The 71,972-nt window shown below is 30.4% G+C and overlaps 4 protein-coding genes across 4 annotated transcripts; all 4 read left to right on the top strand.

Annotated features, from left to right (window-relative positions):
• Window positions 1-20,682: 20,682 nt before the first annotated feature.
• On the top strand, window positions 20,683-22,011 carry LOC114185697 (zinc finger protein 10-like). The gene has a single exon (XM_028073568.1). It carries the CDS (start codon window positions 20,934-20,936, stop codon window positions 21,852-21,854), a length of 921 nt encoding a protein of 306 aa, XP_027929369.1. The 5' UTR covers window positions 20,683-20,933; the 3' UTR covers window positions 21,855-22,011.
• An 8,090-nt stretch (window positions 22,012-30,101) lies between these two features.
• LOC114183625 lies at window positions 30,102-30,656 on the top strand. Its single transcript, XM_028070707.1, has one exon. It carries the CDS (start codon window positions 30,102-30,104, stop codon window positions 30,654-30,656), a length of 555 nt encoding a protein of 184 aa, XP_027926508.1.
• Window positions 30,657-41,896: 11,240 nt separating this feature from the next.
• On the top strand, window positions 41,897-44,426 carry LOC114185803. Its single transcript, XM_028073723.1, has 3 exons — window positions 41,897-42,875; window positions 43,398-43,943; window positions 44,084-44,426. Exons 1-3 carry the CDS (start codon window positions 42,024-42,026, stop codon window positions 44,198-44,200), a joined length of 1,515 nt encoding a protein of 504 aa, XP_027929524.1. The 5' UTR covers window positions 41,897-42,023; the 3' UTR covers window positions 44,201-44,426.
• A 6,334-nt stretch (window positions 44,427-50,760) lies between these two features.
• LOC114186291 lies at window positions 50,761-52,277 on the top strand. The gene has a single exon (XM_028074348.1). The coding sequence runs from the start codon at window positions 50,807-50,809 to the stop codon at window positions 52,229-52,231; it is 1,425 nt and encodes a 474-aa protein (XP_027930149.1). The 5' UTR covers window positions 50,761-50,806; the 3' UTR covers window positions 52,232-52,277.
• The last annotated feature ends 19,695 nt before the right edge of the window (window positions 52,278-71,972 follow it).

Here is a 71,972-nt window from a genome sequence, read left to right on the forward strand (position 1 = left end):
CAATAAGCCATTGGGTTTGTTGTCATTGGCGTGTTTGTTATAAATTGGTGAGTTGTAGAAGGGACCACTTCCTCTAAATTATTCACCAATCTCAATCACCACATAGATCCAAAAGGGGAAGGTCCTTTCTCTGTTATTATTTTAGATATACTAAATCTTGTCTCAACATACCATATATTATTCTAATGATGACGTCTTTTCTTACCAGCCCTTTTCATAATACAATTGGGTATTTAAGTATATTAGTCGTGAATAAATTGATGTCACACTAAGTAGGGTTAAGTAAAGGAATTTGTGTGCAAAATAAGCAAATATATAATACTTGTTTAGTTTCAGTAACTATCACATGCGTGTGGGTGGTTCCTTGTAGAAACAAGTTTCTATACATTCTTGACAAATATTCAAGATTCACACGTGTATATAGAAATGAGTATTATATAATTCTTAACATGACTGTGTGTACATCAATCAAATTTATTAAATGATTATCTACCAGAAAGCACGACAAAGTTAGGAAGTTAAATATGTTTTCTTCTTTTAATTTCGATGTAAATTAAAAATAGTTGATTTTTTAAATTTTAGATTAATTTAATTCTTTAAGTTTAGAAATATGTGTATTTAATTTTTTTAATTAATTTTTTTAAAATTTATTTAATATTTTAAATACATTTCATAATAATATTTGAGTTGTTTATTAGAAATGTATTTAAAATGTCAACTAAATTTAAAATATTTTTTCTCTTTGCACAAGGACTCAAGCTGCAGTCATATGAAGTCATATTTAAATACTTAGGTATGATTGTTGGGGAAAATTCTGAAGAGAAGAATTTTGGCGAAGTGTAGTAAATGAAGTTAATAGTAAATAGGCAAAGCGAAAAGGGGAGACTCTTCTCTTTGCTCCAGAATTTGTCTTGTTAAATTTATTATAACAACACTTTCTATTTATTACTTTTCCTTCTCTAAAGTCTCAATCGGTGTATGTAAGCAAAATAAGGAAAGTACAAACAAAATTTCTATGGGGTTGGGTTCAAAAGTAGAAATATCGCATGGATTAAGTGGAAGAAATTGTACAAACCAAAAAAAGGTGGGAATCGAAATCAAAAACATTGAGCACTTTCATATAGACTTAATAGCTAAATGAAAATGAAGACTACAAATGGTGGAACAATGGTTATGGTAGAATTTTTTAGAGTCTAAATATGACTCACGGAGAAGCTTAAATGTCAACAAAATTACGATGTAAGAATCCTGGTAATGGAAAGATTTGTGAAAGGTGCGTGGGGAAGAGGAGAAAGAGAATTGGTTTGATAGTAATATTGTGTGGAAAGTTGGATTCAATATTAAGATAAAATTCTGGGAGGATAAATGGCTGACTGAAATACCACTAAGCAATTAGTTCTCTTATATGAGATTTCAAAAGACAGGAAAAACAATTGAGAAATTAGAAAGTGACATGTGGGAATGGTATTTAACATGGAGAAGTCTTGGTTATCAAGTGGGTATTCACAAAAGTCCCACATCGAGTAATATGAAGAAGAGAGTAGCATAAAAATATTATAAAAGTAAAGAGTTGGTTTTAGAGTTGTCACCACAACTTAATAGGTCTCTTGGGTGTATGAGGAGTTTGGGTAGTTGTGTGTCATTAGAAGATTTGCAATTTTTGCCAGAAAAATTGCACTTTGAATGGTTTGCAATTTTGGTCCACAAAAATTGTACTATGAAGGGTTTGCAGTTTTGGTCCATAAAAAATTGTATGAAGGTTTGCAATTTTTGCCATAAAAATTGCACTTGGGTGATAATATACTTCTTGTTGAGTGGTTGTGAATTTAGGCCTTGAGGTGCCGAACCACATTAACTTTTGTGTGTGCTTTTATTTATTTTTCTGCTCTTATTTGTGGGTGTGCATCCACTTGAAGAGATTATTATTTTTAGTGCGTGATTTCTCAACAGTGGTATCAGAGTTGAGGTAGTATCAACGTCCTTTGAAGAGAGTGGAGTTCATGTGTGGTGAGATGCTCCCAGATCTACGAAGGAGGTTGCAAATGGTGCTCATATGGTCTAATGAGTGATGTACCATGGAGATTTGATTCGTGTGAGTCATGGTTTGCGACATGTGCGTGGAGAAAGTGTTGTATGGCTTACAAATCTGCGTTGTTGTGTCTAGTAGACTACGATGTTTGATAATGTTGGATCTGCATGGTGAGTGTGGAGCTCGAAATGTCCAATGGTGGTGTTTTGCATGACTCACGCGATGCTTCGTCAACAAGGTTGCGTCGTTATGTTGTGGCAGTGTCGTGGCTTGACCAAGGTGGTGTTATGATGGATTCCCCTTGAATATTAGTGAATTGTTAGTGACAATGATGTGAAAGTTGCCGACAACGAGTCTGATGTGCAAGGCGGTGATGGTCGATGATGGGGAAAGATTGTCATTGTCAGTGAGTCCGTGCAGATCACTAGTGACAAGAGTGGTTCAAGCATATCTGTTGGATCACTAATAGCAAGAGTGGTTCAAGCATATCTGTTGGTGGTGTGTCAAATGTTTGTTCCATAGCATGTGAGACTTTTGGTGAAGGGAGGATATGTTGGTTCTCAAGTGGGTATTCACCAAAGTCCCACATCGGGTGATATGAAGAAGAGAGTAGCAGAAAAATACTATAAAAGTAAAGAGTTGGTTTTAGAGTTGTCACCACAACTCAATAGGTCTCTTGGGTGTATGATGGGCTTGGGTAGTTGTGTGCCATTGGAAGGTTTGCAATTTTTGCCAGAAATTGCACTATGAAGGGTTTGCAATTTTGGTCTACAAAAATTGTACTATGAAGGGTTTGCAGTTTTGGTCCATAAAAAATTGTATGAAGGTTTGCAATTTTTGCCAGAAAAATTGCACTTGGGTGATAATATACTTCTTGTTGGGTGGTTGTGAATGTAGGCCTTGAGGTGCTGAACCACATTAACTTTCCTGTGTGCTTTTATTTATTTTTCTGCTCTTATTTGTGGGTGTGCTTCCGCTTGAAGAGATTATTATTTTTAGTGCGTGATTTTCCAACAAGAAGAGAAATATTTAAGTGGGAAAGAATCCAAGAACAAATATTATTATAGGAGATAGCACGTGTGGATGTACAATTGTACACAGTTAAGCATATATGAAAATGTAGAAAATTTATAGTGAGGAAGACACTTATATGTTTACTACCTTTTGAAGAATAAAGACTTTACCAAGTACACAACATTTCATATGAAGGGTATTGTTAGATAAGGTACTAATAAGGACAAAGCTAGGTAGTAGAACGGTAGCATTAATTAACACTACTCCATCATGCAATGAGAATAAAAAAACATGTAACCATCTATTTATTTGTCGTAAAATAGCTCACAAACTTTAGATCATCTGTGATAGATGGGTTGGTGTGATCACATCACAATCAACCCTATCACCACTTTTAACACTTCCTATTGAAATTGAATGGGAAATCAAATATGGCTTGAAGGGTAGTATGGATATCAATTATTTGGAGTATATGGAAACAAAAAAATAAGATGATCTTTAAACAAAAAGAGATAGAAGTCGAAGAAGTATTTTGTATGGTCCAATTCTAAGTTTGGGACACAAATTTTCTTGTGTTACATTCTTCTTTAGATTGGTACCAATGTCAATTATATTGTATAAAAAGACTGAAATAGTCATGTTTATGGAACTTAATCAATTAGAAACATGAATCAACTATGCATGATATAGAAGAATACCAATTAGTAGGTTAAGGGCAAAGTATAATGAATGAAGTGCATATATTGCTTTTCCTTTTTCTTTTCTATTTTTTTCCACTGTAGTAGGACAAGAGTGAATAAACAGAACATGGGCAATAATTATCAGAAGCCAAAATCAAACACTTAGACCGACTGGGTAAAAGAAAACATTATGTCCAATGAAATATAGAAGTGCAAAAAGACAGGACAAATTGAATTACCAATGAAGTTATTGGCTTAAGTGTTGTCATGGCAACTCAGCTAATAAGGACCCGTGTTGATGTTGCGAACCAGAGGTTCATGGCTCAGGAACAGGACGTGCTACCAGATCAGAAAAATTAGAATGCATTTAAACATTGAACCAAGGTTATAATTGGACAAGGTGTTGGAATATTAATAACGCATAAATTTGAAAATTTTTGGCAATCTTCCATATACTACTTTGTCTTGTAAAAAATTAAGTAGAAGAGTGTAATATAATGATATTTAGAGTTCGATTATATAGACACAATGTTGTACTGTGGAGGTTGATCGTTAATATATATATATATATATATATATATATATATATATATATATATATATTTTTTTTTTTTTTTTTTTTTGAAGTGTTTGGATATTATATTAGTGACTATAACTAACTTTCTAACATGAAGGAGTTGTCTTCGAAACATTAAGGTTATGGATTGTAAAGTTTAAATTAGAGAAAAACTTCGTGAGTTCTCAACGAAAAGTTACGAAAAAGTAAAATAAAATACACACTAAGCAAGCTAGACCACAGCCTCGTTACATCTGTTATAAATATCTTCCAAAATTTTCATTTCTCATTAAAAATAAAATAAAAATCAAACGTAACGGCAATTTTCTCTTTCATCTTTACAGCTTGGGCTTGCAAATTGTCTTATGTATCTAAACTATTAATTTGGATACTTTTAGCTCGTCGTAAAGTACATTATCTTTAATTTTAATAAATCAATTTGGCTTATAATAACACATAATAACACATTTATAACGTTTAAAAGTTATAATTTATCATCTGAAAGTTATCGTCATCTTTATCGCCAAATACACTATTATTTTTATTGTATTGGTACCAATTAATATTTATCTGTTTTCCTAATAATTATAGGAACTTAGTTATTATTTTATTTTGTTTTTTTTTGGCTTAAAATGTTGATGAACGTCCCATACAAAATAATTAGCATGTAGAAAGGAGGCCTGTAGTTTGAAGAAAAAGTGTCGGTAGCCTCATTTTGATAATTAATTAATTAGAGCAAACTTATTAGCTGCTTAGATAAATAATTGCAACAAAATCTCTAACGTGCTCTTTTAAATACACTTTTGGAAAGTACAAAATCTTACAAGTTTTACTTTATATTCAATATATTGGTGTCAAAAGGTTTTAGAATCTTGATGAGTTAGTAAAAAGAACTTTGAAATATGAGATGGTGAATCAAAGAAATGAAATGAGAAGGCTGAAAAAGAACCAAATGGATGAACAATGGAATACAAACTCTAGATACTTTCATTCACTAGCTAATTGGAGAACAGAAAACGAGATTGAAGGAGTGGAAGGAGGGAATGGTACGAGGATCCCATGGCGAATTCAAAGAGATTTTCCAAAAAAAGGATGAGTGAGACAAATCATCTAGATGTTAAAAGCGGAAAATATTGAATTAATCTATTTCATCTATAGACTACTATAATCATTCACAATGTTTATTTTAGTTAATGAAAATCCAATTCAAGAACTTAAACTCACAAAAAAAGTCTTAGATAAGGGAATTCAGTGACCTCATTAGGTCTATCCAAAACTATTAAAGGGATAAACGAAATCATATTAAAAGGGTGAAAGTTAAAAAAAAAAAGGAACTGAGGTAAATATATTAAAATTGGCTAATGATACTGTGTTCATATGTAAAGCATCACTCTAAGAAAATTTCTCACTCACAATTAATTTTAGTAACAAAAATTATTAGTCACTGTAATAATCAATTTAAATATCAATTTATAAAATAAAAAATTATTGATTCCTAAAAAAATCACTATTCACTACGAAAAAATGTCTCATTAACAATTAATTTTAATAATCAAAAGTTCTTAGTCACTAGTAATCAATTTAGATATCAATTTACAAAATAAAAAATTTATTGGTTACTAAAATAGTCTCTATTATGAATAAAAAATTATAATTGATTACTAATTAATTAGAGACTAATTTAGAAACTAACTCCTTTTGGTAACAAAAACCTTGATAGTTAATGTTTAGTGACTAATTTTTTTATTAGCTAAATTTTAGAAACCAATCTAAAGACCAATTATAATTTTTTTATTTACAATAGTAACTATTTTAGTAACCAATAACTTTTTATTTTGTAAATTGGTATCTAAATTGGCCACTATAGTGATTAACAACTTTTGGTCATTAAAATTGGTAATTAATGAAGTTTTTTCTTGTAGTGATTATGAATAAAAAATTATAATTTGTTTCTAAAATTTAGCTATCAAGGTTTTGGTTACCAAAGAAATGAGTTTATAAATTGGTTACTAAATATTAACTACCCAAGATTTGGTTATAAAAATTAGTTTCTAAATTAGTCTCTAATTAATTTGTGACCGATTTAGCGATTAATTATATTTTTTTTATTCATAGCAGTGACTATTTTAATAATTAATAATTTTTTATTTTATAAATTGATATCCAAATTGATAATAATGGTGACTATAACAAGTGGTGGAGCTTGCAAGGGATGGGTGGGGGTCATGGCCCCCCTAAAAATTTTGAATTTATTTTATTTTATAGGTAATATATTATAAATTTATTATAATTAAATTAAATATTTTTTACTTATTTTATAAAACATAATATTTAATGATAATAAATAATAAAATACAAAATCAAATATAATAAAGAGTAAAAAGATTTATTAAAATATTTTTTATTTTTTGTCTCATTTCTTTTTAATTTCTTATAAATTGTTCTTATCTCTCACTCTCATCCCTTTTCTTTTGTTTTTGAAGAAAATGATTCCTTATATCTGCTCTCGTTTTCTCATATGTTTTCTCTCTATTTTGAAGGAAAGAATGTAATTTTTTCTTGTCTCACTTGATAGTGAAATATTAGTTTAATAATTTATTTTGTGAGTCTCTTATATATTCATTTTTTATTTTATGAATATAGAAGAAAAAATATTGTACTGTGTATTTTTCTATAACCAGATTTTAATTGTGGTTGATTATCATCAATTTTTTTTAGTTAAGGACATTCTACTTAATTATTCGTTTGATTCTTCTTATTTTAACTCTTTATGTTTCTACAGCTACGACAGAAAAGCCATTTTACATAATGAAAATTATCAAAACAAGATTGCGAAATAAAATGGAAGATGATTTTTTTGTTGACATATTATTATTTACATTGAAAAAGAAATAATTGAAAATTTTAGTCTGATTCAATTATTGATGAGTTCAAAGAACAAAGAACAATCTTTTAATCATGTGTGATTTCTTTTATAGTTATCGTTATATTAAATTATTTATTCATTTTTATTATATTAGTGACAATAATTAAATATATAAATTTTGAATGTATTATTTTGGCTCTTCCAAAAATATTGGTCAAGATCTGCCACTGTTTATAGTGCATGTGTAGTAATCTTTAAAAGTATGTATGCTTAGGTGTTTTGAACTTACAATCAAATTAAAAATAAACTTTCATTAAAACAAGATAAGAGGGTTCTGTGTAGAGATATGAAGAAGTTTTTATCATTCAAGTAAATCTTATATGAGATAATGCTTTTTTAAATAATTATGTTTTTGGTTATATCAGGTTAAATATGTTTTTGGTTCTTCAACTTTTAGTGAAAATTGAAATTAATACCTTTTGAAAACTTTTGAACCAATTAAGTCTCTCATCTTTATAAATGCCTGAATTTAGTCCTTTAAACCAAATTTTTTGAAAGTTTATTTAATGTTTCAAATGCGTTTCTACATTAACATTGAAGCAAAAATTTATCAAACTGTGTAAACAAACTAAAATACTATAATGAAATGTGTTTGAAACGTCAAATAAACTTAATAAAAATGGGTTTAAAGAACTAAATACTTGCATTTATAAAGTTAAGGGACTAAATTAGACCAAAATTGTTTTCAAGAGAGACTAATGTCAATTTTCAGTGAAAGTTAAAGACCAAAAATATATTTAACCCTTTAAATAACCTTGATTTTAAAATTCTCATTTTGTGTCTTAACAAATATTATTTTTGCAAGTTAAATATTTTTGTAATACCTAAATTTGGACATGAAATTATAATTTATTTTTGTATTAAACTTTAATATATTTTTTGTTCCCAAACTTTAAAAATAAATAAATATAATACTTTTAACTCAATGACATCATATTATTTTTGCGAGTTTAAGTGTTATATGTTAATATTTGAGTTGAAATGTGTCAAAATGTATAAATATTTTAAATGTTGATTTGAACGTTTGACATGTTAAAAAAAAAAATCAACATAAAGAAAAAGTTATATCTATAATTTTTTTTTTATCAAACTGCATTAAACTTTGAACAAAGAGAAACTTTAATTTCACCTATAAAGTTTAGAAACTAATTAAAAAATATTTAACCAATTAAAAATGTATTGTCTTACATGCTTTCTCATTCTTTTTACCTTTTACATATAAATATGCTTGGGTGTAAATTTTTTCACCTTCCTGTGTTTTCTTCTTTAACTATAGAATTATATATCTTTCTGTCTAATCTAAGAAACAACTTCTTGTTTTTAGTTCTTGTTTGTGTGTGATTATCAGATAGCCATTGAAAAACTTGATAAGTTTTTGGAGCCCACTGGCCGGTTACAATCAAATATATTTATGTTAGCCTTAAAACAAACATAATGATATTCTGAACGATGTGAGACGAATGATGAGGTTCGCAATGCAAAAGAAATAAAACAAAAGAGAAGTGAGTTCATGCTAGATTAGTCCTGAGATTCACTACTCCTATCTACTGTTATTACATGCACACGTAACTTTTTTCTAATAACATATTCTTTTGTTATTATTTAATTTTACATTTTTGTTTTTTTTTTACTCTAAATAAGTCTATTACTTATATATTATAAATTTAAATTATTTTTCCTTAAAATTGAGAGTTGGTATCTTTCACATATTTTTATTTTGTGTCAAGTAAAATGCGTTGTTTTAAATAGGTATGAAAATAGAGATTTCAACATACTCATATATCCACTTTTATACATTTTATTTTATTATCTAACTTACAATATTTGTTTTCAGTAATATCTTTGGTTCTTTAGTATAATTTCATTTGAAGAATAGTTTTTTTCGCATAATTTTTCATTGTTTCTAAATTTTTTTTACTCATTCGGTATTTATTAAATTGGTTTAAATATAATTGTGGTTCCTATTTTTGTCTCTTTTGTATAATGAGGACCTCTTATTTTGTAGTTTTTAATAAAGTCTTGCAGTTTTTAATAAAGTCTTAATTAGGACAAGACAAAACGAACTGAACTGCACTGCACTATATAAAATTGCACTGAACTAAGAAATAGTTTACATGAACCGAACTGAACTGAACTAAAAAATAGTTTAAACGAACTGAATTGAATTTTTTTTCTTCTAAAAAACTAAACTGAACTAAATTGCACTAAATTACACTGTATTATAATATGAATTGAACTATACTACTATAAAATGAATTGAACTAAAATACTATAAAATAAACTGTTTTCGAACTACACTATTTTTTGAACTAAATTGCATTATTTTTGAACTGAATTGTACTACTTTTCGACTTAACCACATTACTTTTGAACTAAAGTATACTATTTTTGAACCATTTTTAACTAAACTACACTAATTTTGAACCGAAATGCACTATTTTTGAATTGAAGTATACTATTTTGAAACCGATTCGTAAAAATCTTGAACAAAATTGTACTATTTTTGAACCGAACTACACTATTTTTGAACTGATTGTACTATTTTTGAATTGAACGACACTAATTTTATTGTATATGGTTGTATTGTGCAATAGTAATCTAACATTTATAATTTAAAAGTGCCTTGAAAATAGTAATTTAAAAACTGAATTGAATTGAACTACACTAAACTAAATTGAACTATAATATGAATTGAACTGAACTGAATTTTCCTTCGAACTGCACTAATTTGTTTTTTGAATTGCACTAATTCTGAATTGAATTGCACTATTTTTTAGCTGAACTACATTATTTTTTAACTGAACTATATTATTTTTGAACTGAATCTTACATGAAAATAAGTAATTCCACTATTTTAGATGTTAGACAACTACAAAAAAGACTAACCACCCTTCCTCATGTACTAAATGCACATTTTAATGCTATAAAAGAGATGAGATAATTAACACCTCATGAGTAAAAGAATTTATTCTTTCTTCAAGAAGAAGGCTTGTGATGAAGATGAAAAAAAAAACATTTACATCATCTAAAATTGAGAAACTTCATGAGAATCCAAATATTAAAGAGAACGAAAAACAACTTTTTAAGATTCCTAAATTTACATATAATGAATTTGAAAATGTTTTGAAAATGCAATACCCACCAAATCAACTGAAAGATTTTTTTCTGCAATGGAAATAATCAAGAACAAGATGAGAAATAAGATGGAGGCTAAAAGCACTATGATAATCTATATTGAAAGGGATATTGCAACTAGCTTCTATTCTGATTCAATTATTGAAAATCATAAGACATTGAAAAAGCGTAGAGGAGCATTTTGACTAAAGGTAACTTTTGCTTTTTATTTTAATATATTATTGTTGATGATAAACTTCATGTTACTCTTTCATATATATTATTGTCATATTGTTTAAATTCTATTGTCATGAGTGCTTGCTTTGAATAGAAAAAATTATGTAAAGAAATGAATTTTTTTTAATTAAAAAAAAATTATATATAACAAATATAATTTGGCCACCCTAAATTTTTTGTTCAATTTCCACCACTGATTTAGTGATGGTAGAGATGTTGTAGTTTAGTTAAGCTTGTTGGCTTTTGCTATGATGGAGCCCCTTTTGAAGTATTGTTATTTTGTAATTTCCGTTGTTCTGAGCAACCTTTTGGATAATTGTTCCATTTCAAATTGTATGTATAGTATTGTGTAGTGCCTTTGGCTTTCCTTCAGTATATTATGGACAACTGTAAAAATTCTTTATATTATATGTCTTGTGCTCTATTTATATCATAACTATGCAATGTTTATTTATTAAAATTTTATCTATTAAATGGGATGTCACATATACCCACTATATTCACTAAGATTGTCAAAATATTTTTCCTCTTCGTATTTACAAAAAATAATAAATACTATAATTGCTATAAAATGTTAATTATATAATCATTATTTAATATAATACACACACACACACACACACACACATATATATATATCTATATATATATATATATATATATGTGTGTGTGTGTGTGTGTGTGTGTGTGTGTGTGTGTGTGTGTGTGTGTGTGTGTGTGTGTGTGTGTGTGTGTGTACTTGATCGATATTATTTTAGTGTGGAACCAGACGATTTCAAGAACCCTCTGTGCCGAACCTCCTTCTATTCCCCTCTGGAATCCTCTTGGATCTCCCTGCCGTCTGCACTCCGAGGGCGGGGTACCTGCAGGCACTACGACGCTCAAGTCAAATACTAATTCGATATGAGGGGTAATTGGTAAAGTGGGAAAAGCATACCTTTACTTGTTCACTAGGTCTTAATTTATATTAGTCTCTTGATGAACCTGCTATTGTTATTTGTGGGTCGTTTGTATTCGAGGATCCACTCTTTCCTTTTTGACTAAGTTTATATGCGTCGGTTCTTTCCCTTTTGACTAAGATTGCTTGTTGTTGCTTTGTCAAAGGTCAGCTTTTTCCTTTTTGGGATTTGCCCGTCTGTACTTCTCCAAATATTAACTCTTTACTTTTTGGGGTTTGCCCGTCTGTACTTCTCCAAATATCAACTCCTTCCTTTTTGGGGTTTGTCTGTATGTACTTCTCCAAATATCAACTCCTTCCTTTTTGGGGTTTGCACATCTGTACTTCTCCAAATATCAACTCCTTCCTTTTTGGGGTTTGCCCATCTATACATCTCTAAATATCAACTCTTTCCTTTTTTGGCTGAGATTGCGCGCTGCTCTTCTGCACCCCTGCGTCATAATCCCATTTTCCGTGTGTCACTCCATTAGGCCGGGATGTATATGGCCAAAAGAGCCAAAATGTACCCAGACATGACACTTATTGGGCCCTCTGTGATGTGCTGGAGAAGTACCCCAACAATTGGGCCAAAGCGCGAGGGCGCCCCATACTCAAGCCGAGGTGAACCCGACCATTTGCTTCTTATCAGGCCGAGATGTACCCGACCATACATCAACACCAATTGTACCTGAGTGCGGAATCAGACGATCTCAAGAACCTTCTGTGTCGAACCTCCTTCTGTTCCTCTCTGGATTCCTCTTGGATCTCCCTGTCGTCTGCACTTCGAGGGCGGGGGTACCTGTAGGCACTCTAACGCTCAAGTCAAACAGTGATTTGATATGAGGTGTAATTTGTCAAGTGAGAAAAGCATACCTTTACTTGTTCACTAGGTTTTAATTTATACTAGTCTCTTGACGAACCTGCTATTGTTATTTGCGGGCCATTTGTATTCGAGGATCCACTCTTTCCTTTCTGACTAAGTTTATACGCATCGGTTCTTTCCCTTTTGACTGAGATTGCTTGTTGTTGCTTTGTCAAAGATCAGGTTTTTCCTTTTTGGGATTTGCCCGTATGTACTTCTCCAAATATCAACTCTTTCCTTTTTGGGGTTTGCCCGTCTGTACTTCTCCAAATATCAATTCCTTTCTTTTTGGGGTTTGTCTGTATGTACTTCTTCAAATATCAACTCCTTCCTTTTTGGGATTTGTCTGATGTACTTCTCCAAATATCAACTCCTTCCTTTCTGGGTTTGCCCGTCTGTACTTCTCCAAATATCAACTCCTTCCTTTTTGGGGTTTGCCCGTCTGTACTTCTCCAAATATCAACTCCTTCCTTTTTTGGTTGAGATTGTGTGCTGCTCTTCTATACCCTTATGCCATAATCCCATTTTCCGTCTATCACTCCATTAGACCGGGATGTATACGACCAAAAGGACTGAGATATACCCGACCATCACACTTATTGGGCCCTCTGTGTTGTGCTGGAGAAGTACCCTAACAACTGGGCGAGAGGGCGAGGGCACCCCATACTCGGGCCGGGGTCAACCCGGCCATTTGCTTCTTATCAAGCCGGGATGTACCCGGCCATACACCAACAATTAGGGATGGCAACGGGGCGGGGCGGGGACGGGTTTCGCTATCCCATACCCATCCCCGCAGAAAAAATTCATCGTCATCCCCATACCCAAACCCAACGGGTATCAAATTTTTGTCTCATCCCCATCCCCACCGGGTAACGGGTATAATCTCGTACCCATACCCATACCCGTGTTCTAACTACTTCAATATTAATTTTTATAAAAGAAAAAAAATTACGGTAAAGAAAACATAATATTATCAAATATCCATATCAAATATTTTGAAATAAATTATAATTGCCTACATTTTAGATTAGAATACCAAATAAAATTTCATGAGAACCAAAACATTTATTAAATTTGCAAACTACAACATTGATGAAACTTAGTTGATAAAATTAAAAAATATTTCAAAAAAATATAAAAGGAAAAAAAATATTCAAATTAAAATATATTTTAAATGTTTGTTTAATTCAATTTTTTAAATTCTAATGAATCTATTTTTTATACACTAATAAAAATTATAATACATCACTTGATCAAAATGACACAAAGAACAAATAATAAACATAATAATAAAATTTTGACATAGATTTTGTATCTTTTGAACTTCAATATATGTTGGATAGTGACAAATAAATATTCATAGCAATTATATTAAATTTTTATATTGTAGTAAATAAAAGTTATTTATACAATTAAAGTGAAAAAATTACAGTATGATTAATAATGAGTTATAAAATAACAAATAATTAGATAGAATATATCAAAATATTATTCCACATTATGAAAATAAACAATAAATAAAAATATTAAAAAACTAACAAATGTGTGTTTTAGAAATAATTTGAGAGACTATTGAAAAAAATTGTACAAAGAAAATCAAATGTATAATTAAGGTATGATAAGATGAAAAATACCTTAGAGAACTAATTATTAAATTATGTTTGAAGTGGTTAAAATTAAATAGAAATATCATTAGTGACCAAAAAATTTGTCATTAAATTAAAAATAAATTAGTAATTAAATTGGTCACTAAATCAAGTACCGATTCGATCATTGAATTGATCACTAATTTAATCACTGATTCAGACAATAAATCAACTACTACCACCAATGACGAAAAATAGTGACTGATATGTGTTAATGACTAAATCAGTTACTATTTCATGTTTTTCTTGTAGTGAATTATCATATATTATTCCTAAATATCATTATATATATATATATATATATATATATATATATATATATAATTTTAACCACTTCAAACATAATTTAAAGTGAAAAAATTATAGTATGATTAATAATGATGTATAAAGTAAAAAATAATTAGATAGAATATATCGAAATATTTTTTTACATGATAAAAATAAACAACAAATAAAAATATTAAAAAACTAACAAATGTGTGTTTTAGAAACAATTTGAGAGACTATCGAAAGAAATCGCACAAAAGAAATTAAATGTACAATTAAGGGATGATAATATGAAAAATATCTTAGAGAACTAAGAAAACTTTTCAAATATCAACATATATACTCAATGGTTGAAAAATAACAAAAATTATTTTAATGAAACAAAAGAGTTCTTCAAATTAAACAAAAATTAATAATAATAATAATAATAATAAGTAAATAATTTTTGTTATATTACCTTAAATTGAGAGTATAAACATTCTCATGTGAAAGAAAAATATATAATAAATAAAAATATTAAAAAATAATATAAATATTCAAATATGAGGCATAATTTTTTTTTTAATTAACATATATCATTTTAACATAATTACATAAAGGTTATGATAAGATAAAAAATATATTGGAGGTGTGAATGAGTTTCATTACAAACCAAATAATTAAAATAAATAAATAAATAAATAAATAAATATATATATATATATATATATATATATATATATATATATATAGGGTTACTTAATTAATTGTGAATATTTTAATAATTTAAATGGGGACGGGTATTATGGCGGGGATATGTACATCCCCATACCCATCCTCATACCCAACTGAAAAAGTTGGGGATTCCCCATATCCATACCCATACTCATACCCAGTCAATGCGGGAATTCCTCGTCAAAATGGAGACGGGTTCGGACAATACCCACTGGAACGGATTTATTTGCCATCTCTACCAACAATATATATATATATATATATATATATATATATATATATATATATATATATATATATATATATATATATATATATATATACTCTAACTTTTATTTCTTTAAAAAGAATTAGTTAATATTTGAAATATGTACAAGTGCATACATAAATCGAGAATAAGAATGACAAGCAAATTTGGACCATCAGGTGTTTGGCGATTCAAATCAAATCTTACTATTCCTAAATCATCCAGGTTGAAATCCTACAACCGTTGTCATTATGTGGCACCTAATCAAATGAATTCAAGCCATAAATATTCTTAATTACAGTTAATAATACACTTTCTTCCCTCAATTCTAATGGGATGGGGATTAAGAAAAAGGTAACGAAGATATTATAATTTATAAACTACAAACTACAGAAATATTTAGAGCGAATATTTTAATCATGCAGATAAGATCTGTGGTAAAAAATAGAATAATGAGAGAAAACATACAAAAGAAAAATATAATTTATGCAGTGCAGTAGCAGGTTTGCGTCTTTTGTAATTGGTTACACATGGAGAATATAATGTAACGCAAATATTCGTCTTAACTGAGCAGGAAGAATACAGATCGAAAATTATACTATTCGTCCTCTTCTTAAACACAAAGTTAATTATATTATAAATTGTCGTGATTGGGTAATTATTCAATTATTTTTTAATGAAAAAACTTGGTGTGTTTTCGCACTAACCTTGTATCCAATTTGAAATTTTCAATTCACATAAAGTGATCTTTATAACATCAAGATGTTCTCTTCTTATAATCCAAATATCATTTCCTAGAAAGTAGAGATGTCTCATCCTTCTCAATCTTTGGACCACGCGATGACATATATATATATATATATATATATATATATATATATATATATTTATAATAAATTCTTGTTTGTTGGTATATGTCGTCATTAATACTTATTAGGATTTAAACATGTTTTTCTTAATAAACCAATATGTACCAGGAAGTTAAGGGTGTGTGCAACTAGTGTGTATACAAAATATTTTCTTTGCATTTCTCATTTAGCTTTCAAAATACTTTTTAGTTTATACATTAACTAATCTTAATTTGTTAAAAAACTTATTTAGCGTATATATTTTTATTTTGCTTTTCTTGTAGAAGTTCCTACGAAAGAAAATTGACATACTGCATCTTGTTCCACTTGGTCCACTTGGAAGCCAATGATTTCTTTACTTTTTCACACAACCAAGATAGGAATGACAAGACATAACAAAATGAGTTATCCCATTATTATTATCAAAGAATAAATGCATCATCATCCTCGTACTTAAAAGATAACAGGTATCAAGTTTTTTTTTTATACATCCTCATTCTCACTGGAAAATTGTTATATTATTGTATTCATGTATGTATTTTTTTTATTATTCCAATATTAATTAAATATTTTTTATAAATAATAAAATAATAAAATATAATATTATTAAATATTCAATACCAAAAGAATATATAATATTTAAGAAAAAAATTATAAATTGTATACATTTCAAATTAAAATATCAATTAAAAATTTACGAGAATCAAAACATTATTAAATTTACAAACGGTAATGAAACTTAGTTAATAAATTTTAAAAATATTTTTCAAAAATTATAAAAGAAAAATAGATATTCAAATTAAAAATAATTTAAATGTTTCTTTACTTTTATTCTTTAAATTCTAATCAAATCTTTTTTTTATACATAATAAAAATTAAAATACATCACTTGAATAAAATTACACAAATAACAAAGATTAAAATAATAATAATTTAAATTTAACATATATCTACCATTTTTGAACTTTAGTATGTGTTGGATAATGATAAAAAAAATTAATGAAAATCACATTAATATTATATTATAGTAAAAGAAATATTTATACAATTGCAATGATAAAATTATACTTGTGATAATGAATTAGAAAATAAAAATAATTATATAAAAAAGGGTTAAATATGTTTTTGGTCCCTCAAGTTTCAGCGAAATTTAGAATTAGTCCCTCATCAAAACTTTTGACCAATTTAGTCCTTCATCTTTCAAAATGCGTGAATTTAGTCCTTTAAACCAAATTTTGTTAAATTTATTTGAGGTTTCAAACGCATTTCATGATAGTATTTAAATTATTTACACTGTTTGACACATTTTTGCTTCAATGTTAACTCAAATACTATTATGAAATGTGCTTGAAACATCAGATAAACTTAACAAAATTTGGTTAAAAGGACTAAATTCACGCATTTTGAAAGATGAAGGACTAAATTGGTATAAAGTTTTGATGAGGGACTAATTCCAAAAATTGCTGAAACTTGAGGGACCAAAAACATATTTAACCCTATAAAAAATACAAAAGTCATGATAAAAATAAAGTTTATTAAAAATATAAATAAAAACAATCAAATGTGTGTCTTAGAAATAATTCGATAGAGCATTAAATGAAATAGAAAAATACAAAAAATACCTTCGAGATTTAAGAAAATTTTTAAAATATCAAACTGGTCGAACTGTTTAAAGATAATAAAATTGTTTTAACAAAAACAAAAGAGTCATTCAAATAAAACAAAAATTAATAATAAGAATAAAGAATATAAGTTTTTTTATATTACTCAGTAAATGAAATGTTTATTCCATTGAACATTTAAATTGAGAGTTAAATATTCTCGTATGAAAAAATACAATAAATAAAAATATTAAGAAGTAGTAGAAATATTTAAATGTGCAATATAAAAAATATTTAATTGAAATACATCATTTGAACATTACTGCACACATAGGAAAAGCATCTTGAAGATGTGAGTGTGCTCATGATAAGCCAAACAATTAGAAAATAGAAAAAAAAGAGTGTGTATATATCTATATCTATCTAATTATCCCTCTCTCTCTCTATATATATATATATATATATATAGATATATATATATATATATATATATATATCTATATATATATATATAGATATATATATATATATATATATATATATATATATATCTATATATAGATATATATATATATATATATAGATATATATATATATATAAGTATTTTGGGTGTTTCAACTTCTATGCAAATTGTATATAGTTTTTTTCCAACATTAGGTCTCCATAGTATACTATAATACTTTTACAATTCAATTCAAAATATCCCTAGCATATGTCCTTCAAACATGACCTTCTACATGATAGAATATTTAAAGTAAATCAATCATTGATGAGAAAGGTCCTTCAACCTGTGGTAAGTTATGGTCTGCTTTACCTAAAAAAGCATTATATTGAACTAGATTCAAACCGAGTTGCCATAAAACCATGATATCTTTCAAGCTTACTTTTAAGTTTGGTTTGATTGCCTTGTAGATTGGTCTTTCACCCTGTGATGATGCCGGTTATAGAACACAAAGTGTATATGGTGTGAACATTGATATGCACTCTAGGAGGTTATTGTGTCTATTGTGATATGTCATTAGAGCTATCAAAATGGGTCATCCGACCCGACCCAGTCGAGTCCACCATGGGTTGATCACTTAATGAGTCAACTCAACCTAGCCCACTTTATTAGTGAGCTTAAAAAATTTGAAGCTCGACCTGGCTCATGTGAATCTAAATAGTTTTGGCTTGTTATGTTTTATCCTCCCTTTCGATCAATTCAGTACCCTATTATGCCAAGTTTTCTTCTTTGTTCATTGTCTTTGTTCTAAATGTGCATTCACATCTTCTTACAACCTAATTTGGACAAGTTATCTATTTTTATATTTTTTTCTAAGCATCTTACAACAATGTTCTAATACTAATTAAAATATGAAAAAAATTACCTTTTGATTTTTGCTCCATACCCATGCCCGAATTCTCATTTGGATCGTACATAAGATTTTTTCTACATCAGTCTTGACACAAAATATTATTTCTTTGGTTCCATATACTCTCTATAATTGCTATCGATATCCTCCTCCAAATCATATTTTCATTTTGATTTAACTTCGTGAGGTAAAAGTGTTGAAATGTGTTTTTACCTAATTATGGTATACATTACTCACTTCTACCCATATATCACACATATTGCATACTCTAGGCACTATGTTATACCAAAAAAATAGTTTCCTTGCTCTCTCCACACACATAACACATAAATCATTGTACAAATTGCATCCTCTCTATCTTAGGTATTTCTTATTAGCAATTCTATTTAGTGTAACTTTTCAAACAAAATATTGGAGAGATGGTAGTACCTTCACAATTAGTAATGTCATAAATAGTGTTGTATCTTCCCAATTATAATTGTTATGCAACTTCAAATTAGCATCTTTAACAATGTAAGACATATCATCTTTACCATCCCATATCCAAGTGTCTCCATTTCCTTACTTAGAAAGATTGTAGAAAGTTCTCACATTAGTGTATGTACTTATGGTTTTTCCCATATTCAAACCATTTCCAACTCATGTTCCATTTTCACTTGATTTCATTCAATTGTCCTAACTCGTCTAAAGTTGTTTGTTTCATATTTGAATTGTCATATACTTTAGGATATGGCACGAGTGATTTCATCATGCCATCTATCTTTTCAAAAGTTTATCGTAATTCTTAATCCGATATTCCATTTTAGATTCTTATCGAACTAGTTTCTTTTATAAATCCAAAATTATTCCTTAGATCTGTCCACCATTAAAATTTACCTTTTGGTATTAACCTTTTGGGATTCATGCATCATTGAGACCTTCCATAACCTTTTTTTTTCCTGGTCCCCACTTCCTTGTTACTATTAGTGATCATATACACAATAACTAGTTTCTCTTATACTTGATAAAATTGGCTACAAATCTTTTAATTAATCACCCTTTACTTTATGCTTAAGGCTTTGGATCTCGTGTTTCACACTAGAAATTTAAGTGATACACTGATTTTATATTTGAATCTTATTCTGATATAGTTTTGACTTAATTTAACTTTCATATTCGCACTATATTTTCAAATATAAAACGAGCAGAAGTACTAATTTATTTGGAAAACAATCCTTTATCTAAAATATTCTTTCTTAGAATTTGATATTAAAAAAATTTGAAAATAAAACATAAACGAGGGAAATTTTAGAAACACTCTTATTAAGTATATGATAAAATTAATTAGAATTTATTTACATTTATAATCAACACCCAGATATATTTTTTTAGTTGGATAAAAAGAGTACATTGCTCAATTATAAAGTTTGTTTTCCGCTCAAATAATAATAACAATAATTTGACTAGAAGTATCACAAAAGACCAAACGGCAGAAGAATAATTTTCTAGTCATTGCTGCATCAAAAGAGGATATTTCAGTCAGATTTCTTGATTTGAGTCTGTAATAATCTGTGGCCATCTCACACAACTAATTTAAGGACCCACAAGAATAATTTTCTAGTCATCGCTGCATCGCATTCTCTCACACAGAAAATGCAGGAAAACGGGAACTTGGAGTATTCATACAAATGTGTGATTAACTGTGTTGGAAGCCAACCATAAAATATACCATAAAACAAAAAAAATATTAGCTAAACTCCGAGACCTTCAAGGTAGAGTACCAACTACTTCACCTTCCAAAATACTCTCTCTCCTCATCTATCTCAAGCTCCTCCCACAGTGTAGACTCATGTAGCTTTCAATTCCCATATCTACAATCTCAAAATTCCCTTCGCTTTTCCTTTTCCTGAATCGAGGTGAACAATGGAGGAGGGTCAATGTTTGATCAGGAGTAAGAGAAAGTACTCTATGAGCTCTAATCTTCATGGTTCTTCTACTAATTACCCTTCCTATGATGACCACTCATGGGAAGAACAAGCCTTTGCTAAAGATGCAGCTTGGTCTGGTTGCGTGTGGCCACCACGATCATATTCTTGTACCTTTTGCACAAGGGAATTTAGGTCAGCACAGGCTTTAGGAGGCCACATGAATGTTCATAGAAGAGATAGAGCAAGACTAAAGCAACCATATAGCCCTCAGAATGAAATCCTCAATGATGATATTGAGAAAACACAAGCCCAGAATTCGGTTCAAATTTCTTTCACTTCATTGGGTTACTTATACCCACCTTCTATCAGTGGATTGGCTCATAACACTAACCCTAATTCTGATCCTTATTCTCATGTTGTTGCTCCACCTTCCAAAGTTTTAGGCACATCAGTTAACAAGAGATGCAGAGAGAAACCCCAGATTCCGCTGTACAATAACTCTTCAATTTTCAAAGGATGTCATGAGTCTTCCCCTTCTCTTTCTTCCAAATCCTGGCCAAATTTAACCGATGACTTCAGATTTTGTTCGAGTAGGCTCGATCTTGAAGCTAGTGTTGAGAAAAAGTTGCAGGGATTGGATTCTGGGTGTAGGAGTGAGGGTGATAAGGGTAAAACTGAGGTGGCTATGAGCATGAACTTGTTTATGAGTCAAGCTCACCCAGTTGTGGAGTTTGAGAATAAAGAGACAGATACAAGTTTCAAGAAGAGAAAATCAGACACTTCATCCATTCCATTCTTTCCCAAACCATGTTCAGTTGATAAGGATCATGTGCAGTCAGAGATGTTTGATTTTAGCCCTAGCTCTATAGAAGAGCTAGATCTGGAGCTAAGGCTTGGTTATAGGTCCGAGGTATAGTAAAACATTTGAAGTTGTTAATAAATATAATTTTACTCTTTTCTGATTTCCCTCTTGTTTCTTGTTTATTTCTTTTGATACCATGTAAGGAATATTTTCATGTTTGATTGGATGTGTGATAATAACAATATGGCAATCTAAACCAAGCTAGCTCATCAAAGAGTGCAATTATATATATAACTGATGTTTGCATCGATTTTTACTAGGATCAATTAAAAGCATCTGAGAAACATTGCGGTTCTATATCATTTTTTAGTAGGAACATAACATATATACAAGATTCATGTGATTGTAGAACCTATTTTAGCAGTGTATATTAAGTAATATGAAACATTTTTTGTAACTAGATAATCAACTTAGGTTAGGTTGCACCCTGTAGTTTAATTTCATTTCTTTGCTTTTATGCCACATAGAAAATCTGTCTTGAGCCACAAATCAGGTCACAAAGATTAGTTCTATTTACATTTTTAATTGGCAGAACTCACGCAAGCAGGTTTTTCCCAGTGAGATAACTCATTATTATTTGCTTGTGGAAACACTACTTAAAATTATAGTGTCAACTTCCAGGTTTTATACCACAAATTTTCTTGTATGTTGCTGGAAGAAGCTTTCCATATGCATGCAATGAACATATATATTTACCATTGATGCATGCTTCTTGTACTGATTATGTGGGGCCTAAGTTGGTAGATAGGTTTGAACAGAGCATAAAAGAATTATTGATTGTGTGTGTAAATTTGATGGTTGGAGCATTGAGATGAGTGCATGCATGTGGGGTTTGAGGGTGAAGGATCCTACTAAGAACTGCATGGAATATTGTGAGCTCGTTTTCCTATTCAGTACCTGACTGACATATGAGTAAAGTTAGGAATATATAAAACATGTTTGAGCGTTTCAAAGGCATATAAAGTCAGATACATCCCAACATTGATTCCCTTTTACTTTGTATTATTCTCATCTTCATCAGATTTGTTGCAATGGTTGGTATCCTTATTCCCTCGCGCATAAATCCATTTGCTTACATTCTGTCTCACCTTTTTTCTTTTCCTCACTCTTTCCTAAATCCCTCCAAAATCTGCCACCTACTCCAGAATCAATCTCTTTAAAGAATAGGCTGTGATATTATGCTTTGCTTTTTTATATTCACAAGGAGAATATTATCCCAACAAAACTCATTGGACCTTGCAACGCAATTTTTGTTTCTTCTTCTGTATGCATGAATTAGGTACACACAATGACAAGCTTCTCAATTATAATGTGTCAACTCCAACTTCCCTACAAATTAACCATGGCCACTCAAGTCTGCTGCATAATCGATGCACCTTGGTTGGGAGGTGATATAGTACCATTTTTTCTCTGATGGATACCTTCAATGGGAATTTGATGGAACTAGAATCGCGTCTTTTATTTTTACCTAAAATGGTCAATTAAAAGAGTTATTTTTAAAAATTTATAGGTTTCGTATTAGTTGGTTTTCTAAGAGAAGACATAAAGTATACATAGCGTGACAATTTACTTTTATTTAAATATCAAAATTTTATATTTGATAACAAACTTTTTTTTGACAAAATTTGTTTTCTACACTAAGGTATTATAATTTTAATTTTTAGATTTAATTAGTCGGATTATACCCAGTTTTGTTCCAAAATTTCAAAATGATACACACTTTTACGTTTGTATTAATTTAGTATCTAAATTTGTTAATTTGCATTAATGCAATCTTTTATGTTTGTGTCAATTTATAACCCAAAGTTGAGTACTAAATTTTTAGGTACTAAATTAACACAAAGGTAAAAATGGGTAACATTTTGAAACTTTGGAACGAAACTGAGTATGTTTCAACTAATTAAATCTAATTTTTATTTTTTATATACTTTTTAAATTTTTTCACTTTAATCGGAAAATGATAAAGGATTGTCGAAGTTTGTTAAAATTCTCTTTATTAAAATATCATTTCTATTGTTTTACATTTTTTATGAATGAGGAAAAATCATTTGTCTTATTTAAATCATCTTTGTTTTTCTGATTAAAAAATCAGATTTGTAATCTCTCACACTATAATATCTTCTTAATAAAAATGATAAAATTGCAGAAGCTTACTTACTTTGTATAAAAGACATTTTAAAATAGCCTTCAATGCTAGCATCCTATTCTTCTATTCTTCTAATCTGTATCCTTCACTAGCTACGTATATATGCACATACATATAGTGGCGGATCTTGATTAAGAATGTTGGAGGAGCCAAAATAATATGATTATTTGATTTTGATTGAATCATTAGTATAATGTTTTCAAAAAATAACTTATGTAACTGAACAATTGAATCATCAAATCGAATCATTAGTATAATTTTTTAAAATACGTGAAGAAGTAGAATCTATGTTGTTTTTCATCGTAGTTTTTCTTTTATCACTTTTAAAAAAACATTTATTATTTTATTCTTCATCAATATAATTTTTTTTAAATATATTAAAAAATAATTTGTTATAATCTAGTAAAACATTGAGAGACATAATTATTAAAAGAGAAATATATGGTAGTCAAGTCATAATTAAAAATCGGTTATGAAAAAACACATAATACATTATTCTTTACTTCTATAATAATAAAAAATGAATATACAAGATACTCATGAGAAAAAAAAAATAATTTTAATAACTATTAAAATAATATTTTATTATCAAGTAAGATGAGAGAGTTACATCTTGTTATTCGAGAAAGAAAAGAAACAAATAAGAAATAAGAGCAAAAATAATAAATAAATATATATATATATATATATATATATATATATATATATATATAACTTTATTTTTCCTTCAAAAACAAAAAAAAAAATACGAGAGTGAAAAATTAAAAAGGCAATGAGAAAGAAAATAAAAAATATCTTATTAAATATTTTGTTTAATTACTCTTTTGGTTACTATCTCCAAAAATATTAAGGTCTTCACATTTTCTTTAGTCTCAATTTGATTTCAATTGTTTAGTTACAATTTGATATTTTTAGATGAAAACATAGATAAAAAAATAATTAAACATAAATATTTGTATTCTTTGTTATATTTGATTTTATGATTTATGATTTATTAGTATTAAATATTTTATTTTATAAAAAAAATAAAAAATATATAATATAATTTTCTTCAATTTCTAAAATACACTATCTATAATTTAAAAAAAAAATTAAAATTCTTAAAAATTTCAAAAATATATATATAATTTAAAAAAATAAAAAATATTTGGGGATGCCAAGGCCCCTCCCAACTCCATAGAAGCTCCGTCACTACATACATATGTGTAGCTATATTTTTCTTTTTTTCTCTTTTTTAAATAAGCTTATGCTAAACACCATATGTGAAGATTTTATTAAATAGGAAAAAAAAAGAAAAAAAAAACATAGAAATCACATCAAACACATAATAAAATTACATCACACAAATAGGAAAAAAAACTATTATGAATAAACTAAAGTAAAAACATAATTTCCTTCACGAAAATCCTTCTATAATTTGAATTCCATATACTTTTAAAACTCATATATTTTAGAAGTTCTTATTTTAAAGATTTAGTATTAACTTTCTTTTGAAATATCTCTATCATGTTTCTTTGTAGTTTGAACTGACTTATCATTATATTTAGTATTAGAATCTTCCATTTCATCAGACATATTAATTTATTTAGAAACTAATTAATTTTAATTTATATGCAAAACGAACTTCTTTAGACATTACAAAATTAGGATTTGTCTCAAAACTATTATATAGGGAATGTAGTTATTGTTGGAAACCTGTAAACTATTAATGAGAATGACATTCTTGTAAAAAAGAAAAAAAGCATGTTATGAATAGGACACCATAAATAATAACATCTAGATTCTTAACCAGATAAAATTCATTTATAACACCAATATATAACTATCAATTAACGACAACTCTGTGACTGATATGTAATTCAAATGATTTCCATATGAAACATAACTAAGTAATTTGCATGAATTTCAATTAATCATTTTTTGGACAAAGATAATTCATCCTTATTTTTAGTTTTAGAAATTATTATATGTTGTACAAGTAGATCTAGTTTAAAAGGAATATATTTTGGGTCTTGTAAACGAAGACTAATATTTTGTATTCTTTTTTTAAGGTCTTATATTTAGTATTTTTTTTTTAATGTCAGTAATAAGTGTGTATTAAAATAAGACTTTTTGACGTATTTTTTAAGGAGAGACTTCTTGACTTACTTGGTGACATTTTTTTTTTCAACTTAATTAATTCAATAATTTAGTTTTCCTTATAAAAATAGAGAAGAGAGAGATGGCAATGAAAATTAGGGTAGCATATTGCAGAGTGCACATGTGCTAAGTGTCGCTTTTCAACTTACTTAATTGGCGATGAAGAATAGAACTATAGAATGACAAGAAAATATTAGTTGTTTATGAAATTGTCTGGGAATTCTATGTTTAACAAGCATTTCACTCGTTAATTAGAAATTATTGCTTTGGGAAATCCGAATTTTGAAATAGAAACTTCAGAGTATTAGGTGGTATTTTGTCTGGGATTTGCTATTCGTACTTAATTAATTTAGTTTTTGAGTCACCACTCACTTCTTTTTGAGTAATTCATTTAGAATATAATTGCTATGAAGCAGTTTCTTCTCTCACGAACTCACTTGCACATACTTTATTTATGGTGGGTGAGCCTCATCCAAAAAATTTATATCTTACAATTAACAAAGTAAAATAAAGTTCTGAAGTACATCTGATTACGTAGATTCGTGAAGTAAACATATAAAATATTTACAAAGAAATATTAAAGTGAGACTTTTGATATATTTTATACATTTAGTTTTCCACTTATATTTAAATATTTAATATATTTACTTTTTTAAATTATACAAATAAATTATATGTAAAACCTCTGACACATTTCCACTTAATTGAATTGACATTTTGATGAGACTCAAATCAAAGAATTTATATAAACTAATTGTAAGTAATTAAAATTATAAGAAAAATAAATTTACACGATTTTGAGCATTTCTTCCAGCACCTCTTTCTTCTTCCTGCACCCCAATAAAATATTTTATTCTCATCTTACCTCTCAACAAAATATATTAAAAACCCTAAATTTATTTCCTCATGGACCTGTCTTGGCCTTCAGCTGCCATCTCCATCATCTTAGCCCATCACCATTTTCATTTTTATCATCTTCACAAAACTATCAACATGGTGAATTTCAGATTGTCCAATTCAAAACTAAAATTTTGGATTAGTGAATCTAATATGCATTACCGGATTCAAAGTATATATCAGATTATCTCATCTGGCATGTAATTGTAAATACCGAATTGGATAATCTAGTATACACTCCTCAATCTGATAATATATATCGATAGGGACGGATTTTTATATAGACACATGAGTGACCGGGGTTCCAAATATTTTTATATTTTTATAATTTAATATACAATTTTAAATATTTCTTTTAAAAAAATTATGTATTTTTAATATATTTTATATATTTTGATATTTTAAATATCTATATTTATACATAAAGAAAATATTCTCTATTTATGTTCACATTTATTTTTTTATTTTACCTTTTAAATAATTTTTTAAAATTAAAATAATTATTTTATTAATCTTTTAAGTAACCATTTGTTAATAATTTAATTTTTTTTTCAATTTGACTGGTTTTTTACACATAATCATAATAAATAAAAATCAATTACATTAAAATTATAAAAAGTATTTATATTTAATTTTATTATTTTTTATCATCATAAAAAATATAATATTTTTAGTTGTTTATATAAAAATTATTTTAGGTTTAATTACTATTTTTTTGTCTCTATTCCTGTTCACAAAAAATTAAGTTGGTCCTCTAGCTCTTTTTTTTTTAATTCTGTTCCAATTTTTTGAAAATTTGATACAATTTTGTTCTTTTTTGTTAAATTTCTTGAAATGGATCAAGATTTTTTCATCAAAATTGAAGTTGCAAAGAAAAATGATTTGCTTTGTTGGTGTAATTAACATAATCATAGTGTCAATTTTGATGAAATTTTTTTGACTCGCACAGAAATCGGTATGGGTACGGGACAAATATTTATCCAGTGAATAGAATACGGAGGAGCTACTACTTGTATCCTATCTGCCCCGTTGACATCCCTAGACTTAACATACAATCATCAAAAATTTGAAGTCAATGATTTTTTTTCAATGGTCTTCACATAGCAAGAACTTTGCATCAGACCCACTAGCTAGCTAAACATTTTTTCATGTGGTTTGGTGGATTGAGACCCTTAGCTATTAGATTTTCTTTTGGGGTTGAAATATTTTTCAAAGTAATTTTGCTGATAAAAAAATTTCTAAAGTAGTTGTGTAATAAGTGACTGATTAGTATAGTGAAACGTTTGTGTGATGCTCCGCTATAAATGTAGTAGGATTTTGGTTGAGATTGTTTCTTTAATGTTATTTATTTATATTATTAATAATATAAAATATAATATCTTTGTTGCATAAATTTATACATACTTATATTTTTATATGGATTGGAACACGTATTTTTTATATGTGAATATATTAATTGTTCATAAAAAAAACATGTAGGAAAACATTTGATAGGACTAATAAGTTAAGAGTAGTAAGTATTGATATAATATTGCTTATTTAGGTGCGAAAGAAAGATATATTAGAGATTTTTATGTTTTTTTTTTGGAATTTCCATCGGAGTGCACTACAAAATTTTAACTTCTATTTATATATGTTTTGTACTTTTCACGTACATATTTATATATTAATTAAGGTTATATTGATGAATTATATATATATATATATATATATATATATATATATATATATATAAAATATTTATTAAATTTATTATTTTTTATGAAAAAGTAATTAAAATTTGGTGATCAATTTAGTAATCACTAAATTGATGACAGAAAAACGATTATCTATTTTAGTCAATAATAGTAACTGATTTCAACTATTAAACTCAGTTTGTAAACCATTGAATTTAGCTAACACTAAATTTTATCAATGCCATGCATTAATATTAATAACTACGGAACTAATAACAAAGACAGGTTAATTATTATATCGGTTGATACTTTTATCAGTGATCATTTTTGTCATATAATAAGTTGGTCTATATTTCATGATTTCTCCTTATTATTGAAAGAAAAATGTTAAGTGAGACGCAACAAAGAATTGGATGTTTGTGAGTTTTGGAAGATAATATCTTTTGAGTTAAGGTTAAAATAAAAACGAAATAGAAGAAATGAAATATTAAATCAACGCGAGAAAAAAGTCTGATTCAAAAATAAATATTGACAATTTTATTAAAGGGGATTTCAAAATAAATTACTTAAACAAAAAAGAATAACTTCTGAATATTATATAAATAATCTAAAATGCCATAGCTATCATCATATCATTGTGTTTAGATTTTACATAAAGCAAGGATAGACTCATCTGTACCAGGTTGTCATTTTAGTAACATGCAAAACGAAAGATAAGAAGATCACATAATTATTTAAACTATTTGATTAAAGAGTCTCTAACATCACGCGAACAAACCACATAATTTATATATTACCAAAAATGGATAAATTTCATTAAATCGTTGGAAAAATTATTCATGCTAATTTCTAAACAAAACACCTTTTTATCTACTTCAGAACTTATATAATAGATGTTTATCCCCTTTTTGCTAATGAAGAGTTTAACACCATTGCAAGTGGACCAAAATGTTTATTTAATTTCTCATTTCTCTAATAAATCGTTAAATAACCAAAAGAAATATTGCAAATGACAGCTGCAACTAATTCTTCAAAGACAAATTGATATTGTATTTTCTGCCACACACAATCAAACACAATAATAAGCATAATACTTGAATTAACTTTTACCTTCAGGCAAAACATTTTTTTAGCTTTTCACCGAGCCTAAGAGAGCACAAAGTGAAAATCATATAAACTCTTTTTGATCCTCTCAAGGTAGTGTAAAAGGAAATGTCTGGTAGAATAAATGAACGAGTAATAAAGATTCTGCAAATTAATATTTTATTCAATTAGCTTCAAGGTTTTCTTACCATACTAAGTTAACTATATTACTCAGCTGACATAATAAAAAAAAGGAAAAAAATGCATAGTTTCTGCAGTTTTCCAATCTGATTATAAATTTTGTCTCAGCCATTGTTGACCATAGTTTCATACCACTTTTTTTTTTCCTTTGTGGAGTTTATGTCTTCTTGCTACTTCCCTTTCACTTGCCAAAGAAAAATGGAGTTCAGCACCCCAATCTATAAGAAATCTGAGATAAGGTGGAGCTCAGAAGAAGAAGGTGGTCCTGGACAAGTGAAATCGTATTCTTGTTCCTTCTGCAAGAGAGGGTTCTCTAATGCACAAGCCCTAGGTGGCCACATGAATATCCACAGAAGAGATAGGGCAAAGCTCAAGCAATCTTCTGAAGAAAGCTTGCTTTCGTTGGACATCTCAATCAAGACCACAAGTGATCACAGTAACGACCCTTCTGATTTGGAAGAGAAAATCTTGTTTCGGTTGGGTTCTGGAGAAGATCAGAAGCATGCTAGAAATCGAAAAATGCCATTCAATTTCCCTCTCAAAAGTGATCATGATTATGCACCAGAAAGGGGCATGTTGATTGGTTCAGCAGAAATTCCTTCTTTTGTTTTGGGGCAGAGAATTGAAGAGAACAAAGCTGATTTAGACCTTGAACTTAGGTTAGGGCTTCATCCCCAGGAGTCTGCAACGTTGAACACAAGATCGTTCTTTTGAAGTAGCGTTCCATGTGTGGAAGATCAGTGAAAAGTTGCTTTTATCTCATACCTAGCTCTTCTTCCAACTTACAAGGTATTTAATTACGTTTAAGAATTTAATTTTGATACAGTATGGATATTGTTTTCACTCACAGTACTGCATCAAAATTAAATTCTCTCTCTCTATATATATGTTTTGCTAGTTCAATAATGGGACGCTATGATGTGAAGTTTATGTTAATATTGCTTGTATTATTCTTCTGCTGTTATGTAGCAGATGGGTTTGTGATTTTCGTTTTGTCTTTCTTTTTTCTTCTTTTGGTGTTGTTATGTTATATCCACAGTGTACACTGTTTCTGTAATGATGCAACTATTATTTTAAGTTGTTGCTTCGGGTATTATATATAAGAGAGTTCTTTGTTGTTCCCAAAATATGATTACATAGCTGGTTTGATTTTATATTGCATGTTCCAGCTTAAATTTCTGTTATATAAGTAACATTTGATATACCAAAACGATATCGGATCAACACGAAATTATTTGAAGGAACAAGAAAAACAACAGAACTCAATATATCCAAGCAATTTTTGAAAATAGATTCACCTTGTCCCTTCTCCTTCATAAGTGAAACAAGATAACAGTCCATAATCTCATTATAACTTCATTTTGCATGCAATTTGACCAGTTCTCTTCAGAAATCTACGAAGGTTCATCGACTTCTGACCTAAGCTCCAAAATACCCCATTCACGATCTCATAAAAACTTGCTAGGTTTTACAATCTATTAGCTTAATTCTCATACTTTTCACTTTTTTCAAATAAAATATTTTGAAAACTTTGCCATTGATTTTGATTTTTTTTTTCACTTCCTTGATAGCATCACTTTTAAAACGATGATTAGTTTGAGATCCATTGTTTAATTAACTCCACTTGTGGCAATTGAAGACCGCGGTTTCTAATTTTTCTCCTCTCACTAATTAACTTACTGAATTATCTAACCTTCAATTAACAACTTATTTTTGCCTATAAAACTTTTAGTGGTGTTATGAGGAATAAAATCGAAGGGGATAGAATTGTAGTTTATACAGTATAGAATAAAAAACAGTGGCCAGAGAAAATACAAATAGGGTTAATATGAGTTGGAGATAACAAATTTTTGAATCAAAAATATCACAAGTACTTGCATTATTGTCACAAATCTTATGAATTTGCATTTCTCTAAATAAGGAAAGGGTGGACACTTGGGTACGGAAAGGTGAAGAGGATGAACTATACACAGTTAAATTGCTTATATGAAGTTTTAGGACAACTGTAATGGAAAACATACCATCATGTTCACAACATTATGGAGAGTGAAGGTAATACCATTTGGACAATACTTCATAGAGAAATTCATGCTCAATAGAGTACTAAAGAAAATGTAAGACTTATAGGAAGTAATTTGGACAATGACTTAGGCGTTATGTGTTGGGAGAAGGTGGAAACAACCACTACTAAAAAAAGCATTTTAGCAACCACCTATTTCGGTCGCTAAAAAGCTTAAAATCGGTCGCAAATCATTTAGCGACCGACATTTGCAAAAATCCTGGTGGTAAAGTTATTAGTGATCGAATTAAGTGTTGGTCGTTAAATAGCCACCGAAATTTCGGTCGCTAATCTGTTACTAGAATGATTGGTCACTTCCTATTGTAGAGACCAATTTAGCCACTAAAATTTCAGTAACTAATTCGGTCGCTAAAATGACAAAAATTATTAACTTCAGATATATAGTAACCTTTATTTTTCGGTCGCAAATGTGAAAATATAACGACCTTTATTTTTCGATGGCTAATTAAGTAATTTTTATCTTAATAAAAATATCTTTTGGTGACTAAATCGGTGACAAAAGTAAAAATATTTAGCAACCAATTATTTTGGTGACAACTACTTATATACAAAATTTTTACATACTTGTGAACAATATTTTAACCTACTAATAAATACTACAAATTTAATAATGCTAAATAACTATTAACTCAAATATCTAATGTAATAAAGAGAAGTATAAAAATAAAAGTACACATTACATGATCCAACATAAAAGAAATTGGAAATAGTTCTAAATAAATATGCAAGTTTAGAAGTCATCATATAATTAAAATTACACCTAATGATCTTGTGATCTACTATTATTAGATTGGTCTACTACATTTGTACTACCATCACTACATTACGCAGCTTGAACAACAAGGCCAACAACTTTTGCAGTTCCACATCTTATTGACAGCAACTAAATCTTGTTATTTTTCTTTGTATTCTTAGGACTCATGTTATGATTCTTCTCTCTCCGTTGCTTTATCACTCCTTTCCCAATAGAGCACAACCTGAATTGATCATGCGTGAACAAATTTGCCATGATAAATTGTCACTACAAGTCAAGAACCACATCAAAATTCATATAATATGTGGCTGTAAAGAAGTTAAATTATGGCAGCAGAATCAGTGTGAAACAGAGATAACAATACAACACGTTCCAACAAGACAAATTATGGATGTGAATGAATGGATTAGTCTAACTGCTTTAGAATGAAGTGCATGGGTACCATGGATGCTATCTGAATTTAAATGACAGTGTGCAGGAATGAATGCAGCGTGAGTACCTCTGGCAGTAGTACGACAATTCAATTGTGCATAGAACCATATTGTAACATTAAACCCATTTGTGGCAGTAGTGAAACATTTGAATGCAGAATATGGTGGCCTAATGGAATGCAAATGTGAATTAAAATATCTATGCAATTCCAGAGTTATCAGGACAAAAGTGGTTGTTGTCTTTTACCATGAAAGTGTAAATCAATTCCAACTGAACATCATTCCAGCAAAAACATAACCCAAAACTGATCATGAAAGTATAAAGTTAATTCACAGCAACAACACACTCTATTCAGTCCCATTTCATATGCAATGCACAAACCAAAGATAAAATTTGAAGCATAGCCTTTAAATATGAAAGTGAGAATTAATCCATCATATACAACAACTAATCAACACATGGCAGGAGAGAATTCAACCAACAGAATTATGGACTGCAAAATCAATCAATTCACATATGGCAACAACAAACTAAACTGCAACAACAATAGAATTTATCAGCAAAAGCAGTATGCATTAATGGAAATCTATGACAGTAAAACTAGTATGCAATGATGCCAAACTATGAAGATAAATACTACTTGTATGGTCAAATCAGATTTATATGCATTATAACCTTTGGACAGAATTGATGTTTAAAATACAACAACATACCAAATCAGCTCATAGTCCCACCAGGTATTTTAACTCAGCCACACACTCAAATCAATTCAACTCCAAAAGCAACGCAAAGATGCACTAAAGTATCCCAAACGAAGATGAATGCATGAGAGGCAATGGTGAACTTAGATTATAAAAGAGATCCAGAATGGCAACCACTGAAAGGATGTGGTCTCATGCTATTTAAGTGTAAATTAAGCCACATATACATGTGCAAATTCAGTTACAACAAGGTATTAATGTGAACTATTCCAAACATGATGAATGCAATGTTAAGATGCTAGTGAACTTGAACTACTGGGAACTCAATATGATAACAACAGCTATTCAACACATGGCAGCAGCAAAATTACTTATTTAACTCACTCAAATGCATAATAGAATGTAAAACAACGGCAAAATAACACTTAACATCATCAACACACTTAATCAAACTTAATCCAGATAAAATGCACAAATTATAAGTGAACGTGATCAAGGACAATGCTAATGAGAGTTGGAAAATGAAGACTTTTACAAACTACCACTAGAGCTCATGAATAGAAGCTAACAACTGTAGTGGATTCCTTCAACAGAATCACTAAAATGCATAACTTCATCCAATTCAATCATTTAGCAAAAATATTGATTTCAAAACAGCCACCAAAATACACACAAGCTATCCAAAACAAAGCAATGAAATCTTAAACTACGGAAATGAAAACAAAAGTATGCCTTCACAGAAGATAGTTTGAAAAGAAGATAGTTTACCTCATTAGTTGTTACAACTCTCCCATCAATGCCTTCACACAATAGCAAACTTATACCATAGTGAGAGGTCAAACACAAGTATCAAGATTAAAATACCTAGTTCATCGTCAATTCTAGGAATCTGACAAGAAATAATAGTTCTACATAGACATTAGGGAGATGCAAGGAATCCCCTTACCGGAAGAGTTAAATTTCTTCATACCACTAGTATCAAAGCCACCAAAAAATCTCCCACCTTCGCCTGATGTAAGGAGAAAACAAGATAAAATAATCACACATGAAAAAGTCCTCACTTGAATAATGAATTGCTTAAACGAATGCCAACATTAGAAATTAAAGAAAAATCATTATTAAAGATTTAATAGAGATTACAAGGCATCCACGAAAAGATTTGAAATATATACCACAATCAATCATTTGTCTTGAAAAAATATATTTTCTTAACTTTTTTTTCAACAAACACGAAAACTCTAAATCAAAGAAAGGAATAATAACTTACTATTGATAACCCTATAATAGTGAAGAAGAAGGGAAAGGAACTCTACGATTTGTGATCAAAGATTTTCACAAGTTGATATGGTCAACTTCACCTCGTGCAGAAGTCGCGATTTGTTAGTCTTTCCCAGCAAGAGAATGCTCCTCAGTTTTGTTCGCTTTCTCGAACAAAGCCTTTGGAATCCCACACTGAACATCCAACGCAAAATGAAACGAGGATCGCACAACTCTCTCGTGAACTTTAACCTCTGCCGAGTCCACTATGATATTCTCATCCCAAGCCACATTCCTTGCTAGTTCATGCATTAAACATTGTAGGAACAGAGGAATGAACGTGGGTTTGGGAGAACAAAAGAAGAAATTTGTGTTTGGATACAAAGGAAGGGGAATGAATGGATGGAGCCCATGTACGAGCTTAGGGTGAAGGCTCCCTTTTGTAACAGTGAGCAACAAAGTTGGGAGAGGAGTTTCTAGCACATGCTTTAGTGGAATGAAGTGGAGAACGGGGTAGGAGAGGTGACTTTGGGAATGAAAGGGAATTGAGGATTATGGTTCAGAGGATTTGGTGGCAAAGAAGCGTAAGAGTTAAAAGAATGTGTTTTTTTTGTAGTGAACTATAACCACTTGATTTTTGAGTATAAGATATCTATTAGCATATGAAATTTGTGTGACTCATAAACACAGAACAAACATTTAACGTTTACACATTCACATCTAACATAGAGGGATTTGACATTAAAAGTGATTGATGACATACTTGTAAATAAGTAATCAATATTTATGTTTGGTGCCCCAAGGTCACACGTAAATTTACGTCAGTTGCAGTCAAACTAGACGTAAATTGTGATATTAACATCTAACCCTAGGGCCCTAGACAAAATGTTAAATTTTTTGTTTCAAATTCTTTTCTCCAATGCTTCCATCTCTGTGCACGAAACGATTTTCGCTTGTTTTCTCTGTGCGTGAAAGGGACGATGGCATCAAATCCATTAAAGATATATTTGTCGCTTGCTTCAATTTTGAGTTTGCTTCCATTTTCATTTCCTGAAAGCTTGAAACCCAACCATTTGCAGCAGCGGTATGCAACAACTGTTTGCAACAGTGGTGTACGTTTCTCATATGCTTCAATGTTTGTTTACCTCCATTTTCATTTTCCAAAAGCTTGAAACCCTCCATTTATGACAGCAATGAGCTACAACGGTGTGCGACATTGGAGGACGGTGTGATCTCCAACTATAGTGGCGACGTGACGATGAGTCTCCTTCTAATTGCAACGGTTGTGTGAACCACCATCCACAGTGGTGTGCGATGAGTGACTTCCCAAAACACCTTTTTTTTTGTTTGTGCTGTGTAAATTCATGTATGGTTGTTTGCATCAAAAGTAAATTCACGTTTATTTTTTATACAGACGTAAATTTATGCCTCTCAAATCTACGTCTAATCTAAACCATACATGAAAATCCAAAAGTGTCAGACGTAAAGGGGTTTTTCTGTGTTAATGACTATTGGGTAGGAGTGAGTATTTTAGTTGTAATCAAGCCATAACACTACAAAAAAACATGTAAGTAACAACAATTATTTTTGCATTTTGCGTTGTTTTTAACTGTCAAAAAATTATACCTGATGGAACTAAACCAAAAAGCCAATATAATCTGGAAGGGATGGATAACTATTATATGATATATGGAACCCAAGTAATGATGTTGTATTTAGGAAAGTGAGGGTTAATGCAAAGAAAATACTATTTAGGCATGAATAAGGAGCAAAATCGAAAAGTTACTTTTTCATACTTTGGTTAGTATTTATGTTTTATACAAAGCATTAGAACATTCACTACAAAAAATCATGTATATTGTAGCAATTTTAATATGACAGTTCTTTAAAACCGCCACTTTTTACGATATAATATGTTAATTAAAGAACTACCACAATTTACATGTAAAATGCAATATTTTTAACTGTCATTAGTTGAACCGTCACATTTTATATGTAAAATATGACGTTTTTAACTGCCATTTTTTTAATTAATATCAATATAACTTTCATCAATTTCACTTTTCCTCTTACTTTTCAATTTTCATGTCCGCTCTTTCACTTTCCATGTCCCACTCTTGTGTTTTCATCCTCCCGCTATCAAAATGGAGATAAAGAGGAATGATAATAAAGAGGAGAATTATTAGACAAAGCTAGAAACAATAGGACAACTCAAAGCTAACAACTTGAAGTTAAGGGTAGGTATATTGTTTGGCTAACATAGGATGTAATAAGGCTCTACTGGTACATTTAGGACGATAACATGGTGGTAATTTTAACAAAACATAGGACTGAAATTGAATAAAATAGAAGATAAATTATAAGAGGGTAATAATTGGGTTGATCTAAACCTCATTGGAATGATACAAAAAGGCATAGACTACTCAAATTTGTGAGCAATATTTTCCCATTAAATAGTTTTTTACAATAGTTTCCTTATTATTATTGTCTCTTTAAACAATATTTGTGGACTAGTGAATGGTGAGCATAGTGGAAGTCTTGCACTAATGGTCATATAGTAACAGTCTTGTAATGGTGAGTGTCAATCTCATACTGATGGTCTTGTGGCACAAACAAGAATTAAGGAGTAGAACCAATTACAATTCACTGTCAATAATCATTTCAATGTTAGCTTATCACACTTTGATCATCCTTCCATTTAGTTTCACTGATCACAAGTGCAAAAAGATTATTTAACTTTCCCTAATAGGTTTCGGTTTCAAGAAAAATATAGACTTTCAAACGTGGTGACACTTTTGAAATTATTTACATAACTATATGTAGGCTTTGGTTCTAAAATAACTTAAGCTTATATTGGTATAGACTTCGGTTCATTAAAGAATTGAAGCATATATAATGACGCAATGCCATTTTTGAAAATATTTGCACAATTATAGAATTCAATTGTACAAAGAACCAAAGCTTATTCTTAGCTAATCAAAGAATATACTTCAATTCTGCAAAATCGAAGCCTATTCTTTTGCCTAGGGTTAAACTTTTAAAAAAGTTACTTATTTTCTACAACATTGCATCATTGTAGAACTTTTGTATCTCTTCTACACTTGCAAAAACCCACAGTCTTTCTTTTCCATTGCAACTAAATAAGCCATTGTTGGTCTCCTCCTTACACGAAACCCTTCTCCATTATCATTGACAGTTGTCACGAAGCATCTTGTTCATTGTCCTTTCCCTTTCCATTCTTGGTCGTCATGAATCAGCTCTTGTTGCTTGGAAATTTGTTTTCCTCATTCTCACATTTGTTTTAGTCTGTTTAATGTTTGTTTGCAATGAGGAGTCATGATGTTACGCATTTTGGTCTTCATCATTGGTTCGTCAAGGTCATGCATTGCTTGTTGACGTCTTAGTCCATTGCCTTCGCCTTCTCCTTCCATGTTTCATGCATTGCTCATTGTGTTGCCCACCTCATACACGTGTAGCCTCTCATTTTTGCATTCCATTGTTCGAAGCACACTCACATTTCTACATTAAATTATTTCAATTTTTTTTTAATTCACAAATAGGCTTCAATTGCTTCCGTAACCGAAGTCTAAAACCTCACTTTTTTACCTCTCTTTGATATGCTTCGATTGAAGAACTGAAGTACAACCCTAAAAATAACTAGTATCAACTCTCTTTCCTATACTAGTGAATTGTTTGACAATGTGCGAGCTTAATTTCTAGTAGTTTTCTTTTATATCATATATTCAAGGTTTAATTACATTTTTTGTCCCTGTTTTCGTCCAAAAAATCAAATTGGTCCTCCAATTTTTTAAGTCTCAATTTGGTCCTCCAATTTTTTAAGTCTCAATTTGGTCCCGGTCTTTAAAAAATTGATGTAATTTGGTACTTTTTGTTAAATTTCTTGAAACTAATCAATGATGTTTTATCAAAATTGAAGTTGTTAATTAAAATGGTTTGTTTTGTTGATGTAATTAACATAATCCTAATGCCAATTTTTATGGAAAATTATTGATCAACTTCAAGAAATTTAACAAAAATATAACTAAATTGCATCAATTTTTCAAAATCGAGACCAATTTGAGACTAGAAAAACTAGAAGACCAACTTAACATTTTTTGACGAAAAGAGAGACCAAAAAAGTAATTAAACCTAGATTCAATATTGGACCATAAATCATAAGATTTAATGTATCACTACAAGAAAATCTCTTATTAGTGACTAATATTAGGGATTAAAAAAATAATTAGTCACTATAGTAACCAATTTAGATACCAATTTATAAACTAAAAATTATTGGTAACTAAAATAGTTTTAAATTGGTCACTATAATAAATTGATCCTTAAATTAGTCACTAACATATTAGTTACCAAGGTTTAGCTACCAAAAAAATTAGTTTCTAAATTTGTCTCATTAGTGATTAATTTAAATACAAATTTATAGACTAATTTTTTTATAACTAATGGTAATGAATTCACTATAATGATTAATTTAAAAATTATTGTAGTTATCAATAATTTTTAATTTTATAAATTAGAATATAAATTAGCCATTATAGTGACTAATTATTTTTTTTAACTAAATTTTGGTCACTAATAAAATGTTTTGTATGTGTATTCGAACGTACTTTTGAATCACCACAACTTGTTCTTTGTTGGTCTTCTCTACTAGCTTCACGTTCACGTACATAGGCACGTGTAACTCCTTCCAATATGAAAGATCTTCCATTATTGATTTCCAAAACAAGTAGTTATCATGTGAGTGACTCCTTTCATCATCATAAATCACACAGTTTGCTCCCTTGAAATGATAAAACTTTGATATCATCATTGGGAAACTAAGTAGGTCATGCAAAAAGGAAAAACCCTTCATATATGTAGCTTAAAACAACCTTATACCTTATGAGAAAAATAATAAAATATAATAATAACACACCCTCTTTTTTTAATGTATAGAACTCACTCGATGTGAAAAAAAAAAAGGAAAATCAGAATCAACATAAATAATTACGAGAGTAGCATTACGAAAGGATCTCTCTTCTCGAGAGATGGTATACTAATTCATTTTTTATTGGATGACTCATAGCAATCTTGAATCTCTCTTTTTTTCCTCAATCGTTTTTCATCTTACTATTTTTCAACTTATGAGTAATTAGTTTTCTCTTTTATATATGTATCTTTGTTACTCTCTCAAACTCTGTTTATAGTCAAGATCGCAATTAAATATATATTAAATGTTATTCACCTTTCCAAAAAATAAATGTATATTTCCAATTGTCAAAGAAATAATTTCAAAATTTTAAAATAAATTATTTTCTATATATGCATAGAAAATTGCTTTCCATGATCAAGGAGACCGATAATTGAGGAAGATATTTCCAACATATGTTTAGTTATGTCAACTTAAATATACTAAATTCCGTTGAATTATTATATCCTATTTATCAAAAGTTTTCTATTAATAGTTTTTAAATAGAATATTTAATTTATTACATAAAATATATTAATTAACTTCTATATTATAATATTTTTAAATAAAATAAAAGAAACTTTAAATAAAGAGATTGTTAAAGTGACCATTAGAAAACTAAATTACGCAATATATATATATATATATGAAATCAATCAATTTCAATATTATTTTTAATAGAAGTAGGTTAGTTCAGTATATTATTATTATTGATGGGCTGGTACGTACAAACAATTCTTGTTAGCATTTAAGAGCTATTCTTGTTAAATGGAAAACTTTTCCTCAACTTATTGCTTACGCTAAATTTGTATATGGAAAAGTTGGTAACAGCATGTTCAACATTTGACTCCTTTTGTCTCATGGTGGTACGTTTTCAGTTAAGAAAATGGGCAAAACTCTTGCTTTGAATGGCCATGTATGGAGACAAAACTTTGTCATCAATGATAAAGACTAAGAATAGAACATGCTAATTATATATATCCGGGTACATATTTATGTTCGAATTCGATTGAGACATGTTTGTCTGAGATCAAATTAGATTAAGTTGGGCTCCATCTCTTCGCCAAAATCATGTTTTCTCAGGCTGAAATTCTGAGTGACCACGTACGGAAAACAATCACTTTAACGTTCGAAGTTACGAAATATCTGCGTAAAATTGTTGTCACAACCACTACAAGCACAATCCAACTTCGCAGACAAAATTAACACTTCAAAACTAGCGGTAAATAAAGACACAAATACTGAGTTTGGGAGATAAAACTGTTGGTGTGTCTAAAAACAGAAAATGCACGTCTAGTGTCAATGAACATTAAAATCAAATAAAATTAGTTTAATGTAGTAACTTATTTTAAAATAAAAAGAACTTGAAAACATAAGATAATTGGAGATAAAAGCAATAATAATATGCAAGAATTGTTTACCAATTAAAGAGATTTATGCACATGGGAGGAAAATTTGAAAGCAGCCAATAATAAAAGAATTTTCGAGACAAAAAAGTAAATACATAATTATAAAGTCGCACGTTGTAATTTATAACTTTAATTTTAATTTCCAAAGAAGGAAAGAAATAATTTTCCATTAAAGAGTGAGGTTGAAACTCATCAAATGAGTAAAATTGAATTAATTAGGCACAAATATTTGTACTAATATTGATTTGACTTTAAGGGTTGATCTGATATAGGAGTAGTAGGCACCCATATCACATTTCCTTCCTTGCTTGCCACCTATATTAAAATGGAAAACGTTCAAGCCACTAACTACATATACTCTCAACAACAACAAATACATTGTACGTTTTTGTGTGCATATATTATATATAACATCATATAATATATATCATATCCTTTCCACTTTCATTGTTGCTCCACAACTTGAATCTCTTTAATCTCCAATGTCTGCTGCTGTGGACTCAGTTCGAGACCCTTTCAAAAAGTCATGGAAAACCCTTCGTTTTCCCAACATCAAACCCACCGAACTTCTCTTTTTCTTCTTCAAAGCTGGTCTTGCAGCTTCAACCTTCTTCCTCATAACCCTAGTTTTTCATCTTACACTATCCTACAACCAATCCCATTACCATAACAACAACCACACATCCTTCAAATTCATGCTCCAACAGCAGAAAACCACTCACCAACAATCACCCACCAACATCTCCCACCTCTTCTTCGGTATTGGCGGCTCCGTCGCCACGTGGGACACGCGCCGCCGATACTCCGACATGTGGTGGCGCCGCGGTGTCACCAGAGGCTTCGTGTGGCTGGACAGCCATCCCTCTGGGAACGCGACGTGGCCCGAGACTTCACCGCCGTATAAGGTGTCCGGTGACACGTCGACGTTCCGGTACACGTGCTCGTACGGGTCTCGATCCGCCATTCGCGTGGCGCGGATTGTGAAAGAGAGCTTCGAGCTGGGGTTGGAAAACGTGAGGTGGTTTGTCATGGGTGATGACGACACCGTTTTCTTCACCGACAACCTGGTTATGGTGTTGTCGAAGTATGATCATAATGAAATGTACTACGTGGGTGGGAATTCTGAGAGTGTGGAACAGGATGTGATACACTTTTACACTATGGCGTTTGGTGGTGGTGGGTTTGCTATAAGTTACCCTTTGGCGAAGGAGTTGGTGAGAATTTTGGACGGTTGCATTGATCGTTACGCAGAGTTTTATGGGTCTGATCAGAAAATTCAGAGTTGTATCAGTGAGATTGGCGTTCAGGTCACCAAAGAACCAGGTTTTCATCAGGTTTTCATCTTTTTCTCTCTATATTTGTTTGTGTTTGAAAGTCACATTATCAGAATTTAAGTTTTCCGTTATGGTTTAATAGATTTTATGATTTTAGACGGTTTCCAATATTACTATTATAATAAAACTTGCTAATGGGAGATTCAGTGAGATAATCAAGGTATTCAGTAATCAAAAACTTAATTCTACAAATTTTGAGTTACAAGGAATGAAATGTTGATTGAAAATATTTTTACATTCAATTATAACATCTTATACTTTTTCTACAGCTCTTTTAATCATGTTTGAAATAACTAATATTTATTTAGAAGATAAAATGAAATAAAACGAGTATACTTTGGCACATATTATAGTATTTATTCTGAAATCAATTTATTTAATGGTAAGTGCAAAAATTGTTTCAAGCAATTTTCAATATATTCTTTTGAAAATCAATTTTTACTGGTTCTATCAAATCACTGATTTGCAAAGCAATTATCATTTTGCTATTTTTGTTTTAATTAATACTTTTTTATATTACAGGTAGATATACGTGGGAATCCATATGGATTGTTAGCGTCACATCCGGTGGCCCCGTTGGTTTCCTTGCACCACTTGGATTACGTGGATCCGATATTTCCCGGTATGACCCGTGTCGACGCCGTTAAAAAACTGGTAACCGCCTACAAAACAGATACGGGTCGGGCCCTACAGAAAAGCTTCTGTTACGACCTCAGACGAAACTGGTCCGTTTCGGTGTCATGGGGCTACAGCGTTGAGATATACCCGTCTCTACGCACGGCCAAGGAACTAGAAACGGCGTTTCGGACATTCCGCACGTGGCGGAGCTGGAGTGATGGGCCGTTTACTTTCAATACCCGAACCCTTAGTTCCGACCCGTGTGAGAAACCAGTCGTGTATATGCTGGATCGGGTTCTCAGCTTGGACGGGGACATGACCCGGTCTATCTATAGAAGGCTCGAAAACTCACCGGGGAACGTTTGCACGCGTGATGACTACGCGCAGGCTTTAGACGTGCAATACGTCGACGTTTTTGCTTCACGCTTTACGCCGGATGTGTGGAAAAAGGTGTGTGATGTTTTTCCAGCGCGTGTTTTACGAAGACGTTCTTTAGCACATATTTTATTAGCAATTAAATTTGGAAAAGTATAACATTGTTTAATTCATTAAATTTATGCTTTAACTAAAAGATGTGGGTGAATGAGCAGGCGCCACGTAGGCAATGCTGCGAGGTAATGAAGGGCTCAGATGGAGTGAACAATAATAGCGTGGTTGGCGTGAAGATGAGAGGGTGCCGTCGATTCGAGAGTGTGAGTCCTCTGTAGAAAATTGGAACAGATAAGGAAGAAAATTTGATTGAATTTGTGGAAGGGCAACAGTGATGATGATTGAACCATGGTCAGAGCAAGAGGAATATATGCAAGTGGTGATCGAAAGACTAAAACGACGCACGTTTGTTGTATTCTACTACTCCATTTATATGTATGTATGTATATATGATTTTGAGAGATTGAGAAGACACATTTATGAGAAGTCAAACTTGTCTTAAAACATTACTCGTACATAGTAATTCATAGCTTTTTCTTTTGTACTTAAATTGCATTCAGATAATAGGTTTCCAAACACTAAAGATATAACAAGTTAAATATGGTGGTTCTTTTAGGTGAACCAATACTACGAAGATATGAGTTAACGACTATATTCAAAGATGGAATGGTTTACTAGGTTGCCCACCTAAACCACCCATTATCAGGATTTTTTTTTTCTTTTTCCAACAAAAGAAAGGAATATTCATATATATATTTGTTTTACATATACACTAAATAATAATGGTTGTAACATATATACTAAATAACAATGGTGGTAACACGTGTAATTTGGTATAGTAGAATAACATTATCTTCCATTCATCGGTTCGCGATTCGATTATAGGTTGGTACATATAAAACTAGTAGTTAAGGGTTGTAGCTTGTACTTTTTTTTAAAGGATTTCAGTACTCTGATGCTCTACTTTTATTATATTTTTTTTTGGATAAAGAAAAAAATAAAATTTTGTTTGAGTAAAATATTAAAAGTGATTTATTAAAATAAAAGTTACTACCATTTTGTATATTGCTGTTAAAGAAACAAATATGAAACAATAAAATAATTAAATCATGTATAATTATCAATTAAATTTTAATTATTAATTTTGATGGAGAAATTTAATACTTAAAAGATAACAATATTAGTGATACATTCAATTAGAAACATTTAATTTGACCAAACGATATTAAAATTAATGTCACGTGTATTTGTGAATTTTTTTAAATTCTTGATTTTTTTTTTTGAATTTTTTGAATTTTTTTTTAAATTTTGTTTTTTGAATTTCTGTTTACACATATCAAGTTGTATTATGTGTTAAAATGATTCAATTTTTTTGTCTCTATATTTATTTTTAACTTTAATTTAGTTCTATTTTTTGTAAAAATGGAATAATATTGTTCTTCTTTAAATTGAAATTCAATCTACTCTTTGTACAAATCTTATCGTGATATTCTTACTAAAACTAAAATTTTTATTAAATATTTCTAGAAATATTTTAAATTAACTTTAAGATATACTTTGATGTTATTTTTATATCTCTTTTCCTATTTTTTCACTTTATTAAGTATTTAATAATTATTGTAATGCGATTCTTTTCAAAAATAGATGGAAGATCTTAAATTTTTATAATATATATATATATATATATATATATATATATATATATATATATATATATATTACTGAGGTTTGGTAGAATTAAATCTAAGAATACGTCAACTTGACATTTGATCCATCATTCAAATCCTTATTAATACGAAGGTCAACTATCTTAGGAAAAGATAAATAAATTTATATTTTTTATGTTTATCCTATGCAGGGGCGATTCAAGAATTTGAGAGATCTAAAGCAAACTTAAAAAATGAGATCTTTTATTTAAAATTTATTTTATGAAAAAAAAAAGTAGGCCTTTGAATATAATTTGATGAAGAAAAATGCCTATAGTGTGTGTGTGTGTGTGTGTATGTGTTGTGTGTGTGTGTGTGTGTGTTTGAATATAATTTGATGAAGAAAAATGCCTATAGTGTGTGTGTGTGTGTGTCTCACTTATATTTTCTAATTCAATTTTCTTATCTATTTTTATAAATTTATTCATAGCTCATTTTTGTCATGTGATTAAAACTCAATTATTCTCTTCTTATGGATTTTTAAATAATCGATTTAAATTTTTTGTTGACATATCTACATATTTTTATATAAAATAAAGAAATATAATATATAAAATACTACTAAAGATAAGTATACGAAACTAATGGATTTAAACAATAAAACCTGGTTCAAGTTGTGAAGAAAGTAAACTCGGTAGTAGACACTCAACTCAAGTAAGTGTCTTTCTCTTTCTCAAGTATCTACTTTTTCACGAACCTGCAAAGTTTATTTTAAGATTAATCATTAATAAAAATAATAATTAAAATTATTGCTCTTCTCAACTTGATAATAAATCTTATTATTCCTAAACTTAAATTATCTTTTTACAGGAAACTCAACTTGGAATCATACTCTAATTAATCTATGGATGATGATACTATGACTCTCATTTTTTGACTCTCATCCTTTACTCCTTGATGTGACTTAGTGTGAGTCATTGATTAATGTACCAATATCTTTTCTTTGAAAGAATCAATGGTCCACACTAAGCCGCATCAGGGAGTAAAGGATGAGAGTCAAAGTATAATGTTCCTTAATCTATTATCCACAAAAAAAAAAGATTAAACTTTAATCTAATTAATAGTTTTGTAGCAAAATTTCAATTTCTCATCAACATACATGCAAAAAAAAACTCTCGAGAAACATGTAAATCTAAAAGTACCGAAAAATGAAATTGGACAAAAAATACACATTTCTAATTCTAATACAATTCCAACAAACAGAATAAAACAACATCAACACAAGTAGAAAGAAAAAACATATTAATCATAATTGAAGATGAAAATATTGGTACAACATGAGATTCAAGAAATATTATCTATCAAAACTCTAATCTTAAACAAGGACTCTAGAGTATAAGAAAGAAATTAGAGACAACAGAAAGCACACATAGATAAAGAAAGAAAATAGAATCAATATTAATTATAAAAAAATAAAAATAATTAATTATTGTCTTTTTCATAAACAAAATCATAATTTATTAAAAAATATTTTAACTCATTAAATATAATTTTTAATACCAATAAAAATTAGCAGACGCTAATAATAATTTAATTAAATTTTATTCTCACACATAAACTTATAATTAATTTAATAATAAAATATTATTTTTGAGGCTTTTTTTTCTTAAGCAAAATTTTATAATTAATTTAATACAGGTATATTAATAAAAAATAAAAATTGAGACTTTTTTCTTAAATATAATATTATAATTAATTTAATAAAAAGATATTAATAAGAAAAAAAATTAAAGACCTTTTTTTTTAGACCTAAAGTAAATGCTTCACTCTTTATTCTTGAGACGACACTGATCGTATGAGATTATTGATTATTATCCTTGAACTATATTTCTATATTTGTAGAACGATATCTTTAAATTTGAAAGATAAATTATTTGTAACCACTTTGACTATAAATAGAAAGACACACCCAAGATTATGGCACTTAGATTTTACAACCTGAAGTACGGTTAACTTTAAGTTAAATTATTCGACCTCTACATTTATTCTTCCATCTAGGACACTCAGCTTTTTAGTGGAACAATATTAATATTGTTGTTAAATTGTAATTAATTCAATATTTAGTTATACTAATATTATAATAAAATATATTTGGATATAATTAAATATTTATAACATTAAAATTATAATTAATAGTAGTCAAAATAATTAAATATAGAAATTTAATATAATGTTATGAGTTTACTAAAGTTATTAACTTCTGTAATTTTATTTTATTAATATTTTTAGTAGTTAATGGATATAATATTTTCATGCTATTTTATTCGTAAATTTTTTTTCTAAAGATTATCATACTTGTTAAACAAGAAAAAAATTTGTATCAATACATGTTTTATTATTTATATACAATTATCTATAAAATTTAATTAATGTTTTAAAAAAATTAGACTAATATTAATAAAATATTAATTTTAGATCATTAAAATTTAATTAAAATATAAATAAATATTGCAGAAGGTAATTATTTTAATAAATTCATAATTTTATATTAAACTATTATAACTAATTTACATTTTATAATATTTTTTATTCATGTTACTTAAATACAATTGATTTTTGGTTTCTCCTTTTAAATATCTTAATGTTATATAGTTTAAGTATTTTTTGTAATAAGATTTTGGAAGTGATCATTGTATACTTAAGCATTAGACAACTCAAATTTGTTTTAGAAAAAAAAATGTTCCTTTCAAAAATCATGTTTTCAAAAAGTTTTATTAAAAATCGTTAGTTGTTTATAAATAAATGACTTTAAAAGTGTGAAAAAAAAAATAGGAATGTTACAAAGTGTACTACGAAAAAATGAATAATACATTAATATTAAGCTAGGTTGCCTTTAAGATGATTACTCGATTATATATGAAGGTGGTGAATGTCTCGTGTTATTTGTGCTAGGTTGCCTTTAAGTATGTTCGGACATGAGGAGAATTAATCTATCTCCTTTTCACTTCCCTTTGTATTAAGAAAATTATATATATATATATATATATATATATATATATATATATATATATATATATATATATGAGAAAAAAAAACTTTATGACATTGTGAAATGGAAAATTGTTCGTGTGATTTAAAAGAGAAAAAAATAAAGTTTCATTCAATACATAATTACTATTGCAAAATATGCTTCTTCTTTTTTCAAGTTTGTTATTTTGTGTGAAGACCTTAAAATGTTAAAAAAAATAACATAAACACATTGTCATAGTTCCTTTATTCTCATAAACACATTATTGCTGATGACGTTGAGCGGTACCGCTAAGTGCAAACTCAACAGAAAGTCCCTAGAAGGCTGACTCTAAGTGGCACCTTTTTCTTGTTAGGCACTGATGAAGTCAGATAGCCCTTGATGCTCTAGCGTTGAGCACCACTTTTGGTAATAAGCGATGACTCGCTGAATATTTTCTCTTATACGTGATTTGTTGAGATGTTATGATCCTTTTCACTTTCTAAGAATTTTTTAAGGGATCTAGATATAATATGTTTTAGAGTTTATGCTTGTATGAGTTAGTAGTATTCCATATTATGATGAATTTGTGATTAATTCTATGACTGATGATATGTGTGTGGATATTGCCTAGTATTCTTTGAATATGTATATGATATGAGGTGGAAAGGATTGTTTATTTATGAATTATGATTAAGGAATAATGTAATTCTATCGTATGGACAATGTGTTAAGTTACATGAAAATGGTGATAGAAGTAAGGGATGATTATTATGTTAGAGAAAATTGAAAAATAAAATGTGAATCTTCTGAAAAGATTTTATCATGGTATATGTATAAATTTTCTTGTGTCCCTAAACTCTACCAGACTCCCAAACTCATAGAGATGCAATTGGTAGGGACACTTCTTGAAGTTATCCTTAAACTCTACCAAACTCTCAGACTCATAGAGATTGAGGTTTTGGGTAGTAAAGAGTGCAGGAGACTCATAAAGATTGAGGTTTTGGTTAGTGAAGAGTGCAAGAGACTAATATAGCTGGTTTAGGAATCATGGATTCCTTCTCTATTAAGTTATAATGAGTTAACCTCGTGGAGAAGATTATGAATTAGTAAATTATGGATCTGTTTTAAGTTATCATATTTTAAAAATTGGAAGATTTTATGGAAATTTCCACGGATACCTAGCTTTAGTGTCCAAGCAATTGCATTATTCCGGATATTTAGTTTAGAAATTTTTTAGTCTTGCATATATAAATGTGTGACTATATAACCATGTGATGAAATTTAAATTTATCAATAATAAAAGTATTTATATATATATATATATATATATATATATATATATATATATATATATATATATATATAAAAGTCCGTCCATAAAACAACCGCATAAATATTTAATAGCGGCTAGGTTAAGAAACTTGGGAGTAAAATATATTTAGTTTTGACTGAGAGACCTAGTGAGAATTTAAAAAATAAAATTGTGGGTGAAGAAAAAATGTTTGGAGGTGCAGAAAGAAACCCTTTGACATTTGAGGTTCTTAGGTTGGGTCCATTAGACTTCGCTGGTGGAATCTAATCCCACGTTAAAAACCTATTAAACTTATTATGTTGGGTCTAATGTTAAAGAATTAATTATATATATCAATTTAAAATTGATTTTGAATGAAAATAACTTTGAGTAACTTCCATGTTGAATGCAAAAAATATATTGAATTTAATATTTTAACATGCTCAACATAAGACCAACAAGTAAGCATGAATAGCAAATTAATATTTTGACATGTTTTCCATGATCCAACTGGAATATAAGCACGCACATCAGAATTTCGTAGATATAATATAAAGTTTTGGGTTGATTTCTTTTTTTCAGTTTAACCATGCGGCGATTCAACGGAGGAACTAAAAATGATTGACATTATTTACCTGTTCTGATTGGACCAGAACAACGAAATATGCCTCAAACCAATATTGTACAACCCAATAATTGATTTAGTTATTCATAAGGTGGTTATTTGAGACCTGGAATCATTTAACAAAAGAAAATGGTTATTTTAAAAGCAAAAAAATATATAAGAATTTGACAAAAGCACCGCACCAGCCAACACACAAGCCACCACCAAAATTCAGTCAAAATTTAAATAACGAACATTGTCGTGAAAGTTTAGAAACCACAAATCAATATTACAACGTCGTCGAAGGGAAAGGGGTTGGTGACGCTCTCAACCATGGCTCCTTGTCCCGGCGCCGCCAACCTCTGCTGCCTCTTCATCCAAGACGAACCCTCCCCGCCTGAGACCCTGGGCGTCCTCGCATTCGACGCCGCCAAAACCATGTGCCGCCTCCTCTCCCTCTACCACTCCCTCACCCCCCACGAAATCGTCCACCTCCGCCGCAACATCATACGGTCCAAATCCGTTTCCTATCTCAACTCCCGCGACGAATGCTTCCTCCTCACCCTCGCCTGCGCCGAGCGCCTCGAGGACCTCAACCTCGCCGCCGCCACCGTCTCCCGCCTCGCCGCCCGATGCTCCGACCAAAACCTTGCCTGCTTCGAAGCCCTAGACGCCCGCAAGCTGGAGTTCGGAACCCGCGAAGTCGAGAAGAAGATCGAGAGCATGGAGAAGCTCGTGTTCGCAACCAGGAGCCTCCACAAGGCCATGGAGAGCCTCACGGAAATGGAAGCGTCGGAGAAAAAAATGCAACGGTGGCGAAACATTAGGGCGAACAACGGCCTCAAGGTCAAGGTGGAATGCTTCAATGACAGAATCATGTTTTATCGGAGACAGATTATGTATTTCAAACAAGTCTCCCTTTGGGGCCAGACATTCGACAAGGTTGTCGGACTCATGGCGAGGATTGTTTGCATTGTCTACAATAGAATATGCACCGTTTTCAGAATCTTCATCACGGGTAATGTCGCCAGAAATATCAACCAGAAGAGGAGGAATAATAACCGCCCCAGGGTTGCTAGGTCGCCGGAGAATTGTTGTTGCCGCGTTGAACATCGCGAGTTGTATAGGTTGAACCTCTTTTTATTCGAGCAAACCGAGGAGCAGTTGTTCATTCGGAAGCGCGTGTGGGGTTGTTGTCACGTGCAGAAGACCACTCCCACCGGGGTTTTCCGGTACCACCAAACGCCTCCCCAGGGAGGCGCAGAGGCAGCGCGGAACAATCGCGTGATGCGGCTGGCGCCGACGACGACGGTGGGCGGGGCGGGGCTCTCGCTGCGGTACGCGAACGTGATTATGTTGGCGGAACGGTGCATGAACGCGCCTGATGCTACGATTGGGGACGACGCGCGCGCTGCGTTGTATGAGATGTTGCCTGGGAGGTTGGAGCTGAAGTTGAGGCAGAAATTGAGAGAGGAGTGGTTGGAATGGAGGAAACTGAAGGGTGACGGAGATGGGCTGTCGGCGGCGGTTAGACGGTGGCACGACGAGGTGGCGGAGGTTATGGAGTGGTTGGTTCCGGTGGCTCATGACATGGTGAGGTGGCAGACGGAGAGGAACATGGAGAAGCAAAAGTTTGAGACGCGGCCAACGGTGTTGTTGTTGCAGACTTTGCACTATTCGGATTTGGAGAAGGTGGAGGAGGCCATTGTGAAGGTGTTGGTCGGGTTGAGTTATATGTATTGGTGCAGAAAATCATGATGCCTTTTGTGTTTTTCATATTTCAAATTTCATCTTATTCTTTATTTATTTTTATTTTTTTTCATTTCTAGTTGTATACACTAACAAGTCTGAAGATTCATGCCTACAAAAATTTGTCATTGCATGTAGAAATTGAAATTGTATTTGTCTATAAATCATATGTGGAATCATCAAATTCTAGATCATTATCAAGGGCTGACTTGCTTCAATGTCTTCATCAATGCACTAATGGCTACCTTATGTGAAGCCCTTGAGCTGGTTGAAGGGACAATGCTATGGTGTGGAAGGGTGACTCTTATAAGACATATAAACTATATATATGATATATGACACTTATATTGCTGAATAAAATCTCACAAGCCCAATTGCGTGTGACTCTTATATACTCAGGAGAAATTAACAAAATTTCGCAATACTATCAATAAATTTTAGTATAAAATAAAATGCATTTCTTTTGGCTTTTAGACTTTCAATTAACTCGTGTGTTCTTTAAGCTTAAAATTCTGTCTCTCACATTTGATTTTTATTTCATTTGCTACCTCATATACCTTTTCAAATTCATGCTCATTTCCTTATGTTATTCTTGTCTAGTAACTCATAATTTTGCCATTTCACTTTAAACATAGAGATATAAAGGGCAATAGTTTTTTAAGCTACATGCTAATAGCTATCGATAAAATGCTGGTTGAAAAAAAGTAATACTCCTGTTGTTTTTATTATAAGTTTATTGTAAGCCATATTTTATAAAGGATTGATGGTATTGTTTTTATAAGACATTTTATAGTCATATATATATATATATATATATATATATATATATATATATATATAAATAATAATCCTTTTCTTTTTCTTATTAAATATTAAGAGAATGTTTATTTTTTTAGAAATGAAGAATAAAACAAAATCATTCATGAGGTAATTTAGTTTTATTGTTGGGACTATTTTGGTATTGGGCTCCATTACTTTGACTACAATGGAGGAACAATTACTTTGTGTTATAAATGGTCAACGATTATGCAATGACATGGAAAAGAGAAGTAGATGAGATCTTTTCAGTAAAAGCAACTTATAATACGCTACAAGGAATCGTTGAAATAGAAGGCAATAAAGACTTTAAACTGCTATGGAACACAAGAGTAATTCCAAAGGCTCAAATGCTAGGTTGGATGGTATTCTTGGATAGATTACCAACCAAGGTCAATCTATAAGCAAAGGGGGCCCATCTACAACAAAGCCTTTGCGAACTATATTATGCATACGAAGAGAATGAAGAACATTTGTTCTTCTCATGTTCGGTGTCCCAAAAGGTGTGGAACATGTGTGATAGGTGAATGGGGTTGAGCACAGTGCACCACGTCAAAGCTAGGGCCAATTTTCAACACTTTCATCTCTTTAACTTGAATAGTAGGCAAAACTTAGTGTGAAAAGGAATGTGGCTAGCTATTATAAGGAAAATTTGGAAACATAGGAATGGTGTAATTTTTAATCATAAGAAAGTTGATCCAATAGAAATTTTTGATCAAGCACAAGTGACAGCTTGGGTATGGATGAAACATAAGATCCCAACTGTGAAGTCCTCATATAGTGATTGGTACATTTCCCCATATACATGTTTGAAATTTCTATGATATAGTAATTTGTGTGTTCAAGTGTGATAGGAAAGCAAACATTAATTTTGAAGAAGAGGGCTCAAAGGAAACTATAAATGCAAAAGGGGAACTTGAAGAGGCAGTGTACGAGTACAAAGTTAACACAATTTTCTCTTTGAGCGGCTTGGCTTTTTGGAGTTATTAACTTGGGTTAATCCCACCAAATACTGCAGAAATACCATGCATACTCTGCACACTCTGCACCACGAAGCTTTATCACGATAGAGATGGAAAATTGATTGTATTGGAGCCTTAAAATACTCTGCACCATGAAGCTTTATCACGACAGAGATGACAAAATGATTGTATTGGAGTTTCATATATGTCAGATGTATACCTAAGGGAGGCACACATACCGCTATCACACTTCATTGGTGCATTATAATGTTGGATCACGTAGGTTTGATTTAGTTGATTTTTTGTTATGATGGAATTATGATGGTAAGCTAGAGCATCAATGTGCATAACATTGTTTTTTGTATATGAGTTAGAGTACTCCTCAAGTGCTTTTTTTTTTTAATTTTAATTCATTCTTTGCTGAAAAAAAAAATTAATACTAAATTTCAATTTTTTAAATGTCGAAAAAATATTTCTCTTCTCGTATTTGAGTTTTGAGTAACAAAAATGCGCAAAATTAAATGACGTGTTTTTATTGGACATACATTAAATTAAAAATGTTAAGTAATTTGACAGTGTCCCATAAAGTTTTAGTGCAACTGCATTGTACCGACAAACATTTCTATTTTCGTAAACCTTTTCAACAAGAGAACTCTAATATATAGAGATGAAAGAAACAGGGGAAGTGAATAGAAAAGAAAAATAAGAGAGTCAAAAATAGTAACAAAAGTAGCACATAGTTGAAAAGAAATATGTGCGAAAGAAAACGAAAATAATACGAATGCTCTTTTTTTGAACCATATTATAATATTGTATTCTTAAAGAAAATTGGTTTTTATAAATGTGAAACAATGAAAGGACGTCTCTTTTAATTTGAGGTGTATTTTTGAAAAAATGTCTATAAAATAGACTAACTATGTAAAACTATTTTTTTTTATATTGTATCAATGAAATTGTTTAGTAAAGATTTAAAGCAATATAACCACGAGTTTTTGTTCTTAATGGTAGTTGTGAGGGCTGCCACAGGTTCATGGTTTGCTGGCGGCGATTTGATCATGTTGTCAAGAATTAAATTGAAAAATAATTTTTGGTTAACAAAAATTATTAATATGTATGATGAAGTTGTTTCAAAATAAAATTATTAACTTGACTTTGTTGACTTGGTTGAATGCGACGCTGACCTGATAGTTTTGGTACGTGTGGTGGCCCTTAGAACCATTCTTGTAAATAAGAACTTTTTTTTTTCAACTATAGTTACCGGCTGCTAAAAAAGGAGGTTTATCAGTTGAACCATTTGACGTTGAAAATAGTGTGAGAAGAATCATGCAAAATTTTCCAAAACCTCCATGAAATGAATTATCAATTTGATTATCAAAATATTACTACTTTTTGTTTTACTTAATCTTTCAAGTATTAAAAACTAATTAAAATATTTAATATTTTGATACTAGACAATTTTTGTTATGCTATTTAACAAAACATAAATGAAAACCGTACATTTTGTCAAGCTAACTCAAAAAATTATGTTAATGACACGGTCTTCTCATCGATTTCTTTAACTCACTTCGCCGATCTTCTAGTTTTGCTAGTTTTTCCAATTGTTCGGGCTTCATATCTTGATTTGTACTTCTCTATTCCAATGCTAAGTCGAATTTGAATATAACAGTCCAGACAGTAGGCTAGGAAAATGGAAAAGCATTACTTTATATATTTCTTTAGTAAGGCGAAGGATAAAAACATATGCATAATGATCATAAAAAGAATAAAGAAGGTTTGCAGAGGAGGAGCAGCCTTGTCGCGGCCCATTGAACGAGAACCTCGTCGAAGACTACCGATCAACACCGACGACGTGGACCAGCTGCACCACAAACCAGCGAATGGGCACCAACGTGGACTAGCATCTGTGCAGTCCACCAAGAGCACCACGCCGCAGACTATGAGTGAGTAACTACATTCATTGGCAAGAGGCAATGCAATCTGAATTGACTGCTTTGAAGACCAATAATACTTGGCCTATTACAACTTTCCCTCGTGAAAAGAAGACTATTGGTTGTTGTTGGGTGTATAAAATCAAGCACAAATGATGGTTCTCTTAAACGAAGGCAAGTCTTGTTGCAAAGGGATATACAGAACTAGAAGGTATCGATTATCATGACACTTTTTCACCTAGTGCTAAAGTGGTCACAGTCCAATGATTATTAGCTTTGGTTGTTGTTTAACATCAGTCTCTTCATCAGCTTGATGTCCATAACGTTTTTCTTCATGGTGATTTCAAAAGAAATCTATATGTCCCTTCCTCCAGATTTTCAGTTCAGCGACAGGGAGAAAATCTTGTATGTCACCTCAACAAATCCTTATATGGATTAAAACAAACTTCTCGTTAATGGTTTGCCAAATTCTCCACAGTTATTTAGGCTACTGGTTTTATTAAATCAAAAGCATATTACTCGTTGTTTACATGTACAGAAGGCAAGTTATTTACAATTTTGTTAATTTATGTCGATGATATTCTCATAACTGGTAATGACCCTATTGCAATATCTAGTCCTACACAATTCCTACACAATTATTTTCAAAGATTTAGGTGATCTTAAGTTTTTCCTAGGTATTTAGGTCTCTTGTTCTAAAAAGGGTATTGTCATATCACAAAGAAAATACACTTTAAAAATTATCAAAGATGGTGGGTATCTTGGAGCTAAGCCCGTGGATTTTTCCATGGAAAAAATACAAATCTTTCTGATGAAGAAGAATTATTAAAGGACTCGTCAATATATAGGCAAGTTGTTGGTCGCTTAATTTATTTGACAATTAATCATCCTGATATCACCTAAGCAGATTCATGCACGCTCCATGCAAGCGTCATATGAAAGCTACAATGCATGTGCTACTATATTTAAAGAATAATTCAGCTCAAGGCCTGTTTTTCCCTTCACAACATGATTCATCTTTGTGCGCTTTCTGTGATTCAGATTGTGGAGGTTGTCATGCATCCCAAAAATCAACTACAGGTTATTGTGTTTTTTGGAATCCTCCCTCATCTCTTGACAAACAAAGAAGCAAAAGACAATTTCTCTATCCTTAGCAGAAGCTGAACATAGAGCATTGACAGATACTTGTAGTGAGTTGACTTTACGATCATTGTTGAAAGATTTATGGATATTGCATCCTAAACCGACATTGTCGTATTGTGACAATAAAGCCTCCTTACACATTGCGGCTAACCTAATATTTCATGAAAGAACTAGACACATAGAGATGGATTGTCACTTCATTCGTGATAAGATTCAAGATAGTTCAATAGCAACAAAATATGTATCTTTCGCTGAACAACTTGTTGATGTGTTCACTAAACCACTAGAGAAAGAAGCTTTCTCTACCATGAAGCGCAAGTTGTGAGTTCTTGATATTCACTCTCCAACGTGAGACTTGAGGGGGAGTGTTAGAAATTAAATCATGAATAAAATATTTTAATTATTAAAATAGCTGAATTACAAGAACAATTTTGCACGCACGTTTTTGCATTATTATAAGAATAATAGCGTAGCCGTAAGGATTGTATATATTAATTATAAATACTCTTTCTTGTATATATTTATGTTCTTCCTTTCAATAAAATATAACACATAATTCCTTCTTTTTTTCTTTACAATTATTTTTATTTAAAAGAAGGTATAATTACTTATTTAGTCCTTTGTTGGTTTAGTTCATTTTGGTCCCCTTATTATTTTTTTGTTCAATTTAGTCCTTCAATTCTTTTAAAAAGTTCCATTTGGTCCTCTGCGTTAAGCTTACGTTAGCACCGTGCCCATACATGCCATGTGTCAATTCGTGAAATTTTCATTTTTGTTTAATTTTTGTAAAAATAAAACTGCAACATGTCAAATTATGGTTGTGTGACGTTGCAATGACGGTGGTTGTTTTCAATTTACTTTCTCTAATTAGATTTTTGATTCAATTTAGTCCTTCTATTCTTAAAAGGATAATGATATTTTGACCTGCTCTTTTTCACTGGTCCAATTTGGTCCTCTTTTATTTTAGACCAAATTAGTAATTAAGCTTATTTACAACTTATATATACATGTTAAAATAATAAGAGGTTAAAAATCAAATAAAGTAATATAATGTTGTATGACATTTTTATGTGATTTTTAACCTCTTAAAATTTTAAACCAATGATATTAGTTCATTCTCCTAAAATTTTCGATCTAATTTAAAATCAATTGTAACCCTAAACAAAAAATATTTAATAAAAATGTGAATTTTAATAAAAGTATATGTGTAACATTTATATAAAAAATAGATTTGGTTCCAATTTGAAGATGGATAAAATTACCCAATTTAAAAAAAAATGTGGAACTGAATTAAACAAAAATAACAAGTATCAAGATTTGAATGTAAAAAAATTGACATTGACACGTGGCATGATACTGACTTGACACATGAAATTTTTAAAATAAAAAAAGAATAAAAAAATCACAAAATCACAAAATGACACGTGACAGTCACTGTCTGTCAATTATTTAAACAGAGTTAGCAAAAAGAACCAAATTAAACAAAATTGACAAATATTAGAACTAAATTGAACTAACGACTAAATTGAAAAAACAAAACAAAAATTAGAATCGTATTTAGGCCAATTTTAAATTTGTAAATAAAATGTAAGAGGAAATTTTATTCTAAATTAATATATATTAACATTAATTTTTTTAATAAATAAATACGACATATCAATTAATAAATATCAAACAGTTCTTCAAAATTAATCAAACTAAAATTTTATAATAAAATTATATTTTTTTAATATTCTAGAAATGAAATAAATAAATAATGAAACTACTATTTGTCCAAAAAAATTACTCTAACAAGCTTATTGAAAAAAATTAACTAAAAAAAAAAGGTATGTTTATTAGCAATTATTTTGTGACGTTATGTTTCATTTCTGTTAATTTTTTTAATCGTCACAATATTTTATGTATTATTTTAAATTTAGTTATTTCTTATTAAGTAACAATATTTTTTCGTAGCATAATTTGTACCATAACTCCTTCGTCACGTTAATATGATAATACCAAGTCTTCTTCTTTCATTCTTCTACTCATATCTACACTGCTCCTGGAACCAAAATCGTGGCTCCACTTAGCTTTCTTTCCTGCTAAACGTTCTTCCGAGCATGAACTGAACAACAACAATGAGAATCATGAGCCGTATGATTTTTCGGAGGCAAGGAATCAGAATCTAGTATACGTTCTTGATGTTACAGTTACGATTGTGTTTGAGTATGAAAATTGTATCTGACGCTTTGAAATTATTGTATTGTGGTGTCAATTATTTTATGCGAATTGAAATTTGAAATAATGATATGTTTATTTGTTAATAGTTGGTAATATGGCGTTCATAAGAATTTATTTATTCCATGCAATCGAGGTTTGGTTTCTAGACGTTCATAAGAAGAATATTCATTTATTTTTCTTAATTAAATCTTGTTAAGTTTAATAAATTAGTGTTTCCCATGACACAAATTGAAGAACATTTTGCAACGTGGATTTACCATTTTGGAACATTCTGTAATAATTTTTTTCGTAATGCAATAACATTTTCGAAACGATCTAAACTAGATAAAGGTGTGCAGAGAAAATAGGGAGGTGAGGAAAGCATCACTATAATTTTTACAAACTTTTGGGCCCTATTTATCGCTACTCTCTCTCAGCCCAACATTACGATTTCATATATTTTTCTTCTAATGAATTCTGTATAGCAGCCATATGTTTCATGTTCATTCAATATTTCTTTTTAAATTTTACATCACTTTATAAAATGGTTCATTTACTCATTGTTTTCGTAAAAGTGGACTCGGTTGATTTTTGTTTTCCAAAATGATTTGGTTATTTTATTAATCTGATTAGTTCAATTTAGTTATCGTTCCATACTTACACAAGATTAATTTAACCAAAGAATCGACTAAAATTTTCAATTAATCGAAATATTTTTTATAAAATGATAATCCACTATTTTTATAAAACAATTCAGCTTCTTCTTTTTTTAAATAGTTTGACTTCTACAATTCAGCTCAAGTGACAAAAGAAAAGAAGACACGAGATTGTGAAAAAGAATAGAGCAATTAGTGTATATGTACAAGTTTGTGTAAAGAAGTTAGCTTGAAAAAAAAAATTATTTCACATCTCATATTTCTCTGTTTTTTATTTAAATATTGGTTGAAAGATTTCTTGTATTATTATCTATTTTGTTGGTGAATGGAATATTTTTTCTGTTGATCATTAGAAGGTCTAAGAGAACTTCTAATATACTCATTAATTATTTTTATCGGACGATTATATCGGATTAGGTGAGTTTTTCCTCCTAATTAAAATTTTCCCATTTTAAAAAGTTTTGGTTTCCATTTATTTTTTTTCTTCTCCATTTTGTGCATTTCATCATTTTTTTATATTATTTATATATTCTACTTGTTATTTTGTTATTTTGTTATTTTTGTTATCTTTCCAAAACTTTGATCCTATATCGAAGATAAATATTCAATTGTTTACTAATATTTTTTTTATTGAGTCTCAATTTTATTTAAAATCTTGTTATGTTAGTTGTACCATAACATTAGTTTTAATGTTTGTTTCGTGGTGCCATGCGGTAATATTTTGAATTTTTTTTTTTTCATCCTTCATCTCCTTCCTCTTTGTACCCACACTATCCCTCCACCTCCATCTACTTTTTCTTTTTCTGAGTTCTGCACTTTGCATTTTGAGTTTTGCACATTGTCATGTTGAGCAAACTAATGAATGCATCTTTTTGCTCGTTGTGCAAAACAAGTGATCACCACTAAAGCACAAGTTAATGTAGTGATGTCTGATAAGGTATTGGTCAAGCAGTTGCAGAAAGAGGTAGCCAGATTATAGCGTGAGTTGAGAACACCTTGTTCACCTTCAACCAATTGGATTTTGCAGTAATAATGAGAAAAAAAAATGTCCGAATAGAAATTCGTTGTAAAACATAGCGACTTCAGTGTTGTGGACAAATATGAATTGAAATTCGTTAGGTTTAAGGATGACTTCTGTTCTTTCATATTAAAAAGAAAATGAAAGTCACGCTACTTAATCATAACTTCAGTATTTAAGTGGAAATGTTTGGGAACCAGAGTGGGGCACATATGAAAAGATGTTGAATTGAAATTTGTGACTTCATCTCACAACTTTAACTTCTTTTTCATTATTAATGGAAATCCTATAAAAACACGACTTACTTAAAAATTATACTTTTTATTTTAGAATCTGTTATTAATTATTATAATCGGAGGATTATATTTTTTCATATATCAGTCATAGTTATTTAGAGATTGTGGTTTCAAATAGTTATAAGACATTAGTCTTACACATATAAAACATTGATATTATTTTTATCTCAAAACCTTAAGATAATAATGCTATGGATCTTTATTCTTATATAATATTTAACTTTGTCTATTCTATACAATGTGAAACTTTAACTCACACTTAGATTATTTCCAACAGTAATTTATTCGTAAAAGTTACACCATTTATGAAAAAAAAAATCAAAATTACTAATGTAAAAGAGCAACATGGTATCATTATAGCCTTTTTGAGAATTTACGAAAGCATTTGTAGGTTTACATAAAATATTTTAACCTAATCAAAGAGATTTTTATCAACATTAACTTTTTTATTACAGATGACCAAATTACGATCCAATTCTCTTTAAATTTGTTTAAACTAATTAAGTGTTTAAGTGACTTTAGACAGACCAATTAATTTTTTATTCAAATACTTCATCCATCATATCCAACATCGTTCGACTTGCCAATCCAAAATATAAATAGTAATTTTAAACATTATCTTTTCTAAGTATAAATTTTCTAGTAGAACTTTTATGAACTTTAGTGTCTAGTCAAAATTAAATTATTAGCTTTAATTAATAGTTGTCATTTGGATTTCTTAAATTATCATCATTTACTGGAACAGGCCAATCAGAACATTGTGATTTTTTTTTCGTAAGTAGCAGAGTGTTGGGTATTGGGCTCCCTTCCTATGTAGAGAAAAGGCCCAAAATTTGAGAAGCCCATGTCTCACTTAAACCTAGTGGAGAGGAGGCTATAAAATAAAGAGAGAGGCAGAACAATAGAGTCAGAACACACTGAAAGCCCTAACACATAGAGGGAGAGGTAGAGGGAAAATTTTGTTCACGTTTTTCATAGAGCTGTCGCAGTAAATTCGGCGCTGCGGATTCGTTCACCGTTGGATCGGGCTAAAATTTTTACAGCAGGTTCGAAACTCATTGCTCTTCATTCTGACCGGTCGGATCTTTGATACGAGGTCTGAGTTGGGAGATATTAATTTCGCACTGCAGCAGTGATTTGTAGAGGTTTTTCCCTCTTGTTCTTCTCTATTTGAAAGCTTTGTTGCTTTGTTATTTGGTTGGGTGTTGGCACTAATTTGTGCTATTGATTGAGACTCTTTTGTACTCTTGTTGATCATAGTGGAACTATTTCTTTGGTCTGGACGACTCGTGATTTTTACCCTTGATTTGAGGGGTTTTCCACGTTAAAAATCTTTGTGCCTTTATTTGTGCTTTTGGTGATTTATTATTGCTGCTCTTTGATTATTGCTCCTCATAGATTCTTACAAGTTAGGGGAAATTATATCCGCTGCATTCTCTGGTATATTGTTTGTTGTTGTTTTCCCCATCAGAGTGGCATCAGAGCTCTTGGTTGGGCTATATTTACTTGCTTGAATGATGGGGACAAATGCAAAGATGGTTGCTTTGAATGGTACAAATTATCATTTGTGGAAGGGCAAGATGAAAGATTTATTATTTGTCAAGAAATTGCATCTTCCGGTCTTTACTACACAGAAGCCAGATTCTATGTCTGAAGAAGAATGGGACTTTGAGCACCAATAGGTATGTGGTTTTATTCGGCAATATGTTGAAGATAATGTTTATAATCATATTGCTAATGAGACACATGCCAGAGCTTTGTGGGAGAAGATTGAGTCTTTGTATGCTTCTAAGTCGGGCAATAATAAATTGTATTTGTTAAATTGCTTGATGAATTTGAGGTACAGGGAGAATTCTTTTATTTCTGATCACTTAAATGAGTTTCAAGGGCTCCTAGATCAATTGTCAGGAATGGGCATAAAGTTTGATGACGAAGTTATGGGATTATGGTTGCTTAATACTCTACTAGAGTCTTGGGAGGTATTTCGGGTTTCAATTACAAACTTTGTCTCGAATGGTGTTGTTTCTTTTCAGATGGCAAAAAGCGGTGCTCTTAATGAAGAGATGAGAAGGAAGGCACATGGTTCTTCATCTCAGTCTGAGATGCTTGTTACAGAAGCTAGGGGGAGAAGTCAGAAAAAGGAACATAAAGGTGGTAGAGAGAAGAGTAGGAGCAAGTCCAAGTCAAGATACAAGAATTTAGAGTGTCATTTTTGTCATAAAACTGGGCACATTCAGAAATACTGTTTTAAGTGGAAAAAGGAGAACAAAGAACAGAAGGGCAAACAGAGAGAGAATGATCATGATGATGATTGTGTCACTACTGCTACAGATGGTGATCTTGTTCTTCTTCGTGACTTTGAGTCCGTTAATCTTGTATCTGATGAGAGCATGTGGATTATTGATAGTGGTGCTACACTGCATGTTACACCTAGGAAGGAGTTCTTCACATCTTACACTTCTGGTGATTTTGGAGTGTTGAAGATGGGTAATGATGGTGAGTCTAAAGTGATTGGTGTTGGTGATGTTTGCCTGCAAACCAACATGGGAGTGCAGTTGTTGCTTAAAGGAGTCAAACATGCTCCAGATGTTCGTTTTAATTTAATCTCTGTGTAGTTGCTTGATGATTGTGGTTATGATAATCACTTTGGTTCTAGTAAATGGAAGCTCACTAAAGGTAACTTGGTTATGGCCAGAGGGGAGAAACAATCTAAATTGTACTGGACTAAAGCTTTGGTTGCTAAAGACAGTGTGAATGTTATGTATATGGAGGCATCTTTGTGGCATCGGAGGCTTGGTCATATAAGTGAGAAAGGGCTTAACTGCTTAGCTGAAAAGGATGTGCTTATGGGATTGAGAAATGCAGAATTGGATAAATGTTCTCATTGCATGGCTGGTAAACAAACCAGAGTATCTTTTAAGAAGCATCATCCCTCAAGGAAGTCAGAATTGCTTGAATTGGTGCATTCTGATGTTTGCGGCCCATTAAAGGTAAAGTCATTTAGTGGTGCACTTTACTTTGTTACTTTTATTGATGATTGTTCCAGGAAGCTATGGGTCTATGCTATTCAGCGGAAAGGTCAAGTACTTGAAAAGTTCAAGGAATTTCATGCTATGGTTGAGAGACAATCAGGCAAGAAGCTAAAATGCATCCGTAGTGATAATGGTGGTGAGTACCGTGGACCTTTTGATGTTTATTGCAGGCAGCATGGTATTAGACACGAGAAGACTCCTCCTAAAACTCCTCAGTTGAATGGTCTAGCGGAGAGGATGAACAGGACCTTGGTTGAAAGGGTTACATGTATGCTTTCGGAAGCAAAGTTGCCTAAGCACTTTTGGGGAGAGGCATTGCTTGCAGCTGTGCATATTATTAATCTCAGTCCCGCAGTTACTTTGAATACTGAGGTGCCAGAAAAAATTTGGTTTGGTAAGAATGTTAGCTATGATCATTTGCGTGTCTTTGGTTGCAGGGCATTTGTTCATGTTCCTAAGGATGAAAGATCCAAGTTAGATAAAAAGACTAGGTAATGTATCTTTATTGGCTATGGTGAGGATGAATTTGGCTACAGGTTTTATGATCCTGTTGAGAAGAAGCTTGTTACAAGCCGTGATGTACAATTCATGGAAGACCAGACCATTGAAGACATTGATAAGGTGGAGAAGACCACACCCGAGAAAGACAGTAATCTCACTGATGGTAATCCGATGAGGTTGTCCGCTCACAATTTGGAGAATGTTGAAACGGAAGCTCAAGACAATGAGCAACATGGTGATGTTGATGATCAACAGTTTGGAAGTGAAGTAGAGGTTCCAATTGATGATGCTCAAGAGGAACATGATGATGATGATCTTGGTGATATACCTGAATCACCTCAAGTCCAACTCAGGAGGTCTAATAGACAGAAACAACCTTCTACAAGGTATTCCTGTGATGAGTACATAACCTTGACTGACGGTGGAGAACCTGAGTGTTTTGAAGAGGCTTTGGATAGTGAAGAGAAGAAACAGTGGCTGGATGCAATGCAAGATGAGATGAAATCTTTGCATGATAATCACACTTACGACTTGGTGAAATTGCCTAAGGGCAAAAGGGCATTGGAAACTAGGTGGATTTTCAGGGTGAAACAAGATTCAAATTCTACGCTTCCAAGGTACAAGGCCAGATTAGTGGTGAAAGGTTTCAGACAGAAAAAGGGTGTTGATTTCAATGAGATTTTCTCACCTGTGGTGAAAATGTCATCCATCAGAACTGTGCTAAGTTTAGCTGCTACTCTTGATTTGGAGGTTGAGCAGATGGATGTGAAGACAGCTTTCCTTCATGGTAATTTGGAGGAAGAGATATACATGAAGCAACCTGATGGTTTTCTTGTTAAAGGCAAGGAAGATTATGTGTGTAGACTAAGGAAGAGTCTATACGGTTTGAAGCAGGCTCCAAGGCAGTGGTATAAGAAGTTTGAGTCTTTTATGTGTGAGCAGGGTTACAATAAGACTACTTCTGATCATTGTGTCTTTGTTAAAAGTTTTTCTAATGATGACTTTATTATCCTGTTATTATATGTTGATGACATGCTTATTGTTGGGAAAGATATTTCCAGAATTGACAGGTTAAAGAAGACACTTGGCGAGTCTTTTGCCATGAAAGACTTGGGAGCTGCTAAAAGGATTCTTGGCATACATATCTCACGTGATAGGAGAGAAAAGAAGATTTATCCATCACAAGAGCAATACATTAGGAAGGTGTTGCAGAGATTCCAGATGGAAAATCCTAAAGCTGTGAGTACTCCTCTTGCTACTCATTTTAAACTGAGTGTTAAACAGAGTCCTTCAAATGAAGTTGAGAAGACCAATATGAGTAGAGTTCCTTATGCATCTGCGGTGGGCAGTTTGATGTATGCGATGGTGTGTACAAGACCAGATATTGCACATGCTATTGGTATAGTTAGTCGATTTTTGTCAAACCCAGGTAGAGAGCATTGGAATGCTGTGAAATGGATTTTGAGGTATCTTCATGGTACAATTGATATGAAGCTTTGTTTTGGAGGTGATAAACCTACTTTGATGGGTTACTCAGACTCAGATATGGCTGGGGATATTGATTCCAGAAAGTCCACTTCAGGCTATTTGATAAAGTTTGCAGGGGGAGCTGTGGCTTGGCAATCAAGACTACAGAGGTGTGTAGCGTTGTCTACTACAGAGGCAGAGTTCATTGCTATTACTGAAGCATGCAAGGAGTTTTTATGGTTGAAGAAATTCTTGCAGGAGCTTGGTTTTAGGCAAGATAACTATTCATTGTTCGTTGATAGCCAAAGTGCTATCCATCTTGGTAAGAATCCAACTTTTCATTCTAGATCCAAACATATTGATGTGAGATATCATTGGATACGTGATGCTTTGGATGCTAAGTTGTTGGAGTTGGAAAAAGTTCATACAGATGATAATGGTGCTGATATGATGACTAAAGCATTGCCAAGAGGAAAATTTGAAGTTTGTTGTGAGATCGCCGGTTTGGCGGTTATCTCCACATAGTTGTGAGGGGGAGATTTGTTGGGTATTGGGCTCCCTTCCTATGTGGAGAAAAGGCCCAAAATTTGAGAAGCCCATGTCTCACTTAAACCTAGTGGAGAGGAGGCTATAAAATAAAGAGAGAGACAGAACAATAGAGTCAGAACACACTGAAATCCCTAACACATAGAGGGAGAGGTAGGGGGAAAATTCTGTTCACGTTTTTCATAGAGCTGTTGCAGTAAATTCGGCGCTGCGGATTCGTTCACCGTTGGATCGGCCTGAAATTTTTACAGCAGGTTCGGAACTCATTGCTCTTAATTCTGACCGGTCGGATCTTTGATACAAGGTCTGAGTTGGGAGATATTAATTTCGCACTGCAGCAGTGATTTGTAGAGGTTTTCCCCTCTTGTTCTTCTCTATTTGAAAGTTTTGTTGCTTTGTTATTTGGTTGGGTGTTGGCACTAATTTGTGCTATTGATTGAGACTCTTTTGTACTCTTGTTGATCATAGTGGAACTATTTCTTTGGTCTGGACGACTCGTGGTTTTTACCCTTGATTTGAGGGGTTTTCCACGTTAAAAATCTTGGTGCCTTTATTTGTGCTTTTGGTGATTTATTATTGCTGCTCTTTGATTATTGCTCCTCATAGATTCTTGCAAGTTAGGAGAAATTATATCTGCTGCATTCTCTGATATATTGTTTGTTGTTGTTTTCCCCATAGCAGAGTGATCATGATAACGTTAATACACTGGTTTGTCACTTTTTATTTAAATTTTTGTTTATATTTTTTGGCATGTCATTCTAATTTATGGGGTTGAGATTGGTTATTCTGTGGAAGCAGATACATGGCTTTGAAAACAATTAGATTCTTTAAAAAGTTAGAACATTTTTTTTATGTTAATTATAGCCAAGTATATTTGTGTAAACGCGGGAACAAGATTTTAATAAAAAATTAAATATATTTTCATCCTTTTGAAACATATCCTTATTAAAATGTAACTTTTTTCCTTTTAATATTCTATTCATGGTTTAAATCAAACTTTTAAATAAAATATTTGTTTTTTTGGACAGAATATATTACGTAGAAACTCTTAAAACATAGTTGAACTTGGATTTACATGTGTTTGTCTTTCTCGCCCTTGGTATTTGTCAAGTTAGATGGAGGTATGTATGTAGAAGATACTCTAACCCTTAAGTTAGCTAAGAGCGTCAACAAAACAATTAATATAGTGATTAATGTAAATGTCTTAATTTATATCATCTAACGTATTATTTATATCATTATATTTTGTAAATTTTGACCTGAGTGAGTTTGAATCAGAAGACCCAATTACATGAGAGATTGGCATTATTCATAAGATCCAATTACTTGTAAGCAGTGACGAAACTTCTAAGATCCGCGGGGGCCATGACCCCCCCCCCCCCCCCCCCAAGATCTTTTACTTTCTTTTTAAATATTTTACTTTTTTTAAATTTTTTAAATTGATTTTTATTTTTTATAAAATATAATACTTAATATTAATAAATAATAAAATAAAAAAGTAAACATAATAAAGAATAATAAAATTTATTGAGATATTTATTTTCTCTCTCATTTGAAGTTTCTCAGGTATTGTATTCATTTATTACTCTTGCAGCTTATCTTTGGTCTTTTGTTTAAAAAACATAGAAAGTTATACATAAATTCATTTTCTCGTGCTCTCAGTTATCATATCTTCTCTTATAAGATAAAAAAAGGTAATTTTCTCATGATAGAAAAATATTAGTTTGATATTTAGTTTTTTTTTTTTCATCTTATGAGTTTTTTGTATATTTATTTTTTATAAATATAAAAAGAAAAATTAGGTACTATATGTTTTTTCATAATTATGTTTTAAAGGTGACTTGATTATCATATCTTTTTTAGTAATTACATCTTTCAATTTTTGATTGGATTTTGATAAATTATTTTTTAGTCTTAATTTTTTTAAATATTTATTATTGATGAAAAAAAAAATAATAGATTCATTTGTTTTAAGTGATAAAAGGGAAGATACCTTGAAGATGAAAATAATATAAATTTACTTCTTCACTTATTTTCAAGCAAGCATTATACTAAAAATTCAATTATTGAATTAAAGGACCATTTCTTAAGATTCAAAGAGTTGTAAGTGAAAATTTCATATTAATTCTTTTAAATTATAAGCGGAATGTTTTATATCAATTCTTTGAAACTTATTATAAAAAAATGTTCTCAAATATAAAAATATTCAAGAAAAGATATGAAGTTAGAAAAACTTATTTAAAATGAATTTCAAAAACAATTTCAAAATTATAACTTTTTTAAGAAAATATATACAAGAATTTTAATACTAAATTATATATATTTTTACTATATTAATAATAATAATTAAATATATAAGATTTGAGTATATCTACCATGTACTTGACTAAAGAAGACGTGATCATATAAAGTATAATATTATATTAGACTTTTACGAACGAAAGAAATATTAGAATAATTCTATTTTAACAATGATTTTTATAAACGTAAGGGTAAAAAATTCTAAACTGAAATACAAATTTTATAACAATTACTAATAATCATATTCAAAATATACAAAATAGGTGATTGATTATGAATAGGTTTAATTATGCCTTTGGTCCCCATTTTGGAGTCAAAGTCTCAAAATGGTACCCATATTTTTAAAAGTCTCAAAATAGTCCCCTTTTTTGTTGAAACGTCTCACGTTTGCCCTTGCCGTTAAGTCAACGTTGACGCCGTTAAAGGGAGTGCCACGTGTCAGTTCCTCGATTTTTTGAATTTTTTTATTATTTTTTTTTGAATTTTTATTATTTTTTATTTTTTTTTGAATTTTTTTAAAAAAATTAAAAAAAATTGCCACGTGTCAAGCTATCATCGTGCCACGTGGCAGTGACAGTGACACGTGTCAGTATTACGCCACGTGTCATTTCCTTAGTCTCAATTTGGTCCCTTTATTTTAATTTGTCTCAATTTAGTCCCAATTTTTGTAAAAAAGAGCAATTTTGTCCCTCTCCAAATTGAAATCAAATTTAATTTATGTATAAATGTACACAAATATTTCCATCAAAATTGATATTTCAAGTAAATATTTTTAACCAAATTAAGTTCATTTAATTAATATTTTACATTGAACTTTATTTAAAAAGGTTTAAAAGTTGTTCATAGAAAATAATGTTCATAGAAAAAAATTCATAAATTACCTAGTTCATGTTACAATAAAACACATATAAATTTAAAATTTTAAAACAATTTTAAGTAAAGTTGAATGTGAAACATAATTTTAACTAAACTTAACTATGTTAAAAATATATAATAAAAATATCAATTTGAATACAAATATCAAATTTAATAAAAATATTTGTATAACATTTATATAAAATTAAATTTTGTTTCAATTTGAAGGGGGACAAAATTGCTAATTTTTACAAAAATTGGGACTAAATTGAGACAAATTAAAATAAAGGGACCAAATTGAGACTAACAAAATGACACGTGTCAGTATTACGCCACGTGTCACTGTCACTGCCACGTGGCACGATGACAACTTGACACGTGGCAATTTTTTGATTTTTTTTTAAAAAATTCAAAAAATAAAAAAAATTCAAAAAAAATTCAAAAAAAAAATTAATAAAAAAATTCAAAAAATCGAGGAACTGACACGTGGCACTCCCTCTAACGGCGTCAACCTTGACTTAACGGCAAGGGCAAACGTGAGACGTTTCAACAAAAAAGGAGACCATTTTGAGACTTTTAAAAATATAGATACCATTTTGAGATTTTGACTCCAAAATGGAAAAAAAAACATAATTAAACCTTATGAATAAAGGTTTTAACTCCTCTCCTAACCGAGTCTTTTCAATTATTATTGCACCGCTAAAATGGGTACAGAACTTATGACTTGTTTAATTTTGAATACTAAAATTCAGAATAGACAAAATTTGATATTAATGGCCAATAATACTGGTAACAGCCATCGATACCAAACTAGGCTTTGGTTTGCCTGCACTGCTTAACTGGTTCGAACATTTGATGGGTTCGATTAAATTTTTGGTAAAGTTTTTTAACGCCTGAGGTTGCTCTGATATACTCCTTTTTAATGTGATTATTCATCTTATCTAAAAATCTTTATATCATTATTCATTCTATTATTTGTTAGATACATGAAAAAATATTTGCAGATTTTTTATACATGCGGATACTCATGTATTTTTTATATTTTAATTTTAAAATTTTTAAAAACATATTTAAAAATATGACTTTTAGTGTTATCAAAATATATTTTATTTAATATTAAAAAAAGTTAAAAAATAATACATTAATCATTTCTTTTATGCATAAAGTCGTATAATTTTTCCCGTTTTAAAGTCACTAAATCCATTTCTTTAAAAAATATCTATTTAATTGCTGTAACAAATTTTACTCAATCTCTATATAAAATAAATTCTAAAAAGATAGAAATAAAAAAGCAAAAGAGCTGATGGGTTAATAGTTTATAAAGTAAAAATTACACTTATTTATATATTGGAAATTGATTTTATTTCTGATCTATATGAATTTTCTATGCTTACTTTTTACGGTAAATGAAAACGGGTTGAACTTGTTTCATTTGTCACTCGCCACAGTACCTCTTATAACATGTTATGTTCACCGGATGTTGTGGCACAAGTGCTTCTGTTATGTAGCATTATAGTGGAATCTCCATATCATATTCAACCATTTCTTTCTACGCTATTTTCAAAACAAATATGTCACTAATTTCTTCTCAAATACGTTCTGTGTCTCCCTTCCGTAGAAAATCAACGTCGTGGACCAAATACTGGAACACTTACTTCTTCTTTTATTAAAAAAAAAAACAAAAACTTTAAATTTCAAATTCCAACTTGTCTTTTGTTATTTCTTTATCATTTGCTCCTCTTCATTTCTATTTTACTTATATTCCCACTTACTCATATCTGACCAGAGATTTGTTGGACACACGTAATATCTATTGAAATAGAAGTTGAGTATGAAATGATGTGAATAAATATGTTTATATGATACCAGCTTATTTTATAAACCAATTTTTATTTTGTAATAAAAATTATTTTTCTATAATTATAAGTTCACGCAAGAATTAATGCAACAATATAATAAGAGGCAGTAAATCTTTATCTTTGATGAAATTTTATAGCATATAAGATATTTTTAAACTTTAAAGTTGATTT

The sequence above is a fragment of the Vigna unguiculata genome, chromosome 5, assembly GCF_004118075.2.
Source record: "Vigna unguiculata cultivar IT97K-499-35 chromosome 5, ASM411807v1, whole genome shotgun sequence".
Taxonomy (NCBI): domain Eukaryota; kingdom Viridiplantae; phylum Streptophyta; class Magnoliopsida; order Fabales; family Fabaceae; genus Vigna; species Vigna unguiculata.

Bases quoted from the DNA above. Each gene is read 5' to 3' on its own strand.
- LOC114186291 (XM_028074348.1), top strand. From the start codon at position 50,807: ATGGCTCCTTGTCCCGGCGCCGCCAACCTCTGCTGCCTCTTCATCCAA.
- LOC114185803 (XM_028073723.1), top strand. From the start codon at position 42,024: ATGTCTGCTGCTGTGGACTCAGTTCGAGACCCTTTCAAAAAGTCATGG. The intron at 42,876-43,397 runs GTTTTCATCTTT...TTTATATTACAG, and splicing joins AAGAACCAGGTTTTCATCAG to GTAGATATACGTGGGAATCC. The intron at 43,944-44,083 runs GTGTGTGATGTT...GTGAATGAGCAG, and splicing joins CGCCGGATGTGTGGAAAAAG to GCGCCACGTAGGCAATGCTG.
- LOC114185697 (XM_028073568.1), top strand. From the start codon at position 20,934: ATGGAGGAGGGTCAATGTTTGATCAGGAGTAAGAGAAAGTACTCTATG.
- LOC114183625 (XM_028070707.1), top strand. From the start codon at position 30,102: ATGTCTTCTTGCTACTTCCCTTTCACTTGCCAAAGAAAAATGGAGTTC.